At 38.4% G+C, this 69,149-nt stretch overlaps 1 protein-coding gene across 2 annotated transcripts; it reads right to left on the bottom strand.

The window, feature by feature from the left end:
• Positions 1–9,936: 9,936 nt before the first annotated feature.
• Positions 9,937–66,298, bottom strand: LOC132132746 (leucine-rich repeat transmembrane neuronal protein 4-like). 2 transcript variants are annotated; one of them, XR_009429076.1, is made up of 3 exons: positions 65,670–66,298; positions 32,391–34,103; positions 9,937–11,073 (listed from the first exon to the last, which is right to left on the bottom strand). XR_009429076.1 is itself a non-coding variant. In XM_059545256.1 (3 exons), the coding sequence occupies exons 1-3, from the start codon at positions 65,671–65,673 to the stop codon at positions 11,008–11,010; spliced, it is 1,716 nt and encodes a 571-aa protein (XP_059401239.1). In that variant the 5' UTR covers positions 65,674–66,295; the 3' UTR covers positions 9,937–11,007. The 2 variants fall into 2 exon arrangements, 1 of the variants encoding a protein (XP_059401239.1); XM_059545256.1 differs by having other exon boundaries at positions 32,458–34,103; positions 65,670–66,295.
• Positions 66,299–69,149: the final 2,851 nt, after the last annotated feature.

Below are 69,149 nucleotides of genomic sequence, written 5' to 3'. Positions count from 1 at the left end.
ATAATCAGCCACATTATCTTAAAACGAAACTTGAAATATGAAATTTCCATATTTGATCTTCTAAGCTGCTTTCAGTGCCCTGCCATATAATTACGATGCTCCTATGTGAAGGGAATATGAAACATCAAAGCACAGAACTGAAGCAAACACACCGTGAGCTATAAAAGTTATTGTCATGCACAGTAAGTGCTCTCTCTGTCAACCCCATGGGAATGTCAATTGGTTTCAGTGCTTTAGTAGAATAAAGCACACTAGACATGCAACAAGTTTGTCGGGACCTCTTTAAATGTATATAATTGTTGCACACAGATGGAAAGAAAGAAAGTAAAGCTAGGGGTTTAAATATAGACAATGCCAGATCTGGAATAAACTTCAAGCAGATCTTGCCACAGCCACTTTGAAATAAACTCATCCATGCTTTGCAGCAGATCAAACACTCACGGACACACGTGTGGGCGCCCACACATGAACAGCAGACACATCTCGAGGAGTGTGAGAGATGGATGAGCCATTCATACTGCACGAACGTCCCTGTGAAAGTGATTTAATCGCTAGTGCTTGATTACACAGATGATAGAAAAAGCTCAAGCTCAGATGCTCTCCAAGGAGCGATTTGACTCCTCCGGCGGCCCCTAACCGAGCATTATTTGTCTTCATTATCGCTGCCTCGCAGGGGATCAACTTTTCATTTTCCCTGCTTGCACGCCCACCCCATCAAGATCAATCCCTGGCCTGACCGACATGTTTTTGTAAGCATCCAGTTTATGGGCTCCAGTGGTGGCGAGATGACACACCCGGCACTTCCTCCGCTCGCTCTGGCCAGAAGCCACAGGAAAGATGAGTCTCTTGTGATTGTGAATCTGATTTTCCATTCCATTTGCTAGATTACCTCCACATCCAGCCGGATAGCCACAAGTCTTCATTTAGAGCCACTCCACTCTGTAGATTGGCTATTATTTTGGACATCCCACAAACAGCTGTGTATGTCTCAAAGGATCCGACGCCTAAATATTGCATAATGTTACAACTTGTCCCAGGCTTTGGCTGATCGCCTGCATTGGTTTGCAGTTTGAAGATGTATGATCTAAAGCAGGGGTGGCCAACCCTGCTCCTGGCGATCGACTGTCCTGCAAAGTTTGCTCCAATCCTAATCAAACACATCTGAAGCAACTAATTAAGGTCCTCAGGCTCACTTAAAAATTAAAGGCAGGTGTGTTTGATTAGGGTTGGAGCCAAACTTTGCAGGACAGTCGATCACCAGGAGCAGGGTTGGCCACCCCTGATCTAAAGCAATGCACCAACTTCAGATTAGGTGTATCCTTGCCAAGATGGAAGTCATTAGGGCTCTTCTTTTGGGATATGATGTGTTGGGTTAGTCAATCACCTACAGTGCTGTATGATGTTTTTGTAGTATTCCTTGAATTTTTAGATTCCATTCAATTTAATAAAATTGCTTTTCCATCAAAAAGATTTGGTAGTTTGAATGTAAATATTTTAAATGAATATTTCATTATATTGCATAAAACAGGCACATTCCATAAAATCCAGTCTTTATAAAGTCCAAAGCACTCAAGACTCTTTAAATAACTTCATAATTCATTATGATGCATAAGACCTGTAGAAAAGACAGCTCACAAAGCTGGTTCTCAAAAGAGAGCCTATATGAATAGTTCTTTCTTGACGAACCTTGCAAACCCTTTTCCACTGACAGGGAGCCGATGGCTGATCTGGAACCACTCCATGCATTTCAACCAGGGCTTGAAAACGAAAAAAAAAATAAATTCAATCGGTTCACTCCGAGCAGAATCGATATTTTAATGTTTCTGTTCTGCGTTCCTCTGATATTATTACCATTCCGAAACCGGTTCGGCTGGAAGAAAAACCGGTTAATAACGTTATTTAAAAAAAAAAAAAAATTATTTGCCTAATAATAATAATAATAATAATAATACAATAATAATAAAGTAAAGTGTTTTCTTTACTCAAAAATAAAAAAATGAGATCTAATGCTTAGTCACAGCCAATACAGCATCATCTTCTCTAGATTTTGGCCAAATGTAAGATACTTAAAAAAAAAAAAAAATTCTATCAACACTTTAAAGACATCAAACTATTTTTAAGATATTTAAAAATGTTTGCTGCATTGTAAAAAAAAAAAAACACTTGCATAAGATTGCGTTTTGAGAGTGAAAAAAAAAAACCTTAAGTCACGGCTCACATCGCATTTTATTAGCCCTATTACTTCCGAAATAATGAAGGCTAAAATGCCTGTAACTAGTCTAAACTAAAATGTTTAAAACATTATAAAAACAGTTATTAGTTTATCTCCAAAGCAAATCCTCTAAAGTTATAGGCTATAAAAACAAATTAAAGGTGAAGCTGATGCCTACCTCTCTCATTCGGCAGGAATCCAAATGTTTCCATGTTCCCGACATATCTGAATGCTAAAATGTTATTTATTATATAGCGTTTGTACTTTCAGTTATTATTTTTTAAAATAATCTTGTCGTTTAACGGTTGGTGGTTAGGAAAAATAACGAAATTAACATCCCTAGTCAGTAATGTCACAGTGCAAAGAATATAGAATAATATTTACTGTATAATAAGTAACGCTATATTTGCGTCTGAAAGTCGGACTCCAAATTTCATTCTAAGAATTACTTTGAGGTCAATACAGCAAATGAAAATTGTTCAGCTTACGGTAAATTTGAGAAGATCCGCTAGGCTATTTTCCCCTCACTCCACAACAAATCATTTCAATTAACAGTATTTATAAAAGAACAGGAATTAAAAATATAAGAAGCTATAGCATATTAACGACAAACCAAAATTAATTAATTTATGCCAAAACGAAACTCAAACCACGTTGGGTCTCATTCAACACAAAATCAAATGTTTCAGTATTCCCGATGTATTTGAATGCCAAATAATTATAAAAAATAGCCTATAACAGTGTTTATTATAGTTTGTTAATTTTAATTTAATAGTTTGTAATGTTTGTAAACATTTTGTGTCTGCATTATGTCTATTTCTGAATGAAATAATCTTTTTTTTCCTCTCTAAAAAAGTATATATATATATATATATATATATATATATATATATATACTTTAAAAGTATAAGTTTAATAAAAAAAGTATAATTTTTTTAATAAAAAAGTATATATATATTATATATATATATATATATATATACTTTTTTATTAAAAAAATTATACTTTTTTTATTAAACTTATACTTTTAAAGTATATATATATATATATATATATACTTATACTTTTTTATTAAAAAAATTATACTTTTTTATTAAACGTATACTTTTAAAGTATAAGTTTATATATATATATATATATATATATATATATATATATATATATATATATATATATATATATATATATATATATATATATATATATACATATATAACATACTTTTTTAGAGAGAAAAAAAGATTATTTCATTCATGCACTCAGAAACCGGTGATTGTGAACGAATCAGCAGAGCTTGTACCAGCTTTTGTCATTGTTAAATCTTTCTCGGACGTTTCGAAATGTCGAAATTGGGTTGTGCATCTATCTGTGCATGATGATGTCCAATGCCATCGGCGAGCAGAGCTTCTCAGAATTGGGAATAATCAGAAGAGAGTCGCGGTCCTCAGTTGAGCAGGAAAGGTTAAGTATGCTGGCACTTGAGTGTCGAATGCACATGCACCAACGGCGAGAAAAAATAGGCCGTTTTTGCGCTGCGTAATCAGGCCTAATTTGGTCTTAATCCGGCCCTGAAGGCGGTGCATTGCCATTGCGATTTACCTATAATGAGTTCACAGCTGAGAGCGGACATTTCACTCGTTGGCTTCAGCACATTTGCATATGCCATACTGCTGGAATTGGTGAATTGGTTGACAGCAAATTTTAAATATTAAATGGAACGATAAAATAACGTTTTTAACCGGTTAATGGCCATTTAAATTTTTCGATTCTGTTCGGAACTATAAAATTTGATTTCGTTTCTGTTTCTGTTCCTGTCAAAATTTCGTTCGTTTCCGTTTTCGTTTTCGTTCCTTGAACCGGTTCAGAGCCCCAACCCGATCTCACGGCAATTCGTACATTTTTCACAAGGTGGCTTATTCGTACGAATTTGTACGACCACACTCGTACAAAATCATACGATTTTTGCCAAATTGTACGTATTTTACAAGTTGCACAATTCTTATGAATTTGTACGAATGACCTACACCTAACCCCGCCCCTAAACCTAACCGTCACTGGGGTTTAGACAAATCGTATAAAATCGTACGAGTGAGGTCGTACAAATTCGTACGAATAAGCCACCTCGTAAAATATGTACAAATTGGTCGTGAGATAGCGTTGAGAGCCCTGATTTCAACTGCAGAAAAACAGCAGCAGCAGTGGCTAAACCCTGCTGGTTTGCTGCAGGAATCCTAAAAGTTGGGACTAAAGCTGTCAAGAAAATAATTTAATAAAATTTGGCAAGACTGATGCAAAAGAAAACTCGATTAGACAAAACTAAGTAGCCCGTGTATATTTAAAAAGTCTGCTTTCAGTATAAACGCCTAATGCATTATACTCACCAATACTGCATTTATTTGATCAAAAATACAGTAAAAACTATAATATTCTGAAATATTGTTTGAATTTAAAATGAAGGCTAAATAAATGTGAATCGATTGCTATGAATTTTGAATTATAACATCTGACCGCTGCCTCAAGATGCTAAACCAAGTTACAGTGGATATAATGTTACGTTCTCAAAACTTAAGGGGTGTTAGACGGGCACCTGAGAAAACGTATTACTCAAGGTTGCTCTATCATAGCTCAGAAAACAGTTCTCAGCTGTGTGTCAATAGTTAAACTTATCACTGAAACTGAAATTTCATGTAAGAGTTTGTTTACACTGTTCACGCATGCTCAGTTTAATTAAAATTGTATTGAGTTGAAGAGAAGTTTAAAGGTTTTATTTATTTATTTATTTTTCACCCACACAGTAAAAGATATGGTTTAAAAAGACCAGGAGGCTATTCGTTAATATGAAAACCAGTAGTCTGTTTTATCCACAAGATAAGGTTACAGATGTTAAAGGAATAGTTCACCCAAAATTTGCATTAAATGTACTCACCCTCAGGGCATCCTAGACTTGGTGTAGATGAGTTTAATCAGTCATCTCATCTGAATAAGGAGAGAAATATACACAATAAGCATCAATTACAAGCTAAACAGTCCAAAACAAATATAAACAAAATATTTTGATGTTTTAATCAGCTGTTTGGACTCATTCTGACAGCTCACAAACTCATCTACATCTCGATGGACTGATTTACAGCAATTTTTCATCTTTGGGTGAGCTATTGCTTTAACATTTGTAACCTTATCTTGTGGACTATTAGTTTTCATATTAATTAACAGCTCCCTGGTCTTTTTAAACCATGTCTTGTACTGTGTGGGTGAACTGGGCAGTCTAGATCGTCTCAGCTTTTAATTATCTATGAGATGGGCTCCTCGAAAGACCATTTCTGGCTGGATGTTGCATATAGGGCTTTCCAACCTTTCGCTCCCTTGAGAGTGTACAACCATGTGCTGCTAAAGAACGGGGCAGTTTTCTTCCTCACTATATATGTATATGTGAGGCATAATCTTTCCCTGAAGTATTGTCACTTGACAACCACATCAATCTGTAAGATTATCTGTCAATCATACGTGATGCAGTCACACTTTTCAACTGATACTCTGAAATCTCATCTATCCATAATTATGCATTTTTTTAAACCATGACATGATCATGTCTATTTCTGTACATATGGAATAAAAAATATTTTTTTATCTCAAAGTGAAATTAAGTAAAACATGTTGATTTAAAAGCTTAAATATACAGTATTAAGTCTGTTTTAAAGGCATAGTCTTATTTTCTTTAAAAGCATTCATAAATGAAACTTCTGTCTTCATTTACTCACCTTTGTGTTGTTCTAAAACAGTTTAAGTTCCTATTGACTTATATTGACAGAAATCGAAAGTCAATGGGAATTAAAACTATTCCTTTAAGTATGACAAAATGAATACCTGGTTGTATTTTATTTTTCTGATCAGGTATAAATGAATTTCAAAAACAGTTGAATATTCTAACACCGCAATTAAATGGATAGTTTATCTAAAAATGAATATTTTATGTTTATCTGCTTACCCCCAGGGCATTTAAGATGTAGGTGACTTTGTTTCTTCAGTAGAACACAAACAAAGATGTTTAACTCAAACCATTGCAGTCTATCTGTCAAATAATGGAAGTGAATGGGAATCACATAAAAAATAACTGTTGATTTTTATTTTTTTTTTTTTTGTGTGTGTGTGTGTCAGATAGCAATCAAGCATAAACATAAAATGTTCATTTTTGGGTGAACTACAGTATCCCTTTAAGTTGTTCCATCCATACGCAGAAGGCCATATTAAGCAAGTCCAGTAAAAATTGAGCAACTTACATTTTACTCGTTGTCAGTTTTGGGCCACGAACAGAAATAGTTCCAGACACAATCAATCAAAGCAGCCGAGCAACACAGTAGCAGTGTTCCTGAATGAATCATTGCTTTTAACTAATCAGTTGAGTGAATGATTCAGTGATAATGACATACATCTATTTCTTTCCATCATGAGTGAATGTGCATTTTGAACAAATAATGAAATGACTCACTTATAAAGACAGCCACATCCCCAGCTACTGGCACATCAATGTAACCTGGAAAACAATTTAAATACAAGCGGAATGATACAAACAGTGAAATGTCCCAGTGCTGTTAGACTGTGTAACACAACTGTAAATGAAGGAAATCCTAGGAGTGGAACCAACTGTTAATAAAATATTGAGCAATAGTTTAACATCAATTTGTACAAAACATTGCTTCTAAAAATAAAAATAAAAACACCCAACTACTGTGCATTCTAACCTCTTCAGAGATATAATGGTCCATTTACACAAAAAGCATTTTTAATATAAAATGTGAGATGCAGAGAAGTGAAATTGAAAATCTACATTTTAGGAACACATTTTGTAATTACTTTAACTAGAGGAAACATTTTTAGAATTACATGTCATGCAAAACACTGCAAAAGATGTGTGCAATGTGCATAAGTTTGTATTTCACAATTCTGAATTTTTCTCTCACAATTCTGACCTTTTTTTTCTTTTTTGCAATTGTGAGATAATTTTGAAAAACAAAAAGTCTGAAGTGTTAGATATATAATTGTGAGAAAAGAAGTCTGAATTGTGATTTTTTTTTTTTGTGAATTTATTTTAATTTTAATTTCATTTTTTATCCCATGCATGGCAGGGCTGGACTGGGACAAAAAATCGGCCCTGGCATTTTTGCCCAGACCGGTCCACTATATGATCATAAACACCACCCATCTTTGCACGCCCTTAATTATATGCATACCAACTCCTATTCATTAAAACCACTAATGCCATGTAATGAGTTAGTATAGGAACGAGTGAGAGTTAACAGATGAAATAAGTCCAAATTGTATATTTATTAATACAGTTGAACTATACTCCACAGCGGTGAATCCTAAAACAAGCTATAAGCGGCTCTGGCATAGCAATACCAGTGTTTCTTACAGGATTTTTGTTAAAACTATGGTGGTGTGTCCTCGGTCCTTCTAGGGGGGTTCGGGGGCATGCCCCCCGTGAGAAAATTTTGTGCATTTTAATGTAAAATTCATTAATCTGGTGCACTTTGAGAGTTCAAAATTAAAAGCTCCAACCCATATTCAGTGTGTAAATTAAACAAAGAAAAATCTAAACCTCTTTTGGTTACAGTGTCTATTTACATTACACCTATACATAATAATAGTTATAATATTAATCCAATGACAGTAATAGCCATATTTTGTAAAACAAATGCACAAAAAATAAAGGAAACTTTCTTAATTAGTTGTACCAATTTCTATACTTGAAAGAGATAAGCACATGATCTTTTATTTTGACGCAAACTGCATCAAGCTTTTATTTTGGCGGAAAACATGGTTTACAAACGCCTCTTATTAAATTTCTAGTGAATTGCGGTAATCGTCAACTATGCAGATGTGGAAATAATCTACACTCATGACATGGCCTAAGTGTTTTGAAAGTAGTTATGCTTACCGCAGGCTCTACACTTTCTCATCTCTCTCCTGATCCTCCGTCCTCACTATCATCATCTGCCACAGGAGCTGATGAAGGTCAGAAAACATATATTTTGACACAGTTTACAGTGTCTGCTTTAAGGGCCTGGTTCTATTTTTTCACGCTATTTATCTGCACATTCCTTGCGTTTCTTCTCCATCTTTTTTTACAGATACACACTGACACTGCTGGCTCGCTCACTTGTTAAAGTTGTGATTGGGCCAGCCCAGTGTCAATCAAGAAAAGAGCCAATGGGCCGCTGATCTACGTGTTTCATGGGCTGGTCTGTCAGAAAAAAAAAACTAACACTGACTTTGACCAATGCATTACACCGGCACAAACCCAGCGCCGCCAATTAAGCAAAACAAAACGAATGGGCCGCCGATGTTCAAATTTTATGGGCCGTTAAAAAAAAAAAAAAAGTATGAGTATGAGATATATCGGCCCAAAAAGCACGTCGGCCCACCGGGCAAATGCCCGGTATGCCCAATGGCCAGTCCAGCCATGATGCATGGGGTAAAAAAGCCTCCATAGCCTAGCGCACATTTAGCCAACATCGAAAAACAATGGAAAAGCAGTAGAATTCAAAAATTCCTTTTAAATTGCTCCTTACAGTTTCATACATTAGCAAAAAACATAAAACAATATAAAACTACAATAAGCTATTGGTTTATCTAAAAGGCATTGCATATAAAATTAAATCACCTCAATGCACAAACTGAACAAAGTATTGCTCTGAGGTTTAGTTTGACATTTAACACACATTTTTTTTGTTGTTTATTTTTTTTACTTCAACTCATATGGGCTATTTCACAAAAGTGATTTTTGGTCTTTTGAGCCTGAGCACTCTTGGGGCATCACAACTGAGGTTAATAGAGCACACAGCGGCCAATCTCTGGATGCAGTCGGGTGTTCTGCACACAGCACTCTTTCCAGTAGGAGGCCGTTGTCTGGGCAAATGTCAAGACTCCTTTCCAAAGAAGAAGGGATGGGGGCCTATGAATAATTAATGGGGAGCATTCGGTCGAAACACAATGCTGTGTCTGTTTAGCTGTCACTTCAGCAGGCAAGAGAGAGAAGGGGAGAGATACAACACTGTAGGAAAACACCGGAGATGATTTACCATCTGGACCTCATATCAGACAGCTTGACGTGTTCCTGCAGGACTCGATGCGGGGCAAACTCTTCATGTTAGCCCCCTCTTGAGAAATGGCATATTTAGTGCTAATTATGACATGAGATTTGAACATCCAGAGCTTTGTTTGTTTGGAGAGGGCAGGGTTGGCACAAATCGGAGAGTCTCTCCTTCACGGTTATGAGGCCGATATTGATCTGACAGCATCTCAAAGAGGAGATATAAGGAAAGACATTCCCTTGAGCGTGCGGATGCAGCCAAGTAGCTTGAACTTTCTTTTACCAACTTTTTAAAAATGTACAGATTTTCATCGCTGACAGTTGCAGTCGCTAGTTGGTTTTACTGTAATTTGATCAAATAAATGCAGCCACAGTGAGCATAAGAGACTTCTTTTAAAAACATAAAACATCCTAATTGTTAAGATATTTTACATAATTACTGTTGTTTAATTCTAATTATCATGTACGAATGACCTACATAAAATGTTCAACAAGTGATAAATAAAGGCAAGTCTATTCAGTTCTTCTCAGTATATATATATATATATTTAATTTTGCTTTTGCAAGAAAATCTATGTTGTTAAAGTATTAATAATAAATGCATAAAAAATGAGCAAGTTGATCAATACTAATTTCCATTTGACAAATCTATATTCCTCACCATTGATTTTTACGACATTCTCATTATAAAACAGAACTCAGTGGCGTCCAATTCATACAGTTTTGTTACAAAATGTAATTATTAAATTAAAATGTGGGAGCATATAAATAAATTACCCTTTCAAGTTGCAATATTTGAAGACTGAGGGGCAGGTGGAACCTGAACATATCAATACCCAATAACACTAACACACACACTTAAACATACAACAAACGTGAATTATTTCTGTGCCACTAGCGGCACCAAATGGAAAGGATGTGAGATGATTTCAGCATTGAAAAAAAAGACACTTCGCCTTCAAACTAGGACTTAAAACGCATTCTCTATATTCAGATCTTGACATTTGCTTACACACTTTTCTATAAAATGAGACTACATATGTACGTTCAAACATTTCAAACATTGAGACAGTGTTGGCATAGTCAAGAGATCGCAGGTCGTGTTTAAATTACTCAGAATAACAGAAGGAAGTTTATTACTGTTATGAAGGGCATGTAAACTCGAGGATCTCTTCAAATAAAACTGTACAGAGAAGTTTGCATAAACTCAAAGCATAACAAATCCAGTATTAGGCAGCAAAGATAAAGGTTTTATTTAGTTATTCTGATACACAATTTTACCAAGGATTTACATTAACAAAGGAAAGGGCAAGTACAGTTTTAAATTCAAGGGTATATTAACAAAGTTTATAGTTTATGTATAGGTCCACACAAACGTCAAATGACGCTAGGTGTTTCATCAAAGGCTGGATAACTTTCATTGGTATGTTTCACTGAAGGCTTCCAAGAGAAACCTGACACGTGTCCTGGTGCATTAAAGTATTAAGTGAGGCATCCAAATGTGTTTTAATATTATATGTATCTGAGGCATCTGTTCCCACTGTCTCTCAGATGTCCGTTAGCTGTGTCCGGCTGACCACAATCCACTAAAGAAGCACTGAAAGCATGAGTGGAATCATGAGAACAAAGCTTGATGCGACTGATGAAATGCAGGTAGGCACAAATCCTCCGCCGGTGAATTATTTTGGGGAACAAAACTGTCCCTTCAGTGTATGGTGGGTATGTCTCCAATCCAAGCTCCAGGTAACGGTCTGGGACATGTGTATTCATTCTGCAGGAAACAAACAAGACCTAAGATGAATACTACGGTAAAAAACTATGAGGCTCAGCTCAGTACTGAAGAAGGGGTCAATGACATTAGGCTCTGTTTTTTTTTTCTTGTAGGGATATATTAATTTATTCAAAAATACATTTCATTAATGCAAGCCATACATATAACAACTTATAAACATTTACTATGATAAACATGTTTTTAATTCCTGGATTAAAACCCATTAAAAAAATCAAATAAAATGAAAAATAAAAACAGGAAGAAGAAACTCAGGGTTATAATAAAAAATGTCAGGGTTATAATATTTTATATATGATGCCCAATATCAAGAGTGATATTGCCATTTGTTATATAGAAGGAAATATATAATTTTCACATTGGCAAATTGTCTGTGTAAATGAAGTTCATAACATTTTATAAAATCTCCATACTAAAATTTGTATGTACATATGTTAAGATCTATATGATGAATTTTTAATATGGTATTAAATGAAGCAACCATATATGCCAACAATATTGTTGGCATATATGGTTGCTTTATTTAGTTTATTAAAACAACATATGTACAAAAATATGTATTTTACATGTTTTTGTTATTATTAAATAAAATATATATTTTTCATATATTTATATAATATCAACACATATTGATGGGTTTATGATGTATATACAAATATACATATTTTATGGGCTAGAAATATAGATGTTAATATATGAAATTGGGTAACACTTTATTTTAAGGTGTCCTTGTTACAAATGTTACATGCACTTACTATTATAATAACAATTAATTATGAATAATTCTATGCAAGTTACCCTAAACCAAACCCTAATCCTAACCCTAAACATGTAGTGAGTATATGTAGTTTATTCATATTACTCAGTAATTTTAATATACTTACAATATGTATAATTACACTGGAACAAGGACACCTTAAAATAAAAAAATAAAAAAAGGTTTTTAATAGGTTTCATGTTTTATGTTTTACTTGATATAACAATGTATTTTATATATGGAAACTGAATTTCTTTTGCATATGGAAGAAAACATGCAACATAATAATAATAATAATAATAATAATAATAGTACAAAAATAAATAAAATATTAAGATGTGTAGTACACTCACATATACTCAAATGTAAGAAAAATTATGGTTATACCACACAAAATATTTTTCACTTTTTATGTAATTAATACATTTTAACATAACAGATGTAAGTGCAAATTTCTCAAAACTACATAAATCCAATGTGAATAAAAAGAGCACATTTCTAAGATCTCAGCAGTAATTAGATTTTTTCATTTTCTGTGTCTTATTTGTCATTGACCCACAGAACAAAAAGTTAATTAAATATAAATCTGATTATATGAAAGTGTCAGGATAAAAATACATACACGTCAATTCAGTTGCATGCAATTTTGGTGTAAAATGAAACCCGCATGCATGCAACAAAAATAAATAAATAAATAAATGGCTGCTATCGGTTAAGCAAGTCCAAAATCGAAATATGGCAGCACACTGTGCCATTTTTGTTAAGATGTTAATTAGAGTTGAGACGACTGAATTTACTCCACTCAAGTGACCTTGCTGTCATGAGCACTTTGTCTTAAATGGATTAAACAAACCACCGTGAATACTAATTAGCAATATGCATTGAGCATAATCATCATCATCTCAATTATCCCCAAGTTCAATTATGGTTCTTTCAGAAACCATAGGAATAACAGCTATACTGCCCAATGAGTCAACTTGAAGACATCTTTTCATACAAAGATTGAAATAATTACTTAAAATGAGGACAAAAAAGGGATGCTGCCTTTTGAGAATAAAAATCTTTAAATGGATGAATACTGTATATGTATATATATCACATAGTGAGTGGCATGTTTGTCATCTTTCTAAGGGTTCTTTGTAACTGTAAACTGTTGGTGCAGCTTATTCCAATGGTCTGCATGCACTTTTAGGCCCAATCCCAATTCTATTTTATACCCCTTCCCCTTCCCCTACCCCTTCCCCTTGTCCCTTGAAACAGAGTGTCAAGGGGTAGGGGAGACAATATTCACGTAAAGGTTGGGAAACCACTACCATGACGTCACTCGCCATCATTCATCGTCTAGCTCTTACAATACACACATATACTGGTGTGCTGGTGTGCATTAGAGCCTTTAATTATCGTTCTGTATTTATGAGCTGCTTACTGACACACACACATATCGGAAATCGCGCAGCTCACACATCCAGGAGAAAATAAACTTGTCAACGCTGCCCCACGACTTTTATTAAATACAGTTTAAATACTGAATCGCTACATTATATTTTCCAGCGTTGAGAGGATACAATCGCTGTTTTTAAGTAAACTTACTCTAAAAAGATAAACGCACAGACGCCAATACACGCAACCTCCATTTCTCTCTCTCTCTCTCTCACGAATAGGCAATATTTGAGAAAATGGTTTAGCGATTTCTAATTATTGGGGAGATTAGTCTACGGCAGTTATCGCCCTGATCAGACATATGCTGTGGCACTATCATGCAGTCTGTAATGATATGACGTTAGCAAATATCAGCGATTTTTTGCAAACATTTCTTTGAGTAACATGACAGTTAATATGAACTCACAATTGAATGTAACATAAAACAAATGATTACTTTTCATTAAAATCTTTATTTATGCCAAAAAAGCTTACATTATGTGTCTTTTTGTTCGCTGTAGCAGCCATGTTTCCGAGATAATTCATACCCCTTCGTTTGAATTGTGGTCCCGAAAAATCTTCGTTTGAAGGACTATCTGGCCCTTCCCCTTACCCCTACCCCTCCAACCAAAAGAGAATCGAAACACTCCTTCCCCTTCACGTGTAGGGGAAAGTGGAAGGGCTAAGGGGTAGAATTGGGCCTTATTGTATGGAAAAGTGCAGCTTGAACATTTCGGCTTAATATCTCATTTTTTGAGCCAGGGGGAAAAAAAGTAATACACACAAAAACAAGGACCAATTAAATGTGAAATGGGACATAAGGTTCCTAGTTCCAGCAAATAATGTGCAGTTAGCAGACACTTCTGGAGGAAGCTCTCCAAAAGAGAACAAGTTGTAAAAGTAGGGGAATCTGTTTTTGTTTAGTTACAAAGCCATGTTTTGTACTTAATTCCTCAGAAAACTAAAAATGGCAGCTTTTACCACCATTGCGAACCTGAGCTGCCTGAGGATGAGCTTTGATTTTCTTGTAGTCAAACTGGCTGACACAAGCTGTACCACAGACTTACAATTGAAATGGGCTTCTAGTGAGGCTACAAGTGTTTTCAGTGAGTTTTTTCACCGAGATATGAAGGCATACAATGCCATCAAAACTCTTTAATTCATCTGACCTTATATACAAATTATGTTTCAACTGTTCATTCTGCTCCATTAAAAACGGCATCCAGTGTGTATGCCCCAATGGAAAATTAAAGCATACTGCGTGAATATTAATTGGGTCATCCAGATGTTGCTGGGTAACCTTCTAAAGGTGGCCAGTAACTCATTAAATATTCATGAGCAATGTCCTTACATATTTGTTAGTTAGTGAGTGGAATTGCAGAACACCTGGACATGTCAAATCTACAACAGACAGACTACTGTATCATTACTGTGGACTGTAGGCTAGGTAGCTACAGTAGCTATCTATCTATCCACCCATCCATCCATGCAATAAATTTAAGCAATTTGCAGATCATGTCATTACATTTTTATTCTGGCATTTTAATCAACATACAGCCCTGTGACATCATTATTATCTTTATTTTAAATAACTTTAAATTTTGATCAGTTAAAAAAAAATGCAAACTGCAAAAATGAAGAATCCTAACAAAATAACTTCAAAACACTCAAAACAAATGTTAGCAGCAGACGCACACTCCAGAATACTAAAAACAGACAATAGCATAACAGATGACATTTATTTCCATGCACTGTGTATCTGAATTCAGCATTCGATTAGCAACCTTTGAGTTTAGCAACTAATTTGTAAAATCGGCATAATCCATAATGATAACAATCAACAAATTTTATTAGCAATTATTAAGGTCTTTGCATTTCCATGCCAAAAACAACATTTTAAATTCATATTCTTACGTTGTGAGTGTTTTAATTAGTAACTTAAAGCAAAAGAATGAATTAAATGAATATCACTGTCGTCATTAAACTGTAAATTCATCATCTGACACATATCCATTGCATTTCTTTTCATATTACTTTTTATTATTTGTTTTAGCACACAATACAGCATAAATGACACAGACTTCAACATGGAATATATAATCATTCAGTTAATCAAAGACAAAATCAACAGGTGAATCAGTTATTAAAATAGTTGTTGCTTGCAGCCCTAATGTATAGAATAGAAGCTTCAAACTGCAGAAATAATAACAGCAGTATGGTAGCTTGCGATTGGAAACATATTTACTGTTATGACAGTAGTGACAGACACAATGACAGGGTGAACAGCACAGTCCTGTCATTACTGATAACAGACCAGCCACCAATCAAGAATGATGCAGCAAAGATGTGATAAATCAGACAAGGTGAAAGATATTTAATAAGGAGATGAGTATGGATGGAAATTCCACCAAAGAGATGCACAGAAACCCGCGGTGGTAAAGCTGACTTTACTAATTATTGTGCTAATAAGTTTTGCCTGGCTGAACCCTCAGCACCTCCAAGTATCACATGGCAGCACAACACACACAGTTTAAAGCCAAGTTGAATAATGGATGATCACTTAGACTTCCACTTTATAGGCCAAGGTGATTACCTAGACTGCGTTAGGGGTGTGCACGGATAGTCGAACATTCGAATATTCGTTCTGCTCTAATTATTCGATAAATAAAAATGATATTCGAATTTTGCAAAAAAAAAAAAACAAGTTCACAATAAAACCTAATTTGGTCACTTTCTGTGATTCTCCACGGCATATTTGAAGATGTATGCAAGCAAAAACAATTAATGAATGAATAAGGGGCCGTGTTCACATATCGCACCTAAAAACGCGTGGAAAACGCTAGGTGAGCCGCTTTCTCGTTCTTTCCAAAGCGCTCGGGCAGAAGCACTCCTGAGGCGTCTGCCGTTGCTAAGCAACAGTGACGGGCTCTCTCCATGATGACGTGGAAATTTTAGCAAAGGATAAATAGATTTGCAGCACAAAAAAAAAATCGCTTGCAGTAGCTCTGCTACTAAATTTATGATCAGCTGTTCCTTCATCTTGGCTGAGATTTCAACGTTGTTACGGGAAAGAATGAAGCTGAATGTTTAGTTCTTGTTACATGACATGCGGTGCGCTTGCAGCATTCTGAAAAGTTTAGATGTTTTTCGATGCGGTGCAGACGTGCCTGTAAAAACGGGCGCGTTGCACCGCATGCGATTATGAGCACGCATACCGCGCGCCTACATTGAAATAATGGACTTGAGCGCGCAAAAGACGCGATATGTGAACAGCCCCTAAGAACTGCGGTCTTCTACAGTAGGGCTGCACGATGTGTCGTTTAAGCATCGATATCGCGATGTACAAATCCACGATAGTCACATCGCAGGATGTGCGATGTAGGCTGTCGTAGTTGATCCGTTATTCATTAACTGTACGGGCCAGCTACTCCCCTGCCCTTGACGAATGTGATTCGCGGATTAATTGCACAGCTTAACCATCATAGAGTGAAAGTTTATAATTGACAGGACTGAAAACCACATGCAAGTTTAACAGGGCAGAGACAGAGAGAGCGCGCGGCGGCGCGAGAGAGACAGAGAGAGCGCGCGCAAGAGAGACAGACAGGGAGAGAGAGCGCGCGAGAGAGACAGAGAGAGCGCGCGCAAGAGAGACAGACAGGGAGAGAGAGCGCGCGAGAGAGACAGAGAGAGCGCGCGCAAGAGAGACAGACAGGGAGAGAGAGCGCGCGAGAGAGACAGAGAGAGCGCGCGAGAGAGACAGAGAGAGCGCGCGCAAGAGAGACAGACAGGAAGAGAGAGCGCGCGAGAGAGACAGAGAGAGCGCGCGCAAGAGAGACAGACAGGGAGAGAGAGCGCGCGCGAGAGACAGGGAGAGAGAGCGCGTGTGAGAGAGACAGACAGAGAGTACATTAGAAGTACCATCAATGTTTATAGAAATGTATATGGATTTATTTTGCATGTAATTTTTTTTCTTATGAATATATATGTATTTTTGTTTTGTTTGTTTCTATTCTGCTATGTACAATGCTTTAGGAATATGTACCTTTGTATGTCATGCCAATAAAGCAATATGAATTGAATTGAGAGAGAGAGAGAGACCGAGAGAGAGCGAGCCGTTTTCAAACAACACTAGCACAACACTAGCGCTGTCTTGCTCTCTCTCCCTCGCGCATATTAATCAATTGACACGATGGTGTCAATGTTTAAATCATTTAAAATGAGAATGTAAGTGTGCTCACCCCATTTTTGTTTGTAAGAAAAAATATCGCAATATATATCGCCGAAAAATAAAATATCGCAATGTCATTTTTTCCCAATATCGTGCAGCCCTATTCTACAGTACTTCAAATATGCCGTGGAGAATCACAGAAAGTGACCGAATTCAAGAACATTGTTGTGGCATCTCTCAAGCAACGAATAAACACTGCTAACTTGGAGAATGCAGTGAAAACTCCTCTTCTTGCGTCTGCCCTAGACCCTCGGCACAAACATCTCAGGTTTCTCGATGAAAACATGAGAGAAGTAAGAAAAAAAACTTTTTTGAACATTATCAGATCATTTCCCTTGATGCGAGTGGTGCGGATGCAGCCGCCATCATCAATGATGAAGAGGATGCAATGCCCACTCGTCAGAAAAGGCTGAGCCAGTTCTTCAGCGATGATTACAGAGAGTCCAGCCGAGACGAGTGGGAACAGTTCTTGCTGGAGCCATGTATTCCACCAGATAAAGATCCCATTCAGTGGTGAAACGAAAACACGAAGCGCTTCACAAAACTTATTCGCTTAGCACACCGTTATTTGTGAGTCCCGTCAACGTCTGTGCCGTCAGAGCGCGTTTTCTCCGCGGTCGGCCTTATTGTTAACGGACTAAGAAGCCGACTTTCCCCCGATCATGTTTACATGCCCGTATTTCTTAACAAGAACATGTAAAACAATAGAAAAAAAGGCAAAAAAGATTTGCTGACAGTTTAAAAGTTTCAAAGTTAAATGTAGGTTACGTTCTACAATAGCCTAATTGCTGCAGGCTGCTTTACGTTTTTTCTTTGTTCACTTTTTATTTTGCTTTTAATCTGTACTTTTGTTTGTTTGCACGCATTGTTAAAGGATTTCAGCTACAAAACACGATGTGTAATGTTCAAGCTTATTGTGTGTAAACTAGTTCAAAATGACGAAAACAATAAATGTTGCTGAAAAATAACGTCTGTCTCATTAAACTTAATTTAAATAAACGAATATTCGTTTTTTGTGAGCTCAAATATTCGAATGTGATATTTGCGGAAAACGCCCATCCCTACTGCGTTTAGTCTTTATTTAGGAAAGTAAAATTAACCTCAATTCCTCGTGGGCAGAGCTGTAATTAGATCATATTACTGAGGTTTAATTAGGAGCAAAAATGTGTAGTAATTAGCTCGTATTGTGTCAGTAGTATGAAGCTCTACATGAGACATATGCCAGACTGTTTCTCTACTAGTTTCCGGCCCAAGGCTCCAATTATCCCGTTGCGTCTTCCAAACAACGGGAGGTCATCTGCAGTGCACAGGTCTCCTGCTTTTCTTTTAACATATAGCAAAGATGAAAGAGAGCAAATTAGAGAAGTTTGAGATGGAGGAGATAAAGTTGCCTTATAAAAGGGCTCCAATTATCCTTCCCTTGATTTTTGCTTTTGTTGAACTGAGGCTCTTTTGTAACACCTGGATATGTGTTCTTCTGTTGATTTGGGGGGATTTTTAAATAGATGTGTAAGTTTTTAAGTATGTGACTTTGTCAAAATAACTACAAAAATGTATCTTGATGTTTTTGAAGATATTTCAATACTTTATCAAACTTAAAAAAGGTAATAAGCATATAATTTGACCCAAAGAGTCAAGTTGAGCCAATTACATTTTAAATATTTAATGCAAGAAGTAAAACATATAAAAAAATTTGTTAATAATCAAGACACTGTTTTACTGAACTTACTGTATATGGTCCAATATAAAAAATAAAAATAAAGAAAATTACCATTTACTTACATTTATTAGTACTAAAATATTTATTATTTATTTATTATTATTATTATATTATTATTTTATTACATTGTCACACATGGGGTCATTGTTATTTTAGTGTTATTCATATAATATTATAGTATTTTTTTTAATATATCTTCAATTTTCATTTTACTTTTAATCATCTGTTATGTGCTTTTTTCCATTTTATTTCATTTTAAATATTTTGACCACTTTAATATTATAAATATTCATTTTAGTTTTAAATTTAGTACTAGCTAAGGCAAATCAATTTTAAATGTAACATTTTTTATTTTATTTCAATTAAGTTCTACATTATTTCAATTGAAAATTGCTTTTAATAGTTAATATGTATTGGCAGAATAGATCTGCTACGCTGCTGCTGTTGGTTATTACTGTATTTTTAGATTACTGCTGCTGCGAAGCAAATACAGGAACTTTCTACTGCCAATACATACACAGATACGGTGCTGTAAGTATTTAAAACATACTGCTGCTGCTGCACAAGCAGCATATCTATACAGGTGGAGCTGGGGAAGGTGGAGGATTTCAGAGCAACACTGAAACAGTGCTACAAAAGTACCTTCATAAAGTCTAACCAGTCATTTACAGTATCTGTAAAGCAGTTAACTCATTGGGTTTTGAATCAATTCATTTGAAAAGATTCACTGAAAGAAATAAACCTAACAAACTCTGGAATTTTTTGCCAATGAAGTTTAAATCAGGAAGAATTATAAAAAATAATCTCTCCTTAGGTATATAAGAGCCTAATTATTGAATTTGAAGTTTTAAAGTGATTAATTTGAAACTATTCTTCGTGAAATGAATCGAACTTACCGAATCTAAGAGCATTTTGAACACTTAAGTTTAAATCAGGAAGAATCATGAAACTAATCTATTGAGACTCTCTTTAGGAAACAAAGGCCAAATCAAAACTTAATTAACATCATCACAATAGTGTTGCTCACTGTATTACCAACAAAATGACTCTGAATCTATCATGAATGTTCAGTAGATCACTCACAGCCCTAGTGTGTCTTATAAGAGGAAGTTCAGTGTTCATTCTGCTCTGGTGCCCTTGGACTTATTCACTATGACAAATCGCATTACACGGGGCATTTCCACCCTCCGATCTCTCTGATCCAAGGACAGCTGCAGTCTGGTTGAAACCCAGTGGCTGTATTTATTTATTTTTGCATTATTGAGCTCATTACTGCTGAGCCACATCTGAGCACCCGGACACATTATTCACCACAAGACGGATATCGCTAATCTTTCTTTCATAATCTTGAGAAATGCAATATTGAAATTCAGTAGAGAGGGTTATTATGATAACGACTGGACACATTTTATTCCGCTAACAATAGTGAGGTGGCAGTATATGTGTTGTGGTTTCCATCAAATGTTATTTACTTGGTCAGTTACACTATGGAAAGATCTTATTTTATCTTGATACAGGATTACTCTACTTTAAGATAACATATAGACTAGATTAGGGCTGGATGATTAATCGAAAAGTAATCGAAACCGAAATTCAGAACCTCTAACCGACTTAATTTTCCCATGTCGGTTATTTGGTTTTTTTAATCCTAATACTTCCCCCTTAAAAGCATACTATCGTGTGTGTAGCCACATGACTCTGCTCTCCAGTCAGTGGCATAAAAGCAAAACAAGGACGTGAACGCTGGTTCAACACATAGTGATGGCGCGTGAGTGGTGAGCTTTGAGTCTTCACTAAACTTCGTCAGTTGTATTTGTTTTATGGTTTGGACATTCAAGCGATTAGACGATCGGATGTGTATTCTTTTATCGAGCTACCATGTTCACGCAGCTGCATTGTGGCACGAACACTCATATAAACAGTAGCTGTGAAGATCGCGCACACAGAGGAACGCAAAAACTTGTTGTCAGCGCTGTCCTGTGATTTATTATTAAAGTAGCTTAGAATCTCAAAACTTATTATAGCATATTTTTCTACTTTTGAAGGAACTAGGCTATTTACAACCCACAGCTTCACAATAATATAGAGACAGTATGACTAATTCACACACGCAATCACTCGTACTGGTACTGTGCTGATTTATCTTTATTTGATCTTTATTTATCTCTTACACCGAGCAATTATCTATAAGAAATGTTACGAACATAGATAAAATAACTGCTGATAGTGAGCTATGATGTCAGATAGCGCTTTCAATAGGAAAAAAATATCCCACCTTTAATAGTCGATCTCAACCGTCTGGCTGAGGTCAGTCTAAAAAGACGCTCAGGACAGTTGACAGAACGCTGCTGCGTGTTGTCATGAAAGCGTATCATTTTCACGTGTTATTAAGCCTTGCCACTTGCACATGTAACCATTCAAAAAACTTTAAAGCATTCAAACACAAGACGCGGAAAAGCTGAACTGAGCAGCTGGTTACTCGCGCTGTGCTCGGTGCGCACGAGAGAGAGAGCCACGTCTCACAGACGGTAACATTAAACTGAGCTCTCCTTTGCGGAATTGCTAATTCAACCTTTTCACACCACAGACTGAACACAATTAATCATTGATTGGTAATTGGCCAACAAAGTATTGACTGTTGTCTGAAGTTTTGTTTGATTGCAATCCATTACACATCTTTCTATCAAAGTTATCTGATATTATCAAGATTAATTTGTTCTGACAGTTCAACTCTTTGAGTTCTTGTCATATTTTATTACCATTTTTCTAAACTATAGCAAATAAACTGATAATGTGAGAAATGTTGAAGGTGTCTGAATTAATTTTGGTTTGACTGTATGTTTAATTTTTACAGTGCTATTTTACTTTTAATTATTCGGTTTCTGTACCTGGACACTTACAAACTTGAAAAAACTTAAACACTGTGTAAATAGCACAAACAAATAAACAGAACGAACATACAAATTAAACACTTTCAAACAGGGCCCACTGGTACAAACTGCACCGGGGCCTGCTAAACCCTGCTACGGCCCTGCTTACAGTACAAACCTTGTCAGTGAACTATGAGGGCAAAAAAAAACAGAAACAAAATAATCGTTCATTAATCGTAAAATGTTCAATTAATCGAGGTTTTGATTTTAGGCCATAATCATCCAGCCCTAGACTAATGTGCTCTTCTACACATATTGCATTAACATCCTATGTGTTAAAACATTGGGAACTGCATTATATTGTATCTCTGAGAAAATAAATTTCACTAGATTGATTGGAGACCTAATCAAAAACAATACTTTGCTGCATGTAAAAAAAAATAAAAGGCATAAAATCAGACTTTCAAAATGTAGACCCTTCAGACAAACATTGAAACCCACCCAAAAATCCAATTAAACGACTCACAAAATACACGTTTACAGTGTACAGTAATGAACCCCCAAAGACAAATGTCAAAGAAACATGGAAATAGTGTGGATTACTTCCCATTCATCATTTCACGGTGAAAGAGTAAAAAAAAAAAAACATTAAAAAATATTTCATAAAAATACTTCTGTCCCTTGAAGCACAATATGAAAAAGAGGTAGAGAGAGAAAATGTGGATTGTTTTATTTCACTGGACTGCAGCCTCTATATGTGAAACATGCATTTGTTTGCCCACAGGCAATAAAAATAAATAAATAAATAAAATCTCTTCAACCTTCATTTCACTATTTATCAACCTTCAATAATTCAAAGATTTGTTAAATATGAAAGGTAGCTCTATGAAATATGACTAATTAATTTGTTTTTTAACTAAAGAACTAAGTATAAATTTCATAAAAGCCCATTTATTCTTTTTGTTAAGTTATATGAAATTAGTAGGCTAACTAAAATAGAAAGTAATTCACACTTTAAATTGGTTTGTGATTTTGCACATTAATAAATAACAGCATTTTGCTCTTCCCAGACTCAACTTTTTCTGTGAAATTTAATTAGTGAAATTTAACACATTAAATATAAAATAAAATAACATTCGAATAATAAAACAATACAAAGACCTGAGAAAGAAGCTGATGAAAAGTATGTCTAAGAAATATGACTAATAATCAATATTTTTTTAAATTGCAGAATTAACTATAAATTCCACCAATAGTCAATTTAATACTTTTGTTTAGGTTTAGTTTTTGAAATATGTCATTAAAAGATGAATATATTAATTTATCATTTAAATTATGCTGTTACTTGAATAAATAATATTCCACATCTAAAAAATACTCATCATCTTTTCTGACTTTCTAATATATTAAAATAAAATACAATTTACTGACTGAATTGAGAAATATGGACCATGGAATATGTACAGTTCAAAGGTTTTTGTTTGAGGTGTCATACAATGGGACTTTTTTTTATTTATTTTATATTTTTGCCATGAGAATGATGTACAGGTCAGCTGATCCGTACTCCGTACTCAACACACAAGCTGAGGAATAACAGTCTTTGACCTTTAAAGCCCTGCTGAGACTTTTACATGGTAGAGCAACCACTTCAGACAATTTCAATTGCACTAAAGTAATCCCAAGTCCACAGAGACTACAGATCTTTTATTTCTCTGTATTTCCATCCTCAAACATTCACTGAAGCACTTTGGTAAAAATGTGGTCTGTTGACTCATGCTTGGAGGCTGGATTACTAAAAAAAATACAGAAAACAAGATAACAAAAATCCTGTAGCGCCTATCGTCAGATTTCACTGAACAATCCAAATGAAAGTTTGCTAGGAGAAGCACAAACAGAAGATGAAAAGAACTCAATTATTAAACACGTTTCCTGTATTTAATAAGAAAGATGTGTGATTATTTTATCTTCCGAGTGTCACTACACCACTGCTGTGGCAGGGATTACAGAATATCACAGACTATCAGAGCAAAAGCAGGTGTGAGCACATTGACAGCCACTTCACACCAGATGAATTCAATTAATTCTGTGCACGCTTTCAGGTTCTCGACAACGAACCACCAGGCATTAATCTGGCTAATGGGAATGAAGAGAACTCATCATTCACACATGCACCATTTACAGCCTCATCTGCAACGGTAGCAAAAACTTTCAGTGAAGAAAAACAAAAAATTCACAGAGAGCAGCTGGCTCAGACAACATCCCGGGATGGGTCCTCAGAAACTGCTCATCTGCACTAGCCAAAGTCTTTGCAGATATTTTCAATTCATCCATCGCACAAGCATCATTTCCCACCTGCTTGAAGAGCACCACCATCCTACCACTACCAAAAAAACAGAAAGCAGCCTGCTTTAAAGACTTAAGCCCACTGAACTGACACCAGTAGTGATGAAGTTCTTCAAGAAAATCATCATAAGTTTCATCAAGACTTTCATTCCAGACACCTTGGATTCTCTTCAATTCGCATTTAGACCTAACAGTTCAACAGAGGACGCTATCGACAATTCAAAACACATTGCCCTAACACACATGGAAAACAAGGACAGCTATGTTCAAGTGCTGTTTACAGGTTATAGTCCAGCATTCAGCACAGTGGTTGCATCTAAGCTCACCAACAAGCTTTATGCCCTTGGAGTGCCACCCACCCTCTGTAGCTGGATTCAGAACTTTTTTACTGGCAGACCACAGACAGTGGTGTGCGATCTCGAGTGTCCATCACCAGCTCCATCACGGTATGGTTCGGCTGCTGCACAGTCCAGGATCGTAAGGCCCTAACAGCGGGTAGTGAGATCAGCTCAAGTTATCACTGGAACTGCCTTCCCAGCACTGGACAGCCTTTACCAGACCAGAATCATCAAGAGAGCCATCAGTATCATCAAATACATTCGTCACCCACGGCACAGACTTCTCACACTCCTACCATCGGCCACACGCTACTGGAGTGTCAAAGCCAGAACAACAAGACTGAAAAACAGCTTCTACCCTCAGGCCGTTAATCTCCAACCTACCTCAACAGGCATATTCGCCATGTTTACAGTGCACTAAACACTTTATAAGTATGTATATACTGTACACTTACATACACTTAATAAATATTGTATATACTATATGTTTAAGTTTACATTACATAATACCTATATATATACTGTGTGCATATATATATATATATATAATGTGCATATATACTGTATGCTTGCATGTTTACTTACACTGTTTATACACACTGGACTAATGCTTTTGTAAGTGTGTAAATTTTGAGTAGTGAGTGGTTTTTGTCCTCATATTCATGTCCAGGCTGCTAGAGTCTCAGAGTAAGAATTTCATTGTATAGTGTAACAGAGTGTTTCCTGTTCAACTCTTGAATCTTGACTGTATGAGCCAAACACTAAGGCTCCACTATATTAGTGGTATATTAGATTGGCATGATGGGATTAAAGTGTGCTTGCCGTTTTGAAAGAGTTTAAAGGGGATGTCCATTGCTATTTCATGCATTCTGACTTAATTACATTACTAAAGAGTTGGATTCTCATGCTAAATCTCACCAAAGTAAAACAATTATAATAATAAAATAAACAATGCCCATATTTTAACATGGCTAGAGTGAACACTACATGTCACTTTATTCATTTTGTTGTTGTTTTTTTCTGCCACTGCAGTAGCTCAAGAGTATCTCTCTCTCTCTCTCTCTCTCTCTCTCTCTCTCTCTCTCTCTCTCTTTCTCAAATAGCTGCTGTCTCACATTTAATTGAAATCTCTACCAAGAAGAAGAAGAAAAAGAAGAAGATAATCAGACTTCCCCGTTGTCTTCGCCTGAGGCCTTTACATGGTTCCAGATGGGGCTTTTAATAAAACGTACAATAAAATGTCCATTTGAGGCAAGCCTAGAGTCATTTACAACAAACAAACTAGATGATTTGAGTTAAGACTTTCACGCTTGGATCACCAAAAGTGGAAAAGTCTTTACATTTGGCTTCACTCGTCCTACAGTACACATGATAATTTCTTTCACCTGGCTGACCACGTTGCCTAGTTTTGTATTTATTTTTGAAGAGATGTCTGATTGAGGGTAAAAGGATAAACAGAAATTTGAAAGACGTTATACTTCTGATTACCTTTGAACTGTTAGCTTTTACTCTTTCTTCACTTGCTTTTACTGTCTCAAGTGCCTTAAAAGAACAATGCACTATTAATCTCCACTGATGATTGATTAATACATTAATGGTTCATTTTGGGGAGGTGTGAAGGAAAACTGCTCTTGAAAGAACAGCTTTTAAAAACATAAATGTGAATCATACATTTCGTAGCATTCATAATGATGCCCTCTTTGACATCTAGAGGCATCAAGTATTTAATGGACGTTTTAGTCTGATGAGAATCAATGGGCATGTGCTATTACTGGTTCATAAAAAAAAAAAAAACTGTCTTAAATTCAATCCAGAAAATCCAATCATGACATGCAAAGACCCAAGCACTAGTATTGACGATACCTTTTTATTACCTTAAACAGATTTTTAGGAAGCCACTGAGTATAAAAATCATGATTTCTAAGCAAATTGTCATACTGTAAAATTGCAACATTGGCCATTTGAGACTTAATAGGGTCACCAACAAGCTAGGAGGCTAAAATTGTGAAATATTTATTTTGCTTCAAATTCAATAATTGTTTTTACCTGACTTAGGAAGACATAGTTGCTCTGGCCTAAAGAGTTCAGTCTCAGACCACTCAGACTATATTTAAAGCTTCATAAGGCGATGACAAAAATCATTTTCTTTTTATGACAAAAATAAAATAATAATAAAATCTGAACAGGCTATCTGAAGATAGAAAAGATATAGACCACTAAGCCCCACCGTTGTATTTTATTTTGTTGCACATTTTGCTGAATTTTGAGTAAAATTTAAGAAGAAATATCTTGAGTCATCCATTTTCAATCACTAAACATATTACAGTTTAAATAACCAAATTATGTTATAAAAGTGTTAGCAATTGTGTCAGAGTGACCTTGTTGTGCAACTTCAATAATATTCAATATGTATTAGTTTTTTAAACTGTTATGTTTAGTTTTGTTTAAAAAAAATGCAGTTCAGAGTATCAGCTACTGCAATGATAATACTAAGTATTATTAGCCTTAAAATACGAGTCGTGATTTTGCTATAGTGGGTTTTTGAAGGTTAAAGATGATCAGAGCTTTCAGAATGCCTTTTTATCACACCAGGGCCAGGTTTTTGTAAGGAATCGTGCCGATTACTGATTTATAGCTACATCTTTTGTTCATGTGTTAAAAACTGGCAGGATCTATTAAGTAGTCCAAAAGTCTGAGTGAGGAAAATATGTCAGCATCCTTGAATGTAATTGGGCTGACAGTCTGCAAAGAACGGAATTTAAACAAACAAAGATAATGAAGCACAGTGGGTTCAGCGCACCACCTAAAACCCTAGTATCATCAACTAGTGTTACAGACAATATATGTCAAATATCTATCACATTTTCCTCTTATGTACTGATGAAAAAGGGTGGGTGAATAGCTATTAAATCAGAAAATAAATTGGTTGTTTGAAAGTGCTCTCATTAAACCAGGTGTTATATACTAGTAGTTTTATTTGCTCTGTTACAAGCATTATTGTGAATATTCCTCTATTGTACTTTGGTCAATTTGGTTAAAAGTATTTGGTAAATGTATAAAGGTGACAAATGCAGCACTGAAAATAACATTTGTTAGGAATATATACAGCAGTCAACATTTGAAGTGGATAAAAACATCATAAAAGTTGTCATAAAACCTAAAAGATCCACTTATTATGTTGACTACTATATATATATATATATATATATATATATATATATATATATATATATATATGGCCACATATCAAATCATCAGTAAAAAAAAAAAGTCCCAAACTGTACAAAAAAGAAATAAATTTAAGTATAAATTCTCTTACTACTACTAATACATACTAATACATTTTAACAGTTGTGGATTACATTCCACAATACAATATTATTTCAGTCTTTTTAATCATGCAGGACCCTAAAGAGCAGCTGACTGTACCCTGTACTTTACATTTAATCCAGGTATATTTAAAAAATGTCACCAGTCACACTGTGATTTTATTTTCACGTATTGAAAATTCAGAGCCAATGTGTCTGAATCTTACTAATGCATTCTGTGGGAAAGGAGCAGATGAATAAGCTCATTCAAGTCCAAAGAGCTGCCTGGGCTTTCATTCCTTCTCCCCTTCCTCCTTACTACTGCAGATTCTATTACAGACCAAAAGCTTCAGCACACTGTGATACACGGGTACTGCTCATAATCAACGTGTCCTACTAGCATCCACAGGGACGGCCTCCACTGTGCATGGCCTGAAATGAAAAGCTTTGAACACGGATCACAAAAACACTGTGCTCGCATAAGCAAAATGGATGCTTGCTCTTGTATTATTAACATGGCCAGGAACCAGTACAGCAACAAAAACAAAGGTTCTACTGAGACTGAGGACCTGACAGGTCTAGTAAATGATGCTGTTATATTTTAATTGGTTTATTTAATATTGATTGGAGCAAGATTTTCTATTACACACCGCTTAGCTCCTCTGTAATCAGACAAATGTAAAAAATAATAAATAAACAATACTAAATTCCATCAAAAAAACAAAAACACTTGAAAGTAAGCAGCAAAAACATGGGCAAAAAAGTGATTAAATAATTAAGAAAGTAATTTAAGTAATAAAGATAATGCCGTGTAATATTGCAAAGTTTAGGTTTTTATGGAGAAAAAAAAAAAACTACAAAGATATGAACTGACAGAATGATAATGGTGGACTCACTCCCAAAACATGACATAAAATGAATTTACTACTAAAAAGTTTGAGTTGTAATAGTCTAAAAGAGTTTAAGTGTAAAAACAACGATGTTGTAAAAGCAAACTTGTGACAAGTTGTATTGTGATATTTTAAAGACTGGGTTTTTCCTGCATAGAGAATTACGAGTCGACACATCTGAGGCAGTCACATGCAAGCTACACTAAACGGCATCCATTAGGGATTTTAATCCAAAAGTCTGCACATTTTGAGAAATACTGATATCTTTACACGCTTACTTCATATTTCTTTAGACAGAATCATACTTTCTATTAATTTTCCACTGAATGCTTCCAGCGATATCTGCCTGTGATTTCTCTTCTGCGATCGCTGTTATGACTCATTTGTTGATCATGTCACTCATATTATGTGTTCATAACCCACCCTGTCTCTTCCGATGATGATCTTTCACATTCTTCTACATACATAACAAACCCAGAGAAATGTCTCTATATGTGAAACATAAAGCTAACAAACAAATGATTATGATAGTAATAATGTGTATGTGATTTGTGCATTAGATGGCAACTGGAAGATATTACAAACACTCAATGGTGGTTTAAAGTGAGTTTATAGTAAAAGCGTATTATAAATCATATAAAATTTTCTCTTGTATCATGATGCTAATGTTAGCTCTAATGCACCTGTTACTCAGCTGCGATTATACGCATTTCATGAATTTTGGCAAAATAATTAATGTAAGGTCATAAGTAGTAGTTTTCTTTAATTTTGTAGAAAGACTCTTAATAATAAATGGATAAATCTGGGATCAAAGCAATGTGGCCCAGGATGCAATGGAAGTGGATCTATACTGCTGTTATATTGTATTTAATGTTCAACAGGTTAGCATCTTGAAGAATATGCTTTAACTTAATTACTGTCATTATCTTCAAACATCTGATTGTTAGAACACCTAAAATATGTTGTTTGTAAAAAATAAAAAGTGTTTTCTCCTGCCAGCTGAAGGCATGGTACAAGTGCATGTGTGCACATTATCAGGATGGTACCACATTGGCTGAAATATATTTTATGAAAAATGTTGAAGAATATTAAGAATGTAGATGTAGAAATTTGTTTAGAATACGGACAAAAATATTGAGGCTAAATTGTGAATGTGATTACTTGTACAAAGAACTCGCCAAACACAAATTATGCTTTGATACGTGTATCTGCAGAGCCTCTGGATCTTAATGGCCGATGCATTTCAATGCTGGACAAGGAAAAATAAAATAAAATAAAGTTTTTCAGTGAGTGAAAGTTCACATTCAGTGTGAATAGCTCTATGGGTATCCATTCCCTCTATTCAAAATCTTCTTCTAAGACTTAGACGAAGGAGACTTTGGGAGGAAAATAACTCGATACACACTTGTCACTGTAAATGGCAACAACACTGGGGTGGTATAGGCCTGCATGTGGTCCACCCATTCAATAACCTGGAGTGGGTAGCAAAAAAAAAAAAACTCCCTGTATAAGTAGGCAGGTGGTGCCACATGACTCTAGCTTAATCAAGAAATGTACCTCAGTTCAAGACCAAACGTCATTCCCCTGCAGGTGGTGGCTGAAGGCAATGCTGTTCAGACAAAGCATCTATATCATGGGGCTCCATATAGTTCCATCTTCCCTGCTGTGCAAGGTGTGCAACTTTCTCTCAGCTGAATTTCTTTTTTTAAGTCTAGCAGCTGCAATTCCTGCATTTCCTTTGTGGGATCAATAAAGTGTTCTCTTGCTTTCTCACAATCCAAAACAATATATTCTCGGGGTAACACCAAGTGCATTGACAAGGTGCAAATTAATCTGCCATGTAACCACCCACTTTGTTATGGAGGTGTTTTACTTAGAATCTCTAGAATAACACACTAGAACTTGAACAGAAAATCTGAAGCATCAGTAAAAAGGAAACTTGTATTGTGTGGTACTGTATTAGCACATCTTATTGTTTGTCCTATTATGTGTGTTAATTTTTTCATTAATTCAACTCAGTGATTTCATTGCTCAAACTAAACATTTATAGAGTTTAATAGCTTTTCTTATTCACTGATGTTTAGTTACTTCCACCAGTTAATTTGAATAAGCAGATTACTTCCAGTTCACTATTTTGGTTTTCTTGCCAAATACAGCTTCTTTTTAAAGTGCAAATAAACCTTTCTGTTCAGACATGCTCTGTGCACATTAGTTGATAAGATTTATCCTTCGTGGTGAGACATAGTTTACAACATCAAAGGAGGCAAGACGGAAATAATGATTTTACAGATTTTTACTGAATATTCCTGGCTGAACTGAAGTAGATTCGCAACATGCGATTTTGCACGACTGTTAAACACAGCATCTTCACTTTTTCGCTCAAGACTGCTATGAACGTGGATGAAAAACTTTACTATATCCCTGCCTGTCATCACTGATGTCATCCCAACATGATTAAAACAGTCATTGCTTTGCAGATGAAATATATCCAATATTAAAATGCAGCCTTTAAAATCTCTCAAAAGACCTGAATAAAAACCAATTATGGATTTAGACAGATAGAGAGAAAGATGCTTTTAAACACGACATTAGAAAGTAAAGAAGCCATTTTGCATGCTCTAATGGGTTGTGACCATCAATATATCATTGCCAGCACTGCAATTTTAATTATCGACAGATGTCTTTTTTTTTTTTTGCTGTACTTTCAGAAGCTAAATGATGCAAACCCATTCCCAATGCAACGGGCAGGGATTTGACTGTCTGAAAATATTAATAATAATAATCAAAACAGAGGTTTTCGAAACTCATTTACATCAAGTGAATATCATTGTCTCAAACACAAAGCATACTAATCATAATCTTTCAGTCAAGCAAAATTAACAAGCCTTTCACAAATTAAATAGCAAGTCCAAAACCAAGATGTGTGCGGCAGGGCAGCGCTTTTAGGTAAAGAAACCATTGACTCCTCGTTTAGAGTTAACATTTTATGACAACATTTGGGATGCACAATGTTCTGTGGTCATACTGGTATCACTCAATAAATGTGACAGACTGATAATGTTAACATCATCAGTCTGATAAGTAAAAAATGCAGATATATTTAATATGATGTTTGGTATCCATATGAGCATGTAGATGACTAGACTTTTAAGGTACGTTTTGCAATCAATCACACAAGATGTCAACTGTTAGCTAATATCAGTCAATATACTGGTTATCAGCTTGAAAATTTAAATCATTATTTGTATCAGCCAAAAATGCCCATACAGATGCATACGGAGACAATAAGTCTATCAGTTTAAAAAGTGGAGTAAATGAAAGTAAATGAGACAATCCCTTTCATGAGTCATTATAAGGACCTAAGGAGTCAATGGTGCTTACCTTTGCTCTGATAAATATTTGCAGCATGCACAATGGAAAATTTACCTCTATTTCCTGAGTCGTTCATTTGTTTTGATCTGATTTGATTTTAGGCTGCTTTCACATGTCATACCTCACATTCCCGGGAGCCAGATATGGTGCAGGTGCAGGTACCTGTCCCATTACCCAGCACCTCCAAGGCTTCTGGCGTGGCTGCAGGATTGTAGCTCATGTAATATTCCTGGAGCTGGGAGCTCAGGTTCTGTTCTGGCTCCTGACTCTTTTTCCTCCGCTTTCGGCCAACTGAACTCTCCTGCAGCAGTCGGGTGGCACCGGGGTAACGTTTCCAGGAGACATATATTACCGACAAGACAAGGGACACTGAGAAGAACAGTGCCACCCCACCCATCACCACTTTGTGAAATGACACAATGTCTTGCTCAGGAGCTGGTGTCACTACTAAGCTGTCGGACGATGAGGGTGTCCATTGATTGGAGTCCATGGGATCTGGGTTTTCACGGCTGGGGAAGGTTGGATGTTGAGGCGGTCGAGGATGAGGAGGTGGAAATGACGCCTCAGAGGCAGGTGAAGGGAGGGGTGGAGGCGGTGTTGTAGGAGCCATTGTTAGTTCAGTTGGTTCAGGGGTAAGATCAAAATTTGGATCAAAGGTCTGCAGATACAAAGGTGATTGAGCAGTAATTTCATAATCATCACAGTCAATGTTGTTCTTTGAAGCCTCCATGACCTTCTCCCCTTGAAGGTGCTTAGGACTGCTGCAGATTATACTAGTGTCCTTGGTGCCTCTAAAATTCTTGAGCCAGACAACAAGAGGACAGATGCCTGGTCCACAATCCCACATGTTGCCTGCAAGGCTAATGGCTGTTAGGGAGATCCAGGCAGCAACAACCTCCTGAGACACATTGGCCAGTTTGTTAGACTCTAAGTTGAGAACCTGAAGATTGGGAAGGCATTGAAATACTACAGGATCTAGAACTTGAATCTCATTGCCAGAGATATCAAGCTTTTGCAAGGTATACCAGCTCCATGGAAGGCCTTGGTTGATAGCTCGGATATGGTTCCATTGTAGATACAGGGCACGGAGGTTAGCAAGGCGAGGAAAAAGAAAGAAATTGATTCGTGAAAACTGATTATGCTCCAGGTGGAGTTCCATAAGTCGAGACAAACCCAGGAATGCCGTACGAGTCAGAACCCGAAGCCGATTATAACCTAAGTCTAGAAACTCCAAGCTTCTGCACTCTAGAAATGCTCGGACAGGGATTGTCATCAGTCCGTTGGAGCGCAAGTGCAGATTCTGCAGTTTTCGAAGACCAAAGAACTGGCCTGGCTGCAGTTCCTGCAACCTGTTGTAGGAGAGATCTAGATTGCGTAGGTTAGGTACTCCGTGAAAAGTGACATTATGGAGCTGTGAAATCCTATTGGAGCTCAAGATCAACTCCTTCAGTCGTCGCACTCCTTGAAAAGCACGACTATCCACAAACATGATTTGATTGTGGTCCAGGTACAGCCACAGTAACTGGTTAAGATAAGCAAATTGGTAAGGGAGCATTGTGTGCAGGTCATTGTAGCGTAGGGACAGACCTTGACAACTAACTGAAATATTTTCAGGGACATCCTTGAAGCTAGCTGACTCACAATGGACAATCTTTCCCTCGCAACGACAGCTATAGGGGCACAACCTTTCTCCAGAACTGAACAGCAGGAGGGAGGAGGCTTGAAGGAGCAGGAGGCCCGCTAATCTCTTGTCACAAATAACAGAACCTGCAGAGGGAAACAGCATAACATCAGCTTATAATGTTTAACAAGAAGACCAGTTTTATTTGCCAAAATATTCAGTTGTCAAGGTTCATATAAATGCTACTATCATCCACACCATACTTAAGGAGTTCAATATCTAATTTGGCATACTTGTTTGACTTTATTCTGTATGATTCATCTGCAATCTTGATGACTTTAATTAGCATTCAGTTGAAACCACAATTTCAAGTGAAATATATCACCAAGGACTGAAACACTGTCATTCATAGAAATGTTAATGGTGAATGTAGTAACTGAATTTTTTTTTATTTCTTTAATGGCCCATTGAGTCTTTTTGTTTGCTAGTTAATTTGGGATTGGCTGACTGCATAATTGGAATTTTTCAGTTTGTTTGCCTCTCCAAACTGAGAGGTAATCGATCAACTAATGAAATAAAACCTTTTTCTCCTCTCTGTTGAAATTAGTACACACAACTTTATTACTTTGTAATTGGTTTGCTTCTTTCTCAGAACATGAGAGATCTTATATTCATATTTTATGTGATCATATGATCTCATAATGATCTCATATTCTAATGAGATCTCATAATGATCTCATATTCTAATGAGATCTCAAAATGACCACTGGCAGATGTTGTACACATCCAGCTGTCATGACGTCTGCACAAGTTATTCAGTAACCTAAAACCCAGGATTTAGAAGTTCTACACAGCTCAAAGCAAATCACTAATAAATCTGTTATTTAGCCTTTGGCACTCTGTTTTGAAATACACTAGAATTACATAAAGAGTCTCAAGAGAGTCATTTGGATTAATATACTAAAAAACATTTTTAAAGCTTAGTTATCACCAAAGCACTAATCAACTTTAAGATGTGACTAATGTCCAGCTTTATCTTTAATACCATTTTTATACTGTTCTATGGAAACTGATTAGTCAATTTAGAGCTGAATCATTACTTCAAACATAATTACTCGGAAACTATTACCTCTGCTATCTGAAATGTGTTTCATATTGTTATCCATGCCAGAAAAGATTATGCAAAATGGACAATTTCATTACAATCTTTTGCATTTCATACGTTTTAAGTGTAACAGGAGTTTTCTTTGCCAGGAAAAAGAATACAGCAATATGCAGAACAAAGAGAAAAAAAAAGATCGAAGTTTAAATGTATAAACATTTAGTTAAAGATCTGCACTGCATGTACCATGAACTCATTGTCTACTGTAAAAAAGGAGGACGGAGTCCATCCAAGCATACACAGCAAATTACAGAGTCATCAGTTTTACCAAACTATAATCCCACTGATGCTGTTAAGAAAATTTCAGAAGAGGACTCGGGAAAAAACGAGAGATCACTGTCATTATAACTTACAACAGTGCCATCTCATTTAAGTTCACTTTTTGTCCAGAGTCGTGACAAAAAGAATTCAGAGTCCAAACTATCTATCTCATAATTGCACATCATTGTGGCTGCCATGCACTGACTAGATTTCCTAGCAAATATATGTCAATTAAAACCATCACACCAGTACACAGACTTTTTGGGGAGAAAAATCTCTCTGTGTTTCCAAATGACTTTTTGACAATTATTATGTTTCACTGGTAGTCCATTACATGTATTATTTCTACAATGACACACATTTGTGAAGTGTCATGCTTCCTTAAGTGTCCATGTAAGTCTTAAGAGCTACATGAATCAGGAAATGTACAACAAATTCAGAGAAGATTAACCCTCACAATGATCACTAGAAACACATGCTGAGCTGTCCGCATACTGTAGCCACAACAATACAAATGTAGTCTTGAAATACCTAGCCTGAAGTTCTAGGAAAAAAGGCCTGTTATCTTTGGCTCGTCTTGCCTTAACTAGACCATATGTAATTATTTAGTCATCCGACAGGTTAACTGTATGTCAAAGGCTAAACAAAGTGTAAAAACTGGCAAACTGTACAATGAAAAGGCTTTAAAAACACAGAAAATACTGATTAACTATGCTCAACTAAAAAGAAAAAGGGAATTACAAGAGCCTCATTGATTTCCCTAAAAGAAATATGCTCAGAAGATATAACAAGAATCAGTATTTATAATAAAAATTTACAATAATTTCATTTGCAAAACATATTATAAAAAAAACGAATATTAACCCTATACAATTATATATATATATATATATATATATATATATATATATATATATATATATATATATATATTCATAAAACAGTATTACAATTCATTAGTACATGATCCTTGAGACAAAACTTTTTATGCTCAATATCTGAAGGATTGTGTGACATTAAGGATTGGAGTAATGGTTGCTGAAAATTCAACTCTGCCATCACAGAAATAATTTCATTTTAACATACAGTATATTCAAATAGAAAATAGTTCTAACTACATTTTAATATTTCACAATATTACTGTTTAAGGTGTTTTCATTTTTAATTTTTTATATATAAATGCAGCCTTGGTGATATTGCCCACCCTTAGTATAAAATGTATCAGCCTGAGCTTAGAGGGATAGTTCACCCAAAAATGAAAATGTTATGTTTATCTGCTTACCCCCAGGGCATCCAAGATGTAGGTTACTTTGTTTCTTCAGTAGTACACAAACTGACATTTTTAAGTCAAATCGTTGCAGTCTATCACTCTTATAATGTAAGTGGATGGGAATCACGGCTAAAACTACGGCTGTAGCTATCGAATATTTTAGTAATTGAGTATTCTATCAAAAATTACATTGATTAATCGCGTAATCAGATAAAATGTGTTTTTGCTTAAAGTGCAATATTAATTATGCAAGAGAAAATAAGACTCCTGGGTCTCTTAAAATTAACAACTAAGTTTCCTTTTTTAGAAAAAAAATATTTGTATTTTTTAAATGCATAGAATGCAATGCATACATCAACAATAAACATGTAATTATTACCCACTGTTTCTTTGTCTGTACTTGTACCGTGAACAATGACAATAAAGTTGACAGATGAATTAAGTGCATTTAAGTGCCATTCAGTTGGGGTTTTAAATAAAGCATTTTCTGAGATGCACATTAAACATTAAACACATAAAACATTAATTTAGTTTATCTTTTAATTATTGAAAATTAACTTAACTTTTTGGTAAACAAAGGGGATTTACTATTAAAAATTAAACACGGAAGAAATGTGTGATTAAACCTTGAAAAAAAAAATAATGTTTGATTTTTGTTTTTAGTAGTAGGCTATGTACATTCTGCTGAACAATAGTCTTTAACCGGACTTTTATTTTGACGGGTTGGCGTACCTTTACAGTTCTGTGTATGTGATGTGACGCTAGTTTTACTCAAATCAAATGGTCAAATGCTCATGAAGTGACTGTGGGAGCAGTTCTGGAGATGTTGTTCATGTGTTCACGTCCTTATTTAGTGAGACAGCACACGCTGAAATCTACGCGTGCTTCCGTGTGTTTAATGAATGAAGACGCGCTTCTGCTCCATTCATTAACAGAGACACACAGAACATGCAGGATTCATATTTAAATAGACTGTTCCGGCTTAATATTTACAGATATTGGTCCATATCGTGATTTGATGTAAGTGCAATGACCTATTTTTTATTAATTCATTCAAAATGTGGCAAATTCTGTGCCATTCCGCGTTAAAGTGTAAATTCCATTTTTATGACTGGATTCCGCGATTCTGTCCGCGTTTTCTGCATTGCGGAAATCATAGAGCCCTAGTTGTGGTATGCCAGCTCTATCTTGCAATGGACACACGCCATGACGTTCTCTTTACGTTTGCCCGCGCCCTCAAATCAAAACACTGCTGACTCCTTGCAGTATGCGATTTCGGACTCTTGTGTCTCCTTCCACTTTGTGGGTGACGTACATTAAAAAAATCACTGCGAAAGAACCTGACGTGCGATTTAAAATAAATTAAAAGAGGCTTCGAGGCAGAGGAATTTGCCTCGCTTATTTTTTGTAATCGAGTTACTCGAGGAATCGTTTCAGCCCTAACTAAAACATACAATAAAACAAAGCAAAACAAAACCAAATTAAACTCTGAGTTTTGTGATGATACACTGATGCGTAAAGACACAAAACGATCAGTCTGTGCAAGAAACTGAACAGTATTTATATAATTTTCTACCTTTGATTCATGCAATGTCCGAACTGTTAGCCCTCTCCTGAGGGCATCCTCTTTGGTGTGTTCTCAGCAGCAGGCATGTGGAGACTTAGGTCTCTGCAGAGCAAAAGTGGGCATTTATCACCTTGTGGGTGTTTTTAAGCTGCTGGGTGTTTCTAAATCATGCAATCAAAATGATCCCCCTTACCCAACCCCACCCCTAAACCTAACATCACTATGACGTCAGCCAATCAGGTATCATTTACTAAAAACACCCTGATCTGGTAACTCCCATTACTTTCCTTGCAGAGACATATACTTGGGCGTGTGAGGCGTCTTCTTCTTCTTCTTCTTCTTCTTGCTTTATGGTGAGACTTATAAGTGCATTACCGCCACCTATCTCTCAAATGGACCACTGACAATATATCTACAATCTCAATTAAGAGTGTCAATTAGGGCTGGGCGATATACAAAAAAAAATGATATCTCGATATTGTCAAATTTTTTACGATATTCGATATATATCTCGATATGTTTGCATTTGCATTTAAATAATAAAAAATAAAACATGATTTTCTTTTGCCCATAAAAAAAAAAAAAAAAAACATTTAGATTAAACAGCTAATTTAAGCAGTTAAAAAATCTAGACCAAGAGATAACTGTGACGAGTGGGGCGGGGCCGAGGGACATGGGAGCGAGGCCGGTGGAGTGATTGGAGATGAGCTACACCTGTTCGACCCACCGGTCTCGAGGCCCACGGAGGAGATGGAAGGATATAAAACTGGAGCGACGACAATGAAGGACGAGAGAGGACCAGGCCTGGGCTTTTAGTTGTGTTTTGGTTTTTATTTGCGCGCACCAGTCGTCCGTGAGGGGCTGGTGCGCTGTTTTGTGTTTATTTTGCTTTATTAAAATGTTGTTTTGATTGTCCGCCGGTTCCCGCCTCCTTCTTCCCGATGATTATTAGAGTTTAATTCATTACAATCACTTACTGCTTTTTATTAAATGAATACATGTAGGCCTATATGTAACCGTAGCAGTGCAAATTAAGTAACAGTTACAGAAAGTGCATTCTGTCAACTTTTTAGTGCATGCAATTCACAATTGAAACAATGCAACTGGGATAAGTATTTTATTTTAATTTTTTAACAAGTTTTTAAGCTAAGAACACAAGTCTGTCAACTGTCTGTGGTTTTAAGAGAAGCTTTGTGGCATGAAACTATGTTCCTACTGACACTAAAAACCCTCTTAGATGGGGAGCTAGTTGCTGAAGCACATAGCGATTTCTTATATATAAATATATATAAATGAATACCAAAGACTTTTGCATTCTCTCTGTCTATATTATGGAAACTGGTAAACATATCTGTGAAATTCCCCAATAGTAATTCCAAATGGCCATAGCCTATGTTTCTCTATTCAAACATCAGCGGTCGAGTAAGTGCATTTATTTTGCGATCAATACAGTTGAGATCTCACGACAGAACACAGACCGGCTGAACGACGCTTTCATTAGATCGCTCAATTCCAGCTTGTTAGTGTTTTCAGATTATCGTTAGCGGCTCTTCCGCAATGAGGAGTGAGCACGTGCGCATGGTTGCCAGATTGCTTAAAATAAGCAAACACCGGGCAGAAAATGTATCCTTGTAACAGTGGAGCTCTGATTCGGAGATTTAAACTCTTGTTATCTGGCAACCGCTATCATTACAGCTCTCGTAGTAGAGGGGCGTAGAGCAGTCAGCAGTTACAGGTTCCTTTTTTGGACATTCGGCGCGTTCTTTTGGGAAAGTATGCTTGAATTTGAAATATTCGATATTCACGATATATTCAAATTGTACATCGTCGTCAAAATTATTCCGATATTATCGCTAATATTCGATATATCGCCCAGCCCTAGTGTCAATGGTCCACCAGAACTTGGTCTCCATTTTACATTTTGCTGCAAATTGATTTCAAGGATTTTCATATTCCAGGTGAAATCAAACCAACAAACTGACAGCAGTAACTCTCTAATGCAGGATCCTTATCTACCAAGGCAGTGCCAATCAATGGCAACCAAGTTTAAATATATACAATACTCCTCATAAACCAAAACTCAGGCTCTGAATGACTTTGATACAACTCAAATGAAGAAAATATCTAACAAGCCACTTACAAATGCAACGGCACAGCCAAGTTTGACTGCAAATGTCATTCGGTGTCTAAAGAATCAGAGATCAATGGCAGACTAGCTGGCAAGTATGCCACCTGTGAGTGATACTGAAGATAAAAATTGTCCAGACACCAGTTTTCACTCAGTGAACTAAAATACTTTGAAGGTCCATGCACCATAGCTCATCCAAAGTTAGTTCATTTAAAAGCCACTCATTTAAACCATTGTACAACTGTGGCAGGCCCCTATTCAAAAGGCTAGGAAGATGCTGGCACACACAGCAAAGTCACCTGTTGTATTCCTTGGCACAGTGACAAGCATGATATTTCATATAAATGCTAGGGTGAAGCTAAGGCTATTACCCAAAGTCCAAAGGTAATGGCAAAACCTGGATAAAACATGCACTTTTCTAGCAGAATGGAATCAAATGGTTTCAAAGTTTCAGTAGTCTGAAATTTTTTTTAAAATAAAAATAATCTAACCACTTCCTGCTGCTTGCATCAAACTCAACTGCAAATTCAACACTAACTTTAAATGACACATCAGCAATGACAGACTGGGTAAATGTTTAATGAGAGAACTGCACTTGCCATATTAAAACATCCTACTGTATCTCCCAAATTACCAGAGACCAACATGGCCACAGGAAATACACATTTGTTTATTCTTGGAATGTAAAATAATGGTCATTTTCTCTACAAAGGTTCCCCTTGTATTACAAGTATGATTGAACATGGCTCATAGCCGCTGCATTAGTTAAAGCCCTTCTCAAGTTGTTTGTCTCTCTACAAGATTCCCCTCTTGAGCATGATTTAGTCTCACTTATAGTAAAAAAAATATGTATATATAAAAACATACAAAGTCCAGTAATATTGACAAAGATGTTTTCATCAAATTAATGAATTAAGACAACAGGATTTTCAGCTCCATCTACTGAACTCTCACCACAGCGAGACACATTTAGAATATCACGTAGCTGCCATTTTTTGTCTTATACAGTGGTTTTTCAATACTGGTCCTGGGGACCCACTGCTCTGCCTATTTTGTATGACTCTCTTATCTGACACACTCACACCACTTTTTCACTGGGCTGGTGCTAGAGCTGGAGATGGTGCTCAGCCAAGTGTGGCACTCATTCAGAACTGGCTGGCGTTTCCACCAGCAGGTAACAGAACCCTTTATATCACCAACATTTGACCAGAATCACTTGTTATCGCTAGTTAAAGCCACATTTGACCACTTATAACAGAAACAGTCCAATAGATTAGCCCTTTAATTCAATATTGAACTGTGACTAAAGCAAAACAGTGATAATAATGATGCTGAGGATGTGTAGTTTGAAAATTGTGTCATTTATGTTGGTGCAGGGCACCGGCGTTATCTCTTCTACTAGTTGTCTAACCATTTCCCTCCTAATCTGATCCAAATCGCAGTAAAATATAGCATTGTGTCAGAGGTGGGTAGTAACGAGTTAAATTTACTTCGTTACATTTACTTGAGTAATTTTTTGGGGTAACTAATACTCTTTGGAGTATATTTAAAGATGGGTACTTTTACTCTTACTTGAGTAAATTTTTTGGGAAAAATCTGTACTTTTACTCCGTTACTGAAGGCGACGCTCCTCTCGTTACTTTATCTTAATGCAATAAATGTTATAAATGCTTCAGTTTATTCCAAACGCACTGTCTACATTTCTCTGGACAATGAGCGATGCCCATTCGCAAATGATTCATTCTTTTGAGTCAATTCAATAAAAATAAAATAAAATTCAATAAAATCAAACCAATTGGCAAACGAGTGAATTGGTTCATGAATCATTTTGAATGATTCGTTCAGTTCCCTGTAGCGTGAGCTGAGCGACTGAAGTGGTTCACTCAGAGTTGTAACGTTTAACATCAGCAGCGTTGAAAACGGGGCTATGGAACTGCACTAAATTGAAAGCAAATCTGCAAAGGCTATTATTTGCTTGCGATGGAGATCCTTATTAGATGAATACCGCATGTGCTGTCTACTGTTTAACAGGTAATAACTTGGGCTACATTCGATTACAGTACACGATACCACTGTGACAGTAGTTTGTTGTACGTGTGTGGCTTATAACAGAGGGGAGTCAAGTTGAATGCAGCTTCCAAAAGGCAAAAAATAGCTGATTATGATTTTATTAATTTTAATACAATCACACCGGTGCGAGTACGTTCAGCAAGTCATATCATCAGCGGCTAAATTCAAATCTGTGATCTCTTGCTGGCGCTGAGCCAGAGATAGATGCGTTTTTACAGCACTGCGCATTATAACCAATCACACAAGATTCTGTTGAGCTTTTGAATGCAATGGCCAATCAGAGGCGTACAGATGAGTCATCGCTAAAATGCCGGTGCTTCCTTCACTCGCTCACTGACTTGAGACCTCTTTCTGGCGAACTCTCTCGTCAGAAACAACAAAGTGCAGATGTTTGTACGAATCTAGCAATTTTTATATCACATTAACTTTCAATGTTAAATTCACATTTAATATAAAGTCAGTCGTATTAAAAATGTAATGGCATGACACCTATATCTGTTACTTAAGTAAACAGACAGGGTTTTAAAATAAATTACAGAAATTGGAGTAAAGGCTGATGAAATATATACATTTATAGATGCACACATACATTACATATATATATATATCTAAATAAAAATAGGCTCAGTATATATGACACAAAGTAACTTGTAACTAACTACTTGAGTAGATTTTTTATCCGATACTCTTTTACTCTTACTCAAGTAACTATTCAGACTAGTACTTTTACTTTTACTTGAGTAAATATTTCTAGAAGTACTTTTACTTTTTTTAACTGTTATTTTACACAGATTGCATTAAGTAGTAATGTAGTAAAACCCAAATATTAAAAGGAATTCAGTAAACACCTTATTGATGATGTATATTTTGTACAGGCAAGCAGATGAACCCAGAATATAAACACAATGTGCAAAGTTTCACATTTAATGGTTTCCCCAAAGAAAACCATTATAAGAAAAATAATGAACCATTAAGCGGATTGCGTTCATATTCCAGCCTCATCTGCTTTGCTTTGTAAACTACGCACAATTTATATGGAGATTTTCTGAATTTGATCTTTTAATATTAATGTTTTAAATATATTAAGAAACTTTAAGTGTTTTTACAACTCTCTCTCGCGAACTGTCAGAAAAAAAGACGGAGAACACCCGTGTGGAGACCAGTGAGACTCCTATCTTTGATTTGTAAAATCAAATGTTGACTGAAAATGCTTTTGAAAAGAAAACCCACCACTTCAGGTGACCAGGTTTGAAAATCACTGTTCAAATAGGACAAAAATATAAAAGTATATATATATAATAGATTAAAAGTTGCATATGCATATGTTCTGCACCCAAAGTATTTCTTAAAGGAGTCATGACCCACAATTTTCACTTTTCCACGAGAATCAATGTATGTTATGATTGCCTAACGATTATACACTGGCCGGGAAGCCGATATTTAAAAGTGAAGCGTTTGTTTACCTCAGGGTTTGTAAAATAGCCCACGTGCACGCGCACTCAAATACGAGATTTTGATTTCTTCCCCGTCTTGACGTCAAGACGGGGCAGGATATACCATATATGGACACCGCAGCAGGAAGCTCGCCCCTTCCCCTCTCCCCCTCATATTCAGGCGCGAAAGACGCTGGAGTAGTGCACACGTGAGTTGCTCTGTGGTTGACTGCCAGAATCAACATGTAAATGTGTTTTCTCTACCAAGAACGGACCTAGCTATCAGAGACCAGTGGATTAAATTAATTTTTAATGACGCGGTTCCTTCAACCCTTCCACTGGCTTATCGTTACGTGTTTGTGCTAAACGTTGTACGCCGAAATCCTTCACAAATTTGGGGCAATATCAGGCGAAGTTGGCATCGAAGCTCAGGAAAAGCGCCATTCCAACAAAATTCCCTGCAATTGAAACGGTAAGACTGTGTTTTTATTGCTCTACTGTGTGTAACAAACAGCATCTAACTGCTAATGCAGCTATTGTATGCTATTGCGTCTGTCACTAGACAAATAAATGAAAGACTGGAGGTGAAGTAATTATTTATGTTCCCTGTAAACGGTATGCAAAAACAGACTTTTGACTGCATTATAATGATTTCTTAATTCAGAATATGATCAAGATTGCGTAGGTTGATGTGTTCGGGGAATTTGCCAGTTAATAGTAACATTTAAAGCCCCTTAAATGAACGAAATGACTCGAAAAAAGATTTGTTTATTTTGATGAACGACTTTGAACAAGAGAGTCTGGCGTTGCCAGATTGGGTGTTTTTTCCGCTACATATTAAGGCGGGTTTACGGTGTGTTTTAGGTGGGTTTTCGCCTGGAAGGCTTTATAGAAATCTGGCATCCTACTGAACGAAGTTAAACTGAGAGAGTGTGGCGTTCACAGACACCAGAATGAACTACTTCACAGTAACGTTCATCAGGCAGTAATGCGGTACGTTCAGTTCATGTTCGCCCAAAATATGAACGAGTTCATGAACTATCGTTCAATGAACGCGTTCAGGCACAACACTGGCAGGAGTATTAGCTTCGAGGTATGGGGAATGGCTGCTAACGTACTTTGCAAAAAACAAATGACTGAGATCATCATGAATTCAGTTATTGTTAATTTATTGCCTAATGCTTACATGAGGCCCCGTCTAGTTTGTGTGTGTGTGTGCTCACGTCTTATATTTGTGTGTGTGTGCTGTGCTCACGTCTCATATGAGTAACTTCATGTGCATAGAAAGTTCATATACATGTATGTGTGACTAGTACTTAGTATATATGCAAGCGTGTTTCATATGTGTGCGTGAATGAAGTTTGATTTAAGCCCTAAACGGCGCTGGCCGGGAAGCCGGTCGCGTTCATTCACAACTTGCGCCATGATGTCAGTTTGTAATGATATGCTAAAACGTTACCTGCGGTGTCAACCCCCCTCCTTCCTGCAACCAATCAACGTGCCCCTCATTTGCATTATTATAATGACTGTCCACGACAGCCAAAATATCGCATCAGATCTCGCGAGACAATAATGCCTACAGAGATAAGGGTCTGAGGAGCTCTGTGTTTATTTTTTTCCAATTTTCTTTTTTAGAAGGGCCTGAAAGACTATAATACAGCAGTAGGTATCCAAGGTAATACGAGGGTATGACCCCTTTAACTTCTACAGATTCCAAAACAACATCTTGACAGAGACTCAATTTTTATTTGAATGGAGCTCAAAGTGATAATTTCCTGCCAATTAGTTTCAAGTAGGGCTGCAACTAACGATTATTTTGATAATCGATTAATCTGTCGATTATTTTTACGATTAATCGATTAATCGGTTTATGTACTTATATTTTAGTTTTTTCCATTTTCCCCCTAAAGTAAATTATTAATAAAGGGTCTTTATAATTCAGCATAGATTTTTAAGAGATTTTAATAATTTTGCATTGTCATATCCTCATCACAAATATACCTGGAGTTGTTTTATTATGTGTTAGTAATCCTTTGTCGAACTCTTCTGCAATCAGAACACTGACCCATACTCTAGCAAATTTCACAAGGAGATTTCAAATAATGTTTTCACCATGGCAGTCCTTAGAGCTCCTAAAGTAGTTTAACATCCCGAACAAAGCTTATTAAGGAATCTTTCAGAACATATTTTCACGAAGAATAAGGATAAAACAGAATAAGATTGCAGTGCGTTGTATTTTATTATTTACTGGGAAACAGCTTTATAGCTTATGCTGTGAAATTGTAAACAATCCTTCGAATAAAGTGCCAATGGCATGAAACCTGAATGGAACTCACAATTTAAAGTAAAATCCATCAGAAGGTTGTCCAGAAAAAACGGACACACAAAAAACCTGCTGTGTGAAAAAGAGCAGTGAATACTTAGGAAAAAAAAGTGCATTTCAAATATCTTTAAACATTTACCTCTCTCATTCAGTCATAATTAGGCTGCACGACTGAATTATGAACTGGTAAACGACAAACTGATCACAGAACATGTTTGTAAAGCTTTAAATGTTAACTGTTAAAAAGAAATGTTATCAGCTTTTACGACTAAACATTTGCAAACAACATTGTACTGGAGAATCTGCACAAATAAAAGGCTTAGGGGCCGTTCACATATCGCGCCTAAAAACGCGTGGAAAACGCTAGGCGCACCGCTTTCTCCTTCTTTCCAAAACGCTCGGGCAGAAGCGCCCCTGAGGCGTCTGCCTTTGCTAAGCAACCATGACGCGCTCTCTCCTAGAAGACGCGGAAATTTCAGCAAAGGATAAATGGATTTGCAGCTCAAAAAATCGATTGCAGTAGCTCTGCTACTAAATTTATTTCAAAATGGGAATCCATATACAGCTATGATCAGCTGTTCCTTCAACTTGGCTGAGCTTTAAACGTTGTTACGGGAAAGTATGAAGCTGATTATTTAGTTCTTGTCACATGACCCGCGGTGCGCTTGCTGCATTCTGAAAAGTTGAAATGTTTTTAACTCGATGCGGTGCGCACGCGCCTGGAAAAACGGGTGCGTCGCGACCGCGTCGCTTCCATTATGAGCGCGCATACTGCGCGCCTGCATTGGAAATAACGAACATGAGCGCGCAAAAGACGCGATATGTGAACGGTCCCTTAAACAGTTCAGTAGTGCAGAGTTTACAGGTTAATCTTCTTTTTTGAAGGCTCAAAATAAAGTACTCCCACATCCTGCTGAATGCTGCAGACGCAGTTCGGGAAGCACGTGACATAAAACGAGGCCAGCTATTGGCTATTCGCTACTTCTCCTGTTGTACTGGCTGAGTAAATCCTCCGGTGGCTCATTACTGCCACACTTTGGTCACCGCAGATTTGAAATATGCACGAAATAAGCCGCTTACGGCAAATAAATTATTTAGCAACGAATCGATGACTAAATTAGTTGACAACTATTTTAATAATCGATTTTAATCGATTAAATCGATTCGTTGTTTCAGCTCTAGTTTCAAGATCATAAATTTTTTTTAGGATAATACAATTTTAGGCTGGTTAAATAAAAGATCACTCAACAAGATAGAATACGGCCAGTATTTAACAAGAGGTACTCCTGACTGATTCCAGGCCTGGGAAGCTGGATTTTATCCATATGAAACCTTAGCTCAAACACATCAATTACCCGGTCAAACCAAAGCTGCAATATTGAAATGATGGACCTCCTGCATATTTAAGGCACATTATTCAACACACATTAATTGTGAGATTGAAGAGTGCTGTAACTGTGCCTCAGTAAGGATGTGAAAAGCAGAACAGTGTGATTTATGCTAAAAGCACTATTTATGGCACTATTGTGGTTGTAAAATCAGCTTAATCCAGTGCAATGAATAAAGTGTGCTGCAGTAAGATAGATTAACTGTACATGTGAATTGTACTTAAAGGGGATGCCTAATGCTATTTCATGCATTCTGCCTTATTTACACTACAATAGTGAGATTCTCATGCTAAACCTGACCAAAGTCTCAAAAAAAAAAAAAAAAAGAATTGTCTGGACGTATGTGTCACGGTTGGTAAACCGTGATCTCTGGGTTTTGCACTTTGTGGGTGAAGTCTGTGTGTTACGCATCAGCACTGATTAGTTTGTGGGCGTCTCAGTTAATTGTCATCAGCAACAGCTGTCACGGATTACTCATCCCTATATATTGGCTTGTCTAGCGTCTTGTGTTCGTGAGAGCGTTGTTTCATGTTTATGACCTATGCTTTGCTTTCTTGTGTGTTTCTGCGTTGGATGTCTGTCTCTCCCCGGAACCCCATCCACTCTACGCATCCCACCACCAAACAACACCACTTACTTCCAGTGAAACTGCAGTGGGAGAACCACACTCACAACTGTCACGCCCTTCTGGATTCTGGGGCCGAAGGTAATTTCATTGACTCTCTCCTTGCACGTCACTTGAACCTTCCAGTCCTTCCTGTGTCTCATCCCATCCATGTCACCGCACTCAATGGCGAGGAACTGCCACATGTCACCCACTACACTGAACCCATAACTCTGCTCACCTCAGGCAACCACAGTGAAACCATATCCTTTTACCTCATGGACTCCCCTGTAGCTCCCATTGTTTTAGGTCACCCCTGGTTAATCAAACATAATCCACGAGTGGATTGGGGTTCCAACACAGTCACCTTGTGGAGTGAAAGTTGTCATGAGTCTTGTCTGGTTTTCTGCTTGTCCTGTTGTGCCTGTTTCTGTCTTTCAGAAAGAGACCATGGTGTTATCAAACATGCCCGCAGAGTACTTGGACCTGAAGGAGGTGTTCAGTAAGTCCCGTGCTGCTTCTCTTTCTCCGCATCGTCCCTACGACTGTGCTATAGATTTAGTGCCAGGTAAGTCTCTGCCTAAAGGCAAGCTTTACTCTCTTTCTATTCCGGAGAGGGAGGCCATGGAGAAATACATTTCTGATTCCTTGGCATTGAGGTTCATCCGCCCTTCCTCTTCTCCAGCGGGGGCAGGATTCTTTTATGTGGGTAAGAAGGATGGTTCTCTGTGACCTTGTATTGACTACAGAGAGCTGAACAACATCACGATAAAGAACACCTATCCGTTACCGTTGATGTCTTCAGCTTTCGAGAGGTTACAGGGAGCATCCGTATTCACAAAATTGGATTTACGTAACGCTTATCATTTGGTCCGCATCAGGAAGGGGGATGAATGGAAAACCCACTTTAACACCCCTAGAGGGCACTTTGAATATTTGGTGATGCCGTTCGGGCTCTCTAACTCGCCAGGAGTTTTCCAAGCACTCCTTAATTACGTGTTGAGAGACATGGTAGATCAGTTTATATATGTTTATCTGGATGACATACTGATTTTTTCTTCATCTCTCCAGGAACATGTTCAACACGTCAGACGAGTGCTCCAGAGGTTACTCGAGAATGGGCTTTTTGTCAAGGCGGAGAAATGCGTATTCCATGCACAGTCTGTCCCCTTCCTAGGGTATATCGTCTCGTCCGATGGAATACGTATGGATCCTGACAAGGTTAAGGCTGTGATAGATTGGCCATCTCCAGATTCCTGTAAGGCCCTACAGCAGTTTGTGGGGTTCGCCAATTTTTATCGACGTTTCATTCATAATTTCAGCCAACTAGTCTCACCTCTGATGACCTTGACCTCCCCCAGTACTCCGTTCAGGTGGTCGGATGCAGCCGAAACTGCATTTACCAACCTCAAGAGCCGCTTTGTTTCGGCTCCCATCCTTGTAGCTGCTGATCCCACACGGCAGTTCGTGGTGGAGGTCGACGCATTAGAGGTGGGGGTAGGAGCAGTTCTTTCCCAACGTGCTGCCTCGAACGATAAGATGCATCCCTGCGCGTTTTTCTCACATCGTTTATCTCCTGCTGAACGCAATTATGACATTGGTAACAGAGAATTGTTTGCCGTCAAATTAGCTTTAGAGGAGTGGCGTCACTGGTTGGAAGGGTCAGGGGTACCTTTCATTGTTTGGACCGATCACAAGAACTTAGAGTACATCAGAACTGCCAAAAGACTCAATTCCAGGCAGACTCGGTGGGCACTTTTTTTCGGTCGTTTTGATTTTACTCTGTCGTACCGCCCGGGTTCCAAAAATGTCAAACTCGATTCTTTGTCACGTCTTTTTGATCCCTCCGCCCGCCCGGTGACTCCCTAGTGTATTTTACCTGAGAAAATAGTCGTCTCAGCACTCGTATGAGAGGTCGAATCGAAGGTCAAGACGGCCTTAGGCCTAAAAAAAAAAAAAGTTTGGTTCCGGTTGGTTGTCAGTTGAGGTCATTGGTCGGTAGGGATTTATTTTTTTATTTTTTTATTTTTTTTTCTCCAGTGGCAGTTTTACACACACACACACACACACACACACACACGCGCGCGCTGATTTTAAATGTGTGTACCGGTACTTTTACGACAGTGATTCTGTATTCCCGTTTAAAGTCTGTTGTTGCCATAGACACGCAAAACGCACACACACACACACAAAAAGCCTTCGCGGGAGTTTGACAGGCGATCTCATAGTAGATTAACATGGAGGATTTGAACTTGAAAAACGGAGTGTACAGACATCTTTTTGTAGTCAAACAACATTCTTTATGTTCATTTATGTGGTTTATTTGATTTTGATGCTATAAATTAACTAGAAGCAAGAGACGATCAGTTAGTTTTAACTGATGATCTAACTTACAGCGATCTGTTCGACACATTCAAGAGCCACAAAACGGTATTTATTGTTTACATTTCTTAAAAAAATGACCACATTTGAAAGGTGAAATAACCAAATGAGACTTTGTTTCATATTAAAAGTAAGCTGGTAATGTTAATGTCCTGTCTGTCAGCATGTTGTCAGTGCCCTCTCTGTTCCGCGATATATTGTTGACTCCCCCCTCCCCCCGTGTTTCTCTTAATGTTACGATTTCCAAACCTTAAGTTATAGCTCACTTTAGGAATTGACAGTTAAAGTGTTTTGATGCAATACTTAATGGTTTTTAACGGATTACTTAAGTGTAAAACAGCATTTAAAGGAAACTGTAATTTAATTAACGATGTGTGAAAGACCGTTCTTCCCCAGTCTCATAAAATAAATTTGGGTCGCACATAAATTGACAGGGTCGGTCGGAAACCGGAACCAAACAAATTTTTTTTTTAGGCCTTAGAAGGGGTAACGCCTCCGCCCAGTTGCCCACCGAATCGTTTATTTGTGCTGGAAGAGTTACGGTCCTAAGTTATTCAGTGGGGTCACTGCTCTAACGTTGCTTGTCATCCAGGGATAAGCCGAACCAAGGGGTTAGTTAAACAACGATTCTGGTGGCCACTTATGGCTCGTGACGTCCACGATTTTGTTTTGGCTTGATCAGTTTGCGCCAGTGGTAAGTCGTCTAACCGGCCTCCTGACGGGCTTCTTCAACCGCTGTCTGTCCCTTCGAGACCCTGGTAACATATCGCACTAGATTTTGTTACCGCCCTCCCGCGGAGCGGTCTCGAAGGCGGCACATTTCATTCCCTTGCCCAAATTACCTACAGCCAAGGAGACAGCGGTCACTGTCCTAGATCACGTCTTTCAGTTACATGGCCTCCCGATAGACGTGGTTTCTGACAGGGGATCCCAATTCATATCCAAATTTTGGAAGGAATTTTGTAAATTGCTAGGAGCGACGGTTAGTCTGTCTTCGGGTTATCATCCCCAGAGTAACGGGCAGTCTGAGCGAGCCAACCAAGATTTAGAGAGAACGTTGCAATGTTTGGTCTTCAAGAATCCTTCTTCCTGGAGCCAACAACTCTCTATGGTGGAGTACGCTCACAATTCGTTACCAGTGTCAGCCACGGGCCTCTCTCCATTTCAGTGCAGCGTAGGTTACCAGCCACCAGCTTTTCCTAGTATGGAATCTGATTCCTCCCAACATTGTTTATGTATCAAGTACTGTCTGTATCAATGTCTTCATTAAATATCATTAATCTCGCACTTGCTTCCTGCCACTCCTTCACCCAGTCGTTACAGTATGATGGAGTATTTTTGTGTAAATACACTCCTTCAGGGTTAGTATAAGTTTCAGATTTTTTTTTTCGAGTATGGCCCTGTATGACATCATAAAGGGCGGGATTCCTTATATGAGCACTTCTGTAAGAGTGTGAGCATCAACCACAGTAAGAACACACCCCTCAACATGCTTCATTCAAGTTACGGATGTCTATGGCAGTGCTGCACAGGACTTGCTCGAGAAGGATTTTAATTTGATTTTAATTTAAGTCAATAAAGTTTTTGTTCCTGTTTTATTTGTCAATGTCACAGCTTGCAGATGATCACTACGCAAAAGCTGTGCATGCTTGTGACTCTTTAGCTCCGCCCACGGCACGATTCCAAAAGCTTGACTGTTCTCAGAGAGAAGCGTAAAGCTGTATCATTCTTTTATAAATCGGATAAAACTGAAGACTTTATGGAGATATGCAGGATGCAAAACTACTCTATAGGTTGTAGCAGATATGACTTGAACCAGACAAATTAAAGAGTCGATCAGGGCTGTGGCTGAAACATGAGCCAAATTCCTCAGTAAGGCAACAGGAAGTCATAAAACATTCTGTGCCACAAGTCCCAAGCAAGATAACCAACCAACGCTTTCACAGAACAGCTTTCAACATTAACACCACTAGAACAATTATTGACCATTTTAATTCGCAGAAGAGATTGTCAAATTTGTTGTTCGTAAGTGAGATGCAACGTCGGACATCACATGTAAACCCATGAGAGTTAAACACTTCCCCCACCTAGCAGAACCAGACTGATATTCCTAAGGGGGGGGGGGGGGGGCTTTGAATATCTGGTCTCCACAGAAATCTTTGTCAGATAATGACAAAGAAACTGTCTTTTGTACATATATATGGACCAAAATGAACTCCAAAATGACTTCTAAATGAATATCAGTCCATCGCTTAACTCCATATTCATTTATATGTAACCCACACATTTGACTATCATGTTATAATCACTTATTGTGTATGTCTTTTAATAACTATGGGATAGCTTAAGGATACATATTCATGTTTAGTATCTATGTAATCGAATCTGCTTGCTTGAAATAGTCCTGACCATCAGTTATTTGTCAAATGTATCATATTCTTGTTATAGGAATCATGTCCAAAATTAGACCCTGCAAGAGCGGGAAAATTCGGACCACATGCTTGGTAAGATAAAATATGATTTAGGATACGCCCGAGCCAAGACAATATCTGATTGGTCAAGACAACATTTGAGGTGTGGCCAACAGGCCAGTTTAAATACTCAGGACACTATAAAATTTTGCTTTTAGCTTCTAGCTTTGCTCTGCTATTAGTCATGTATGCTTTTAGTTGTTAGCTTTGCTTCTGCTACTAGTCATGCCTGCTTTTAGCTTCTAGCTTTGCTCTGCTATTAGTCATGTATGCTTTTAGTTTTAGCTCTGCTTTTGCTATCAGTCATGCCTGCTTTTAGCTTTGCTTCTTAGCTTTGCTTCTTAGCTTTAGCTTTTAGCTTTGCTTCTTAGCTTTAGCTTTTAGCCATGCTGTTTGTCATCACTGATCTTTGAGCGTGGTTCCAGCGTGCTTCGGCCTGCACGCCTGCTGCTACTTAGCCACGATGAGAAGAAACACCACTTAGTCTCGTCAAACTTTATTTCTTTTCTTTTCCGTTTGAGAGTTTTGTGTTCTGAGTTAAGTTTTGTAACGCAGTCTGACCTCGACTGCCCGTTCAACTTCAACCAGCCACACAACTCTGCATCTTCAGCCAACGCCCCACCACGGGCTTCCCAAGACGTCACTTCAACGACTACTGAACTCCCAGCCAATCAGCGACATCGGGGGAACCCCATTTCAACGACAACTTTACACAGGCAATGTACCTTCAGACATTTGAACTGGTGTATCTAATATAATTTTAACCTCATGGAGGAACTCAATGCGATGGTTAATTAAGTGATTGATGGTTGTTCATGTCTATGCAATTTAACGTATTGCTGTGAACTTGGGATTCCACATTTCCATTCTCTTAAACTCATCTTTCCCTAACTTTCGATCTTCCTGCAACTTGTGTGAATGTGTGCGTTCGTGCATTTATGTGTTAGATTAGTTTATATGTCTTAGATTCATATTAGAAGTCTTATTCATATTGAAAAGAGAAGTATCTTGTGTTTTGTGCTTACAAGTTAATGTCTTAAACTGCCGATCTTGTTACTGTGCTAATTGATAGTGTTTTCACTATAGTTTGGATATTAATATCCAGCGCAGATTTGATGTTAAACGGCACGTTCAGTGAATCGCAGGGCGTCTCAGTGATCAGCCGTGAAACAGTGATTCTGTTCAAATTCCCTTTAAAATCTTAAATGATTCCCTTTGAGCTAAATTGACCTGTTTCCCTTACAAGGTACTCAAGATTAACATGAGATTGGCAGAAACTGTGTGTGTTATGTCCGCATTAAGAAACAGCCTTCATGATGGTGCTCAGGAAGCTCATAACTGTAAAGACAAGCATGCAGAAACCAGTCATTTTTCCTCGTTCATTCTCTGCAGCTGTATACTTTGTTGTGTCCATGGTTTTTAGAGGGATAGTTCACCAAAAAAGAAAGTTCTTTCTTTTCTTTTTTTTGAGCACAGCAGAAGATATTTTGAAGAATGTCTTCACTATTTTTGAACTTATAGTGAAATTCAATAGAAATAAAAACAACAATACCCCATTGACTTTGACTGTATGGACAAAAAGGGAGAATAGGGTGAGTAATTTTCATTATTGGGTGAAATGTAGCTTTAAGATTTGCGAGGCTTGCAGCAATTTTAACAATCTTTTTCAGTTTAATTTTCTTCAGGTACTGCATTGAAAATTAATAAGCTGACATAAGTGAAATGACAATATTAAAGTCTAAATGAAACCTTCCACTTCTTCCAACCAAACCAAGATAGAAATACCATCTTTGAAAGGAACAAGGTCTGCGCAATGAAAGCAAAGTACGAATGTGAGTCACTTTACATCCCTTTAGAGGCTGTTTTTTCATGTAAGAAAATAGATATTTAGTCTTCACTTGGATTTAAATCCTTGGATGTACTCTTAATGCAAGGGCTGACCTATTAAAGAGTGATTTTTGGTATGTTAAAGTGATAGTTTTAATATAAGCCTTCCCTGTAGGCTTTTGAAGTGTGTATGCAGAGCTAGTGATCAACATAATGGCCTCAACAATGGATCTCATTCTGATTCATACAGTAGATGTGTATTTTCATGACAATTGGCAATTTCTAAGTGCAATCCATCATCCCGACCTTGCCATGGCTCATCTCTACTCTTCACTCAGCAGAAATAAAATGTGAAATCATGTTAGCTTGATTAGTATGTTTGGGATTCTACAACTCAATACTGAATTAGATACAGAATTAGACATGCAAGCAAAATTTCAGAGAGGAAAATAAAGAGGGATTACAAAAGACATGTTTAAAACATGAAGTACCATATAAGGGTCTCTGTAAAAGCATTACAAACCATTATTCGCCATTAATATAATTTATATGATATACATACACAGGAGAGGGAACACAAGGTCAAGTTGTCATTCAAGGAAGTTCTTAATTCAGTATGTACACAAATTATTTGAACAGAATCAAAAAAAAAAATATTCTGACAAATTCAGACAATAGTCAACAGGACAAGTTAATCAGGACAAGTTAATTTGGAGAGAAGTCAAGACAGGGCAAGATGTGTTTTTATGTTAAAATGTATAGCCTACTATTGGGGCTTGTTGTAACAAAGGTCAGAACGTCTTCACACTGTGTCTGGTGTTTTTATTTTATTTTTTGTTATATTTTTTTTTATTTTATTTTTTTTAGAGGAAATTTTAATTTTTTGTAGCTCAGACTTACAGAATACTAGTGTTGTCAAAAGACCCGGTACTTCGGTAAAAAAATTTTAATGTGACGGTACCAGGTTCTCTTACGAGAGTTCTCTCGTACTGCGTCTTAGCTAAGACGCTACGGGAAAAGTCTCTTTTCACAATACACTGAAGCAAAAAATTATCCTTAATTTTGAATTATTGTAAAGCGCATTTGCAGCAGCACACAGCCATAGGCGAGACGGCTCGCTTGCTCATTGGCTGCTCTGCGGCAACTGCATAAGCCTATCGAGCGCAGGCTGATGCAACATCAGACCAACGAGGGCACTTCGTGCCCTCCATGCCACTTCCCGCCGAAACGGGTGTGGCCTAGCCCTATAAAGGGAGCTCGAAAAGGCTGACTCACCTGATTTTTCATCTCTTCAGCGAAGCTCACGCATCGTTGGATCACGAGAAGAAGCAACGCGTCGTCTGATAGCATCTCAGCGGCACGAGCCATTCCTGAAGCTGCTGGCCAACGCCGCCATCAACTGCGATTCCTGCTGTGCTTTCCATATATCCACGTGTGTGGGTTCGCCCTGCGACACACACTCGTAAAAGAGCTTGCGTCTTTTTAAAGATGCCTTCTAAATGCGGCTCGTGCAGAGCCCCACTCAGCGAGGGAGACCGTCACGTCATCTGTGTCTCCTGCCTGGGTGAAGATCATGCAGCGCTCGCTGACGGCGGCTGCCCTCACTGCGAGCTGATGCCAATGATGACTCTGAGGACTCGCTTGGCGTTTTTCTCCGAGCCTGCATTCCCCGCTGCGCTGTCGCGCCGTAAAAAGCGCCGCTCCCAGCGGATGACGGAACCTTCGCCGGTTCGCCCCGCTTCACCGGCGTCCCCTGCATCTCTTCCCGATGGTCAGCGCTCACCGTCTGCCGCCGCGTCTTCCGAGGAAGTTGATCTCAGGGCCGTGTCGGGGGAAGAGGACACGTGCTCTCTGCTAGCTTCGAGCAGCGAAGGCTGGGCGAGCTCCGGGGATCTCGCGCTTTCTGCTCAGAAGCCCAGCAGACGAGCTGACATTGAGAAGGAGCTGATGCGAGTGCTCACGCTGGCCGCGGCGAGCCTCGGCCTCGAGTGGTCTGCACCAGCGCTCCCCTCTCGTTCCCGGCTGGATGGTAGCTATCTTCCGGGTGAGCGTACTTCTCCAAATTCAAAGTCCGCTCCATTTCTTCCTGAGCTTCACGAAGAGGTAGCAAAGGCTTGGAACGCTCCCTATTCAGCACGAACTCGTTCGTCTGTCTCACCAACATTCTCCACACTGGACGATGCTAAAAACAGAGGCTACCAGTCACTTCCGCCGGTGGAACAGGCGATAGCGACGCACCTTTGCCCGCCCTCTGCTGGACGGCGGACGAAAGCGGTGTTGCCATCTAAAGCCTGCCACATGACGTCATCTCTGCTCGCGCGGATCTTCTCTGCTGCTGGGCAGGCTGCGTCTGCATTACACACCATGGCCACGCTGCAGATATTCCAGGGTGATCTCTTCCGTAAGCTGGACGAGATGGGACCTGAGGCTATCTGTCTCGCGGATGTGAGGAGCGCTTCGGATCTTTCTCTTCGCGCTGCTAAGTCCGCTGCACAGGCTATGGGACGAGTTATGGCTTCCGCTACTGTGGCTGAGAGGCATCTCTGGCTGACGCTTTCAGACATGGCAGAGTCTGAACGCACCGCGTTCCTCGACGCCCCGCTGACTTCCGCTGGCCTCTTCCTCTGTCAACGAGTTCATTGAGAGATTCGTCGAGGTCCAGAAAGCGTCTCAAGCTTTTAAGCACTTCCTCCCGAAGCGCTCCGGTTCTGCAGCGAGTCGTGCTAGATCGGCTCCGCAAAACTCTCAGCCACACCCCCCGCCTCCTGCTGCTTCATCACAACAGCGACAGAAACGCAGCTCGAGACCCCGCTCTCGCTCTACCGGCCGTTGCCCTGCGCCGCGGGGACCACGGCAGAGGATTGCGGTAAGACCGGAATCCCCGAAGTCATCCTAGCACTCCTAGGAAAGCGCCGGTGTATGAGTCCCGCTGCGGCCGAACTCTCACCCAAGCGCGCCGCTGTTTCAGTTCCAGGAATTGTGACTGTCTCAGCGTCTTCTGCAACGCGCAAGCCTGTACAGTTGCCCGCTTGCCTGCACACAAAAGCTGTTTTCACGGCTACCCAGATATTGCCCAAAAAGAGAGTAATTTCTGGTGTCCCGGCCACGGCCGATGGGGCTATAATAGTAGTGACGATGCCCACTGCTCAGTGCCCATCTCCACATATAAGCACAGCCCTTCACACAGGGCTCGCGCCCATAAAAGCAACTCAGGTCGATCGCGCGCACTACATAGTAAACGTGCCCACTCCTCAGTGCCCACAAACACTATGTCACACACGGCATGTGGTTTCTGTAAAAACGAAACCCGTGCACGTTCGTTCTGCCCAGGCAGACAGTGAGTCAAAAGCAGTAAATTACTCACAGACAGCACGAGTCCCACGGGACCCGCTCAGCCCTCCCTCACTCGGATAAGCACCGTGGCGGGGTCGAGGACGAGCGATCTGCCCGCTGTGATCAGCGCGCTCCCCGCCTTAAATGTCACAGGCATAACGCCCATGTTACAGTACATCGAAGCGCTGCCGTTGCCCAGCCAACAGAGCACGCTTCGCATCCAACCCTTAGCCATTCATGCAGACGCATGGTCAGCGCTTCCAGGGGTTTCGGATTGGGTGCTAGACATTATAAAGAGAGGCTACTCGCTACAGTTTTTTCGACGCCCTCCGCACTTTTTAGCGCGCGCCGAAACTACGGTCAAAACAGAAGTAGCACACCTACTTCGAGCCAAAATATCAAAACTGTTGAGCAAAGGGGCTGTGGAGCCTGTATCTCAAGCTCAAAGCGAAGGGGGGCTGTACAGCAGATACTTTCTAGTGCCCAAGAAAGACGGGGTTTCAGACCCATACTGGATCTAAGACAGCTAAACAAAGCATTGGCGAAATGCAGTTTTAAAATGCTTACAACCAGGAAACTCCTCGCGCATATTCGCAGAGGAAACTGGTTAATGTCGATAGATCTGAAGGACGTATATTTTCAAATACAGATAGCGTCACGTCACAGGCGATACTTGAGATTCGCCTTCGAGGGCCAGACATACCAGTATAAAGTCCTGCCGTTCGGCTTGTCCATGGCTCCTCGTACTTTTACGAGGTGCATGGACGCAGCACTCGCTCCTCTCAGACTCAGAGGCATGCGAGTGCTGAACTATTTGGACGACTGGCTGATTCTGGCTCAATCACGATCTGAGCTCGTGGAACACAGGGCCATTTTACTCGATCACCTCGAGAAACTCGGTCTCAGTGTCAACTGGACGAAGAGTTCGCTGAACCCCAGTCCGACGATACTGTTTTTGGGTATAGCTCTGGACTCACGCTCTATGACGGCGCGGCTGACGCCATTCTCCGCTGCGGCGCGACCTTCTCGCTCAGAGAATTTCAGAAGATGCTAGGTCTCATGGCCTCAGCATCACCAGTTCTTCAGTTGGGCCTGCTCCGCATGCGCCCCTTGCAGTTCTGGCTGAAAGCGCAAGTACCGCGCAAACTGTGGAAATCCGGTCAGTTGCGTCTCAAGGTCAATCAGAGCTGTGTTACAGCCTTGAAACCCTGGACAGCGAACGACTGGTACCAATCAGGTTTAAGCCTGGGGACTTCCTCGAAAGTGAAAGTGGTGTCAACGGACGCCTCCACTTCGGGATGGTGAGCGCTGCTCGAGGGCAGACCGTTCTTTGGCCTGTGGTCAGAACGGGAAAAGCTCCAACATATCAACTGTCTGGAAATGCTGGTAGTGGAGAACGCGCTGACGCACTTTTGTCCCCGAATCAAGGGCCACCACGTCTTAGTCCGTTCGGACAACATGTCTGTGGTGTCCTACATAAATCGCCAGGGCGGTCTCAGGTCCTGAAACCTGTACAGGTTGGCGGAACGCCTCCTGGTTTGGGCTCAGCGCAACTTGTGCTCGCTGAGAGCAGTTCATGTGCCTGGGCTACAGAATCGGGGTACAGACAAACTGTCCAGAAATAACATTCCCACGGGCGAATGGTCTCTACACCCACAGACAGTCCAGCTGCTGTGGGAGAGATTTGGCAGGGCGGAAGTGGACCTCTTCGCGTCCCACGAAAACGCTCACTGCCCCGCGTTCTTTTCCAAGAACGAGAGCGCACTGTCACAAAGGTGGCCGTGCTACCCGCTCTATGCTTTTCCCCCCGTCTCCCTCCTTCCGCAGGTGAAAGAACGGGTGAGGGAAATGTTCACCCCTTAGTTGTGAGGTGACGGAAGTTCTCTCCTTCCTACAGGAGCTGTTGGATAAGGGCAGAGCCCCCTCCACGCTCAAAGTTTACGTGGCGGCTATCGCAGCGTTTTCTGAGACAACGCTCGGTCAGTCAATAGGAAGGAACGATTTGGTCATCCGCTTCCTTAGAGGAGCTAGGAGGCTGAATCCTCCCAGACCTCCGTCAGTCCCTGTATGGGACCTCTCGACGGTTTTGGAGGCCATGAAAGGTTCCCCTTTCGAGCCTATCCGAACAATTAGCCTCAAACATCTGTCATTCAAGACAGTGTTCTTGTTGGCTCTCGCTTCAGTGAAGCGTGTGGTTGACCTGCACGCGCTCTCGGTGAGCCCGACGTGCTTGGAGTTTGGGCCTAATGACTCAAGAGTCATACTCAAACCTAGGCACGGTTATGTGCCGAAATCCCTCAACACACTGTTTCGGGCTCAGGTTATTTCCCTGTCTGCCCTGTCGGTGTCAGAAGAGGATGGAGACTCAAGTCTTCTTTGCCCCGTTAGGGTTTTAAGAACTTATGTGTCTCGCTCTGCTGTCTTCAGACAGACTGAGCAGCTGTTTGTCTCGTTCAGTGGACGTTTCAAGGGAATGGCTGTTTCGAAGCAGAGCCTATCCAGTTGGATAGTTGACGCTATAGCGTTAGCTTACACTTCCAGGGGCCTTCAGTGCCCACTGGGTGTCCGAGCACACTCCACAAGAGGCGTCGCCTAATCGTGGGCGTGGTCTAGTGGGATTTCCTTACGGGATATATGTATGGCGGCAGGATGGGCCTCGCCGTCTACATTTATCAGGTTCTATAACCTAGAGGTTCCCGCTCTGCCAGCAAAGCTGTTGTCGGTATAGTTGAATCAGTGTCCTGATTGGAACTCTGAGATCGCAAGCGCGATGCGCTGCCGACTGTTATATGGGCAGTATTGCGTAAGACCCACATTCCCACATTGGTCAGGCCTTGCCTTGAATATGTGATGTCATGTTGCCGCGTCTACGGACGCTGCTAGATATGGGACAGAGGGTTCCCCCCTCCTGTTCTAGGACTCTCTGTGAGTCCCTCTAGTGATTGTGCACTGTAAATCCTGGGCTTCGCTTCCAGGTTTATTGGTGTGTGATCTCTGCATGCACGGCGCTTTACATGGGGTTCCCGTAGCGTCTTAGCTAAGACGCAGTACGAGAGAACTCTCATAAGAGAACGTACTCACAAATATCCATAAGATGTTTTCTACTTTTATATTTTGAAGAAAATGGTCCATAAAAAGAGATAATGGAACAGACTAAAATCTTCCTCACTGACTGGATACGCCACTGAACTATCAATCACATTTAGGACATTTCATATTCTCTTTAGGATAGGTGGGGAGCTTACCATATTGAGTTTTTGGCTTCATTACATATATTTTATGAATGAATGAATGAATGAATGAATGAATGAATCTGTTAACTGTTAACCAAGATATTTTTTTAAGCAGAGTGAGTTAGTTGTAACATTTTTATTAAAACATAGGCTACTAACATTTTTCAATCGGAGATTAACTGTAGTACCATTTAATTACAGGTGCATCTCAATAAATTAGAATGTCATGGAAAAATATCATTTATTTCAGTAATTCTACTCAAATTGTGAAACTCATGTATTTAATAAATTCAATGCACACCCACCGACTGAAGTAGTTTAAGTCTTTGGTTCTTTTAATTGTGATGATTTTGCTGACATTTAACAAAAACCCACCAATTCACTATCTCAACAAATTAGAATATGGTGACATGCCAATCAGCTAATGAACTCAAAACACCTGCAAAGGTTTCCTGAGCCTTCAAAATGGTCTCTCACTTTGGCTAAGGAGAAGAACTGGACTGTTGCCCAGTGCCCCAAACTCCTCTTTTCAGATGAGAGCAAGTTTTCTATTTCATTTGAAAACCAAGGTCCAAGAGTCTGGAGGAAGGGTAGAGAAGCTCATAGCACAAGTTGCTTGAAGTCCAGTGTTAAGTTTCCACAGTCTGTGATGATTTGGGGTGCAATGTCATTTGCTGGTGTTGGTCCATTGTGTTTTTGGAAAACCAAAGTCACTGTACCCGTTTACCAATAAATTTTGGAGCACTTCATGCTTCCTTCTGCTTACCAGCTTTTTGAAGATGCTGAATTCATTTTCCAGCAGGATTTAGCATCCTTCCTACACTGCCAAAAGCAACAAAAGTTGGTTAAATGACCATGGTGTTGGTGTGCTTGACTGGCCAGCAAACTCACAAGACTTGAACCCCAGAGAGAATCTATGGGATATTGTCAAGAAGAAAATGAGAAATAAGAGACCAAAAAAATGCAGATGAGCTGAAGGCCACTGACAAAGAAACCTGGGCTTCCATACCACCTCAGCAGTGCCACAAACTGAACACCTCCATGCCACGCTGAATTGAGGCAGTAATTAAAGCAATAGGAGTCCCTACCAAGTATTGAGTACATGCACCGTAAATGAACAAATTTTCCAGAAGGCCAACCAACATTCACTAAAAATGTTTTATTTTTATTATTATTTTTTTTTTTTTGGTCTTATGAAGTATTCTAATTGGTTGAGATGAATTGGTGGTTTTTTGTTAAATGTGACCAAAATCATCACAATTAAAAGAACCAAAGTCATAAACTACTTCAGTCTGTGTGCATTGAATTTATTTGAATTGAATTACTGAAATAAATGAACTTTTCCATGACATTTTAATTTATTGAGATACACCTAGGGCTGTCGCGGTTAAGAAATTTCGCCTGCGTTTATTATGGGTGGCTCAATAGCGCGATATGCGGTATTAACGCTGTTTTTTTTTTTTAACACCTAATTTATCCTGATTTTGCTGCATACAAAGCTCTATCGTTGAGTTATGTAGAATATATTGTTGCTTTTTTAACTGACAGAGAGACAGTTGTAAAAAAAAAATTGTTTTTGTTAAATGCCAAACAACAACAAGAACATGTGTTTTCCAATACATTTTTTTTAATAAATCAAAGAGTTCTAACATGTATTACACGTATTTGCGCTCGACTTTGGACAGCAGCGGAAATCTAGACTGATTATCGTGCCACCACTGGCCCACCAGGACAGTGGATTCGCGTTGGAGTCGATGCACTCCTCAAGCAGATAGCGTGTGCGAGGTTGTTATCTGCTCACGCTCTCTTGGGTATGGGCACTGACGCGGAGGTTGTCCGTGACTTCAGCAGGTATGCCTGTTACTTTCACGGCTGAATATAAATGCAACTCGTTTAATAACATGTTAAGCCTTTTCCTCCCATAGAAAACCGTTATAAGAAAACGCTGTATGTACTAAGACAGTGATTTTTAAAAACCAAAACTCACTAAACATTATACTAATAAAGTAGTATACGATGTACAAAAAAAAAACAAAAAAAAAACATGATCCCTGAAAATGAATGCAAGTCGTTTAATAAATAAAACGTTAATGTTATCAAACGCGTTGAATTCATATTCAGGGATCATCTGATTTTTTGTAGATAATATACTTTATTAGTATGATGTTTAGTGAGTTTGGTCTGTTAATATCACTGTATTGGTACATTAAACCACGTTAAGCGTTTTTCACGTTAAGCGTTTTAGAATGTCCCGATGACCTCAAATTAGATGTATTGCCGCGTCACAGGAACCTTTTTGCAGCAAATTTTGCATATCGGCTCATCTATATTCGCTGGCTCGCCCTTTTCATTGGGTTGAAAGCCAAAATGTTCCCAAACTGGTGACGTGACATTAGATTTTGGGACGAGATCGTGCGCCTCCCATCGTTTCAGCCGGCCTATTCAAAACAAACGAAGCACCATAAAGCTACGAGGCTCGCGAGAAAATTACAGTCGTAACCATATTGTATCATTAATTTATGTAACATTGAATGCACAGTGACAAATTGAAAAAAAACAAGAAGGCCACAGCCTCATAAAAAAAAAAAAAAAAAACACTGTGGTTGCTGCGGTTTCTGCAGTTGCTATCTTTCCTCTGCGGTTTGCTTGTCAATAGCGCAGTATTACAATATTGCGGTTATTGCGACAGCCCAAGATACACCACAATAATTTATCAAAAGAAATCACAACAAAAATACAATCAGAAAACAGTAATAAACATCAATAGGCTATGTGTACACAAAGAGATTTAATATGATGGCACACTTGCTTTTTATATGATGTCAGAGACCACGTGCTTACGTAAAACGCAGTTTTTCAAACAGCTTCTTTAGAACCTCTTAGAAACGAATTGTTCTGAAGAACCGATTCGGGAAAATTAGTTTACTATAATTTGTGCATTTAAAATTCAAGAAAGGCCAGTCATTTGGACAGGCAAGCCAAAATTTCATTGAAATTTGACGTTAAACACATGAGCCTGATGTTATTTTTATATTTCCCTGAATCATACCTAACGAATGCAGAAGAAAAATGCAGTTTCCTCATCTTTAGATCTATGTGAAGGGTTAGTTCACTGAAAAATTAAAATTATGTCATTAATAACTCACCCTCATGTCGTTCCAAACCCGTAAGACTTCAGTTCATCTTCGGAACACAGTTTAAGATATTTTATATTTAGTCCGAGAGCTCTCAGTCCTTCCATTTAAACTGTGTGTACGTTCTACTGTGCATGTCCAGAAAGGTAATAAAAACATCTTCAAAGTAGTCAATGTGACATCAGAGGGTCAGTTAGAATTTTTTGAAGCATCGAAAATACATTTTAGTACAAAAATAGCAAAAACTAAGAATTTTCAGCATTGTCTTCTCTTCCGTGTCTGTTGGGAGCAAGTTCAAAACACAACAGTTCAATGATATCCGGTTCACGAACGAATCACTCCATGTAACCGGATCTTCTTGAACCAGTTCACCAAATCGAACTGGATCATTTGAAATGGTTCTCGTCTTCAATACGCATTAATCCACAAATGACTTAAGCTGTTAACTTTTTTAATGTGGCTGACACTCCCTCTCACTCCCCCAGTTCAAACAAACCAATATCCCGGAGTAATTCATGTACTCAAACAGTACACGGACTGAACTGCTGTGAAGAGATGAAGAGAGAACACCGAGCCGAGCTACATCGAGTGATTCGTTTGCGAACCGGATATCATTGAGCGGTTGTGTTTTGAACTCACTCACAACAGACACGGAAGAGAAGACAATGCTGAATAAAGTCGTAGTTTTTGCTATTTTTGTACCAAAATGTATTTTCGATGCTTCAAAAAATTCTTACTGACCCTCTGATGTCACATGGATTACTTTGAAGATGTTTTTGTTACCTTTCTGGACATGGACAGTATACCGTGCACACAGTTTCAATGGAGGGACTGAGAGCTCTCGGACTAAATCTAAAATATCTTAAACTGTGTTCCGAAGATGAACGGAGGTCTTACGGGTTTGGAACCACATGAGGGTGAGTTATTAATGACATAATTTTCATTTTTCGGTGAATTAACCCTTTAAGAAAGTGTGATTTTTTTATAACCCTGTTTCATTTTACACAAATGGACCGATTAATGTTTTAAAACAGCAAAAGACATCGGTTTGAAATATAAAGATCTTTTATATGAATATTCATCAATAGTCAAAGATGAACTTTATCCCAGGATTCCAACTACTCACCCATATCAGCCGCGCGCTTTTGATTTCACTAGCGTTTAATCCCTGCGGTTACTGCCCAGACAATCAGTCTCTCAGGATCCACTCCAACGAAGACTTTTACCTTTAGTCCGAGCAGTATTACAGCCCAACTAAAACCATTATCGATCCGTCTCCACAAAAACACTTTAGAACGTGCTGCGTCTCCGGAATAATCCAACAGCACGGCGAACCAGTATAAATCCAACAGCAATTAACATGATGGTCATCCGTCGTTCAAACAGATTATGAATCAATTCGCGTTACGCAGCAAGCAACTGATAGAAGATGAGGGCAAAAGTTGGTATGGGTCGCATAATTGGGACAATAATGTTTAAATCACGCGGAGCGTTTCGACCAGAGGTAAGAAATGGAAAATATAAATATAAAACAACACTAAGTATTGAGGGCTTTGCGTGAGAGGAAAGCCGTGCTCGCCGCCGCAGTAGAGAGTCTCAGGGCTGCTCCGTCCCTGAGAAATATCAAAGACCGTGATGATTGCGCGCTCCCGCCCTCAGGTCTTCTACAGTCACAATAAAGGTGACCCGGAGGCAAACCTGCTGCGGAATGCAGAATGCCAAAACACCCCCTACACAACCAAGACCGTGGATGAATGTAAATGACACACTTCTAATCACTACGAAATAGCAAGAGAGATCCAGTGTGTGTGTGTGTGTGTGTGTGTGTGTGTGTGTGTGTGTGTGTGTGTGTTGTATCATTAAATGCATGGACTATTAAAGCACAAAGTACAAATTTAAAGAACTGATTAGGATAAAAATAATATGTATATCTAAGATTGCCTGCTTGTAAGTGTTTGTATCCATCTGTGTGTTCAAGTGTATCTACGTAACACATGCTTTCATATTTGTGAGTTTATATGTGTGTAAGTGTGGGTGAGAGCAGACTTGTTTATAGGCACTTTTTATGCACAGAGAACCTAATATTCTCACATTTCCATTCTTCTTTTTTTCTTTCTCTGCTTATGCCAACAGTTTGTGGCATTTTCTGTAAAACAAAACAATTTCTCACATTAAGAAATTTATTATTATTTTATTTATTTATAGGATACCCCACTTTAGCTGAATGCTACTGTTCAAATTGAAGAACAAAGAAAGAACAAAAAAAAAAAAAAAAAAAACTTGCACATCACTGCATACAATTAAATAATCAAATGAACACATAATACAAATTTATATTGTAGAATACTGTTTGCATTAGAATTTAAACTTTAACAATTTTAATAAACTTAATGTACGGGTACTTAACATGTACTTTCTGATACCTTCCAGTACTTCACACCTATATGATTTACATTGACTAATCAAATGTTCATATAGTGCTGCACAATTTTGGCAAAAACCATAATTGTCAATTTATCCCTTTAAATTGTGATTATTAATTACGATTAATCAAAATTTACATTGAATGATGTTTATACCATGGTTAGAAGCAACTGCATGCTGTATTTTTATATGAAAATTATCAAGCTAACCACTATCTAAAAACTTTAAGTGCTTTTCTATACTATTAAGTCTCAACTACATCGGATTGGTTCCTTTAAATTACAAACCCAATTCCAAAAAAGTTGGGACACTGTACAAATTGTGAGTAAAAAAGGAATGGAATAATTTACAAATATTATAAACTTATATTTTATTCACAAAAGAATATAGATAAAATATCAAATGTTGAAATTGAGACATTTTGAAATGCCATGCCAAATATTGGCTCATTTTGGATTTCATGAGAGCTACACATTCCAAAAAAGTTGGGCAATAAGAGTTGGGCAATAATAAGTTAGCAATAAGAGGCCGGAAATGGTAAATGTACATATAAGGAACAGCTGGAGGACCAATTTGCAACTTATTAGGTCAATGGGCAACATGATTGGGCATAAAAAGAGCCTTTTAGAGTGGCAGTGTCTCTCAGAAGTCAAGATGGGCAGAGGATCACCAATTGTGGAGCAATATCAGAAAGGAGTTTCTCAGAGAAAATTGCAAAGAGTTTGAACTTATCATCATCTACAGTGCATAATATCATCCAAAGATTCTGAGAATCTGGAACAATCTCTGTGCGTAAGGGTCAAGGCCAGAAAAACATACTGGATGCCCGTGATCTTCGGGCCCTTAGACGGCACTGCATCACATACAAGAATGCTACGATAATGGAAATCACAACATGGGCTCAGGAATACTTCCAGAAAAACATTGTTGATGAACACAATCCACCGTGCCATTCGCCATTGCATGCTAAAACTCTATAGGACAAAAAATAAGCCATATCTAAACATGATCCAGAAGCTTTTTCTGGGCCGAGGCTCATTTAAAATGGACTGTGGCAAAGCTGAAAACTGTTCTGTGGTCAGACGAATAAAATTTGAAGTTCTTTTTGGAAAACTGGGATGCTATTTCATCCGGACTAAAGAGGACAAGGACAACCCACGTTGTTATCAGCGCTCAGTTCAGAAGCCTGCATCTCTGATGGAATGGGGATGCATGAGTGCATGTGGCATAGGCAGCTTACACATCTGGAAAGGCACCATCAATGCTGAAAGGTATATCCAAGTTCTAGAACAACATATGCTCCCATTCAGATGTCGTCTCTTTCAGGGAAGACCTTGCATTTTCCAACATGACAATGCCAGACCACATACTGCATCAATTACAACATCATGGCAGCGTAGAAGAAGGATACGGGTACTGAAATGGCCAGCCTGTAGTCCAGATCTTTCATCCATAGAACACATTTGGTGCATTATTTTAAGCAAAATTTTATAGTGCCTAACAGAATCGAAAATTTGAAATGGCCATTAACCGGTTAGTAACGTTATTTTATCGTTCCATTTAATATTTGAAATTTGCTGTCAACCAATCACAAATTCCAGTAGTACGGCATATGCAAACGTTAAAATATTGATTCTGCTCGGAGTGAACCAATTTTTTTTTTTTTCTGTTTTCAAGCCTTGGTTTTAAGTAACAGTCTCACATGCATGCACAGTACACAATAGTTTTGTTTTGTGTGAAAACATGATGGAAACCTGGGAGGTTTTAAGAATGCTAAGGGATAATGAATTATATGAGGGTGAAGGTTCTAACTGTCTTCAGAAAAGATAAGATGGCATTTTGTTTTAGTCTTTGCCAGGTGATCAGGGATGCCACTATGGCTTCTGGGTATGGAGGTAAATCAGTAGCTAAACTCGAGAGGTTGAAGATCTGAATGTGAGAACTTGTCATATTAATATTTGTATTTGTAAGTTAAAATTTACACTCACAGCTCTGATGTGAAAAGCTGAATCTTCGAATTTGCACACACAGACAATGATCAAAACACCCGTTTTTGAATTGGAAGTTGTAGATTAATAGTCACAAATGTGTAGAATGACTTTCACACAAAGAAAATGACATACACACGTTTACGACATATTTACTTTTGCACTTTACTTCAGTTTCGCTGCACAACGTTAAG

Source organism: Carassius carassius, chromosome 49 (assembly GCF_963082965.1).
Source record: "Carassius carassius chromosome 49, fCarCar2.1, whole genome shotgun sequence".
Classification (NCBI taxonomy): domain Eukaryota; kingdom Metazoa; phylum Chordata; class Actinopteri; order Cypriniformes; family Cyprinidae; genus Carassius; species Carassius carassius.
Note: the sequence above shows the minus strand (reverse complement) of the source record. Positions and strands in the feature narration are given on the sequence as shown.

Coding starts and splice junctions, on each gene's coding strand:
- LOC132132746 (XM_059545256.1), bottom strand. Junction 11,074..32,457: donor CTGGCTCCCGGGAATGTGAG/GTATGACATGTG, acceptor TGTTTCCTGCAG/AATGAATACACATGTCCCAG.